The sequence below is a fragment of the Triticum urartu genome, chromosome 2 (genome assembly GCF_003073215.2).
Source record: "Triticum urartu cultivar G1812 chromosome 2, Tu2.1, whole genome shotgun sequence".
Taxonomy (NCBI): domain Eukaryota; kingdom Viridiplantae; phylum Streptophyta; class Magnoliopsida; order Poales; family Poaceae; genus Triticum; species Triticum urartu.
This window is the reverse complement of record NC_053023.1, coordinates 732795430-732866192: the sequence shown is the minus strand read 5'-3', so window position 1 is coordinate 732866192 and position 70763 is coordinate 732795430. Positions and strand designations below refer to the sequence as shown.

The 70763-nt window shown below is 46.7% G+C and overlaps 5 protein-coding genes and 2 pseudogenes across 5 annotated transcripts; 4 read left to right on the top strand and 3 right to left on the bottom strand.

Moving 5' to 3' along the window:
• Positions 1 to 3388: 3388 nt before the first annotated feature.
• On the top strand, positions 3389 to 5392 carry LOC125538338 (annotated as a pseudogene).
• Positions 5393 to 30677: 25285 nt separating this feature from the next.
• LOC125540275 (pentatricopeptide repeat-containing protein At4g01990, mitochondrial-like) lies at positions 30678 to 35185 on the bottom strand. The gene is made up of 2 exons (XM_048703869.1): positions 34641 to 35185; positions 30678 to 32131 (listed from the first exon to the last, which is right to left on the bottom strand). Exons 1-2 carry the CDS (start codon positions 35097 to 35099, stop codon positions 30938 to 30940), a joined length of 1653 nt encoding a protein of 550 aa, XP_048559826.1. The 5' UTR covers positions 35100 to 35185; the 3' UTR covers positions 30678 to 30937.
• Positions 35186 to 40412: 5227 nt separating this feature from the next.
• On the bottom strand, positions 40413 to 42239 carry LOC125534478. The gene has a single exon (XM_048697690.1). The coding sequence runs from the start codon at positions 42014 to 42016 to the stop codon at positions 41051 to 41053; it is 966 nt and encodes a 321-aa protein (XP_048553647.1). The 5' UTR covers positions 42017 to 42239; the 3' UTR covers positions 40413 to 41050.
• A 5310-nt stretch (positions 42240 to 47549) lies between these two features.
• LOC125540272 (vacuolar protein sorting-associated protein 41 homolog) lies at positions 47550 to 54777 on the top strand. The gene is made up of 19 exons (XM_048703865.1): positions 47550 to 47989; positions 48684 to 48953; positions 49037 to 49216; positions 49594 to 49857; positions 49933 to 50065; positions 50154 to 50244; positions 50403 to 50505; positions 51038 to 51141; positions 51254 to 51347; positions 52015 to 52170; positions 52262 to 52324; positions 52447 to 52512; positions 52728 to 52928; positions 53063 to 53140; positions 53212 to 53331; positions 53438 to 53518; positions 53607 to 53692; positions 53888 to 53969; positions 54045 to 54777. The coding sequence occupies exons 1-19, from the start codon at positions 47720 to 47722 to the stop codon at positions 54441 to 54443; spliced, it is 2841 nt and encodes a 946-aa protein (XP_048559822.1). The 5' UTR covers positions 47550 to 47719; the 3' UTR covers positions 54444 to 54777.
• A 124-nt stretch (positions 54778 to 54901) lies between these two features.
• On the bottom strand, positions 54902 to 57256 carry LOC125540274 (ubiquinone biosynthesis protein COQ4 homolog, mitochondrial). Its single transcript, XM_048703868.1, has 3 exons — positions 57098 to 57256; positions 56525 to 56708; positions 54902 to 55635 (listed from the first exon to the last, which is right to left on the bottom strand). Exons 2-3 carry the CDS (start codon positions 56702 to 56704, stop codon positions 55129 to 55131), a joined length of 687 nt encoding a protein of 228 aa, XP_048559825.1. The 5' UTR covers positions 56705 to 56708; positions 57098 to 57256; the 3' UTR covers positions 54902 to 55128.
• Positions 57257 to 57350: 94 nt separating this feature from the next.
• Positions 57351 to 59523, top strand: LOC125540273 (small glutamine-rich tetratricopeptide repeat-containing protein 2). Its single transcript, XM_048703866.1, has 5 exons — positions 57351 to 57842; positions 57968 to 58017; positions 58131 to 58218; positions 58959 to 59075; positions 59179 to 59523. Exons 1-5 carry the CDS (start codon positions 57390 to 57392, stop codon positions 59233 to 59235), a joined length of 765 nt encoding a protein of 254 aa, XP_048559823.1. The 5' UTR covers positions 57351 to 57389; the 3' UTR covers positions 59236 to 59523.
• An 869-nt stretch (positions 59524 to 60392) lies between these two features.
• LOC125538337 lies at positions 60393 to 62040 on the top strand (annotated as a pseudogene).
• The last annotated feature ends 8723 nt before the right edge of the window (positions 62041 to 70763 follow it).

Here is a 70763-nt window from a genome sequence, read left to right as displayed (position 1 = left end):
AAGAGTGATGCTAAAACATGGTTTAATTCTCTTGATCCTGGTTGTGTGCGTAGTCCCAGGATATGATTTATTACTTCTCTGCTAAATATTTCCCCGCTCATAAGAAACAAGCTGCTTTAAGGGAGATATATAATTTTGTGTAAATTGAAGAAGAGAGTCTCCCACAAGCTTGGGGGAGGCTTCTCCGATTACTTAATGCTTTGCCTGGTCATCCTCTCAAGAAAAATGAAATACTTGATATCTTTTATAATGGACTAACCGATGCTTCCAGAGACTACCTGGATAGTTGTGCTGGTTGTGTTTTCAGGGAAAGAATAGTTGATCAAGCTGAATTGCTATTGAATAATATGTTGAGTAATGAAAATGATTGGACACTTCCTGAACCAACTCCTAAGCTAACTCCGAAGAAAAGGGGTATTCTATTTCTCAGTCCTGAAGATATGCAAGAGGCAAACAAATCTATGAAATAAAAAGGTATTAAAGCTGAAGATGTTAAGAATTTACCACCTATTGAAGAAATACATGGTCTTGATAACCCGACATAGGTAGTGAAGGTAAATTCTCTCTATAGATTTGATGAAGGTGATATTCCTCGTTACAAGTCTGCTAACCAATGCTTAGATGAGTTTGATAATTTTATTGTTAAGCAAGAAAACTTCAATGCTTATGTTGGTAGACAATTGAAACGCAATGCTGATATGCTTGAACACTTGAGTGATTATATGGCTAGTGTTAAAGGTGAACTTAAACTTATTAGTAAACATGCTTCTATGGTTACCACTCAAGTAGAACAAGTACTTAAGGCTCAGAATGATTTGCTCAATGAATTAAATAATAAGAAAAATGATAATGTTGTTAGAGCTATGACTAGAGGGGGTAAAATGACTCAGGAACATTTGTATCCTGAGGGCCACCCTAAGAGAATTGAGCAAGATTCTCAGAGAACTAATGTTGATGCACCTAGTTCTTCTATGAAGAAGAAAAAGAAAAATGATAGGACTTTGCATGCTTCTAGTGAACCTATTGTTGACACGGCTGAGAATCCAGTGATATTTCTATTTCTAATGCTGAAACACAATCTAGTAATGAACATGAACCTAGTGATAATGTTAATGATGATGTTCACGTTGATGCTCAACCTAGCAATGACAATCATGTAGAGATTGAACCTGCTATTGATCTTGATAACCCACAATTAAATAATCAACGTTATGATAAAAGTTATTTTATTGCTAGAAAGCACGGTAAGGAAAAAGAACCATGGGTTCAGAAACCCATGCCTTTTCCTCCTAAACCATCCAAGAAAAAGGATGATGAGGATTTTGAGCGCTTTGCTGAAATGATTAGACCTATATTTTTGCGTAAGCGTTTGACTGATATGCTTAAAATGAATCCTTATGCTAAGTACATGAAAGAAATTGTTACAAATAAAAGAAAGATACCGAAAGCTGAAATTTCCACCATGCTTGCTAATTACACTTTTAAGGGTGGAATACCAAAGAAACTTGGAAATCCAGGAGTACCAACTATACCATGCTCCATTAAAAGAAACTATGTTAAAACTGCTTTATGTGATCTTGGAGCCGGTGTTAGTGTTATGCCTCTCTCTTTATATCATAGACTTGATTTGAATAAGTTGACACCTACTGAAATATCTTTGCAAATGGCTGACAAATCAGATGGAGTCGAAGAAGGGGGAAGCAACTCATGCTGCCAAAGAGTGACCCCACTGCCGCCGCCACCACCGCCGGTTGGGCAGTTCTGAGTCGCTTCCACCCTCGGTGCCAAGAACAGAGGAAGGGCTTGTTCTAGAGCTAGGGGCGAGCGAGTAAATGGGGAGTGAGGCCATATTTCGCACTATCCCGTCTCCAATGATTTCCCTCTCCCACCATCTCTGCCCCGATTCCCCCTGCATTGCGGCGTACGCCGTGCTCCACTCTTGCGCCCGACTCAGCCTGGCTCACCGGAAACGACCGATTCGAGCGTTCCCAACAAGCCAGACTCTGGGCTGCTTTAAGGTTCATGCCCATGCGAGCTAGACCTCCCTATATGGAATCAAACAGACTTTTTTCTTTCCACACAGGACTGGTTGGGCTATATGCAGGTAACCAAACGCATCTTTAGATGTGCAATGACTAAGAGCATCTCCAACAGCGGCGGCAAAAACCCCACGCACGCGGTAAATTGCCATTTTAGCGCGCGTGGGACGTTTTTGCACGCTTCAGCGGAGGCAGGAACCGATTGTACGCACGTGTGGGGGGGGAGCGGGAGGTCGCGCGCTAGATTTGACGCACCGCTTCCGGCGCGCCTATAAATTGATGCGCCCGCCACACGGCCTCCCATCGCTATCCACATTGCCACGCGCTCTCTCCCCGCTTCCTCTGCCACTTCCTCGCCCCGCCACTGACGCGCCACAACCACGCCACCATGCCGCCGCGCCGCCTGGGATCTTCGAGCTACCCCGGCGTCCGCCAGCGCCCCTCCGGCGCCTTCGACTCGGGCGATCCTCGTTGGGAAGACGCGTGGCTCGATACCTCAGACGACACCAGCGAGAATGACAATGACGACTCGGAGTAGGTTCTAGTTGCACCGTAGTTTTTATCTAGTTGCACCATAATTTTTATCTATCTATGCTATGATGAACTATGTGCGCATTGTGAAATATCTATGTATCATTTTTTATCTATTTTAATCTATGCATATGTTTTTTTATTAGTTCGGGTTCATATGTTTGTGCGAGAGCGCGCGCAGTATGTTTACAGTGGCCGCTGGAGCCAGCGCTCCGCGCCGCGCAAAAATAGGTGTTCGGCGCGCTGCAAACGCTTTTTTAGTGTGCCGCCGCCCTGTTAGAGATACTTTAAGAGCATCTCCAACAGAAGCACGATGTAAGCGACGCACGGTATAAAAACTACTTTTAGCGCACGCGGATCCAATTTGGAGTCTCCAGCAGCCGCACAAAAAGCTTATGCGCGCTATAACTAATGCACAGCGTGCGCGCTATAAGTAATGCAGCGCGCGCATTAAAAAGACATCACGCGCAGCATATTTAGTGCGTCCAGTCGCGCGCGCTGCAAACTCTGTGCTGCTACAGATGGGACCGCTTGATTGGGACCGCTGGACTCGTGCGCACAGTATATTTTACAGCGCGTGTTGGAGCAAACGTCTTCTAGCATCCTAAAAACCTACTTGCACGATGTAAATCCGTTTTTTGGCGCCGCGTATTGGGCGGCTGTTGAAGATGCTCTAATGCACATCTAGATATGTCCTATAAATTAACACGACGGCTAGATAGAGGCCAAACCATCCCAAGAGGGTGTACTCCTACTCTCTTCCTTCTCCTCGCGTACCGTACCGGCGTATGTAGCATCTTGAATCTTGTTTCTTGATCATGGACAATGGTATCGGATCGGTGGACCGGCCCAAGGCGGTAGGAAACGGCATGGTGGCGTGCCCCGCGGTCTTCCACACGTCATCACTGGCGCCCACGATCCCCTCCGCCGAGGCCACGCTGGGCAGTCACCTTGCACGGCGGCTGGTGGAGGTGGGCGTCAGCGACGTGTTCGCGGTGCCGGGCGACTTCAACCTGACCCTCCTCGACCACCTCATCGCCGAGCCCGGCCTGCGCCTCGTCAGCTGCTGCAACGAGCTCAACGCGGGCTATGCCGCCGACGGGTACGCGCGCGCCAAGGGCGTGGGCACCTGCGCCGTCACCTTCACCGTTGGCGGCCTCAGCGTGCTCAACGCCATCGCCGGCGCCTACAGCGAGAACCTTCCCGTGATCTGCGTCGTCGGCGGGCCCAACTCCAACGACCACGGCAGCAACCGCATCCTCCACCACACCATCGGCCTCCCCGACTTCTCCCAGGAGCTCCGCTGCTTCCAGCCCGTGACATGCCACCAGGTCGTCATCAACAACCTGGACGACGCTCACGAGCAGGTCGATAAGGCCATCGCGACGGCTCTCAGGGAGAGCAAGCCCGTCTACATCAGCGTCGCCTGCAACCTCCACGGCATCTCCCACCCCACCTTCTTCGGCAACCCCATCCCCTACTGCATCGTCCCGAGGCAGAGTAGCCAGATGGGACTCGAGGCGGCGCTGGATGCGACGGTGGAGTTCCTCAGCAAGGCAGTGAAGCCGGTCATGGTGGCGGGGCCGAAGCTCCGGGTGGCCAAGGTGGCCGCGGCGTTCGCGGAGCTGGCGGACGCGAGCGGGTACGCGGTGGCGACGATGCCGTCGGCGAAGGGGCTGGTGCCGGAGACGCTGCCGCGGTTCATCGGGACCTACTGGGGCGCGGTCAGCACGTCCTTCTGCGTGGAGATGGTGGAGTCGGCGGACGCGTACCTCATCGCCGGCCCCATCTTCAACGACCAGAGCTCCGTGGGGTACTCGTTCCTGCTCAACAAGGAGAAGGCGGTGATTGTGCAGCCCGAGCGCGTCACCGTCGGCAACGGCCCGACGTTCGGGTGCGTCATGATGAAGGACTTCCTGTCGGGGCTAGCCAAGCGCGTGAGCATGAAGAGGAACACCACGGCATTCGACAACTACAAGAGGATCTTTGTACCGCAGGGGCAGCCGCTGGAGACTGAGCCCGGCGAGCCGCTGCGCGTCAACGTGCTGTTCAAGCACATCCAGCAGATGCTCACCGGTGACAGCGCCGTGATCGCCGAGGCCGGCGACTCATGGTTCAACTGCCAGAAGCTCAAAAGCTCCCTGACGGCTGCGGGTAAGCATGCACGTTCTCCATCTGACTGACTGACACATCTCCACTGCCCGCTGAATTAACATGAGCTGTAGGTACGAGTTCCAGATGCAGTACGGGTCCATCGGGTGCTCCGTCGGGGCGTTGCTAGGGTACGCGCAGGCCGCCATGGACAAGCGCGTGATCGCCTGCATCGGCGACGGGAGCTTCCAGATGACGGCGCGGGAAGTGTCGACGATGCTGCGGTGCCAGCAGAAGAGCATCATCTTCCTCATCAACAACGGCGGGTACAGCATTGAGGTGGCGATCCACGACGGGCCCTACAACGTCATCAAAAACTGGAACTACACGGGGCTCGTCGACGATATCCACAACGGCGAGGGCACGTGCTGGACCGCCAAGGTACGTATTCCAACGTTCGTGCATGGCAGCACCATGCACATGCATTGCATGAGAAAACTAGCTAGCTTGGTTGCTGATCAATCGATGCATGGATATGATGCTGTGGCATATGCGCAATACAGGCGACTTGCGAGGAGGAGCTGACAGCCGCGATAGAGACGGCGAAGGGGAAGCACGACTGCCTGTGCTTCATTGAGGTGGTCGTGCACAAGGACGACACCAGCAAGGAGCTACTGGAATGGGGATCCAGGGTCGGCACGGCCAACTCCAGGCCGCCCAATCCGCACTAGATGTGGATCAGTTTGAAACGGCGAATCATATTGATTACATACATGCCCATGGTTGCAAAACTTCACGTGTATTTCTTGGGCCAAATAATTATAATTAATTAATTAAGCTGGAAAATTCTATTTCCACATGAAGGTTTTGGTTACAGATCGATCACTAAATTCGGTTACTCACGGGTAACCGTGTTTCCCTAGCCCCATCGGAAAATAGAATTAGCAAATCCGTCGAATTATTGCACGAAAAATCTCAGATGATTCCAAATAGAAGTTTGAGTACAAATTTGTAAATGGCCGTTAAGGCTACTCATAGTGGGGAGTGTCATATACTAATATCGTGCATATAATACTAGTGTATGATATTACCTCCATAATGCATAGTATCATAAAATAGCATCATAAATGATTATATTTATTATCATACATGATACGGTATCTACCTATGTTACTCTAACCCTCTCTCTCTTCTTTAATTCTTTACCACATCAGCATGTTTGTTATTCCTGTGTGCATGATATCAACTATGATACCACCACTATGGCCAGCCTAAATACGGTCAGCACTAAAGTTGGTGCCTAACCATGTTTCCCAGCCCTCATCGGTGAATCAGTGGTGGAGCCAGGAAAAGAATGAATTAGGGGGGCCAAATGAGTGATAGTATTGATGAGGGCGGCGCGTCTTCGGCTCCCTCCGATGCTTGTAGCGTCGCTGGGTGGTCAATGAATATTGATGCAATTTTTTGTTATTTCTAACACTACTAGGAAAAGGCCTACTAGTGGCGCACCTGTTTTGCCTACTAATGGCGCACTACATGTGTGCCACTAGTACCACGCCATTAGAATTTTTTTACTAATGGCGCACCACTGGTGTGCCATTAGTATAGACCACGGTGCGCCATTAGTATGCCTCCCAGAGGCCATATTTACCCATGTGCTTTGGCATACTAATGGCGCACTAGTGGATGATGCGTCATTAGAGTCCTTTTTGCAGTGCGCCATTAATGTGCTGAGTGGTGCGTCACTAGTATGAATATTAGGGATTTTTTTCTTTTCTGATATTTGCACAAGTTACAAAACATATTACTGCACATAATATAGAGAGCACAACATATAAACAGCAGATTCATCGAATACAATAAAAGATTAGTCTCCGAATACAATTCATCATATTAGTCTCCGAATTCAAAAGACCGAACAAAGATAGAAGATTACAAGTCTCGAGACCGCGAGTAGCGAGTTTGTCGGAAGTAATACTAATCCTAACAAGTCCTACTAATCATCATCATACAACTTCTACTCGTTATTAATAACAAGTCATACGATCATCATCTTGATAGTCATCGAACCAACCCTACTTAATTGTTCTTAGCACATGATCATCAGTATTAGGCAGGACCTAAATACCCTATTTAAGGTAAAATAGTATAAAACAATATAGACCCTGACTCTCCATTATGGAGAATGGAGATCATCCTGTCCCCAATTCTTGCACTTCGCTTCATTTTGCTTCCAAGAACCTCCTTACGACTGTCCATACATTTTTTCCATCCTTTGATTTGCATGTCTCCACTTCTTTTAGAAATCTGGTATGGACAGTTGAGATTCGTAGGATGACCTGGCTGTATGTTCAAAACATTAAGGCTACCTTTCTGATACATCAAATGAGGCACACAATTATCTGGGATTATCTGTTGAAAAACATAGTAATAACTTCATAGTTAGCAATGATGTACTAGTTTTAGAAGTATGCAAAAGATGCACGGATGTTGTAATAGTAAAAAATCTTATCAGGGTATCTCCATGGTAGTTACCGTAGTTGAACACATGCACTAGTGGCACGTATTGGCCATAATGTTGAGGAGTTTGATTGTAGATATTGTAATTCTCAATGTCAGTACAAAATCCGACCAGATGATTTTTCTCCTTGTAAGTTGTTAATTCGGAGTCATCGGTGTAGTGGGTTTTGTCTACCATCTCCCGTACATTCTTTGAACAATGAAAATAAGCTGTCAATGGAAATAAGCTGTCAACTATTTTGAAATAAACAATATAAATTAGCTAATAACTATGTTTGAGAAACTCACATAGCGGTAGAATTGGAGGCGTATCAACAAGGACCCAAATGTCCATATTGTCTTGCTCGATTTTAGGATCACCAAGATCCATGGTGACAAGCATACCCTCATCAAAACCATACATCTTGCAAAATGCTTCCCAATTTTTGCAACCAAAATGGGTTACGCTCCCAGAATTATACAGATTTACTTCAAAATCCACATCGTGATGAGTCCTTAGGTGAATTTTCTTTGTTTCAGAAATTTCATGGTCTTCAAAATCCATCCTCTCCAAGACATAGCGTCTTGCATGGCATGGGATAAGCTATACTCGAATTGTAAAAGATGAAAATTACACGTTGAAATAGTTGAAATCATGGTTTATTATGAAAATAACACTTGTCGTCGTTGTGTACCATTTCAACTTCGAAGGTCTCCTCGAGCTTAATGCTGAAGCGCCGATCATCGTCCAGGTGAGGCATGTCGCATAGACCTCGATCGTCGTGGCACCAGTCGCACTCCCCCGGGAGACTTTCGTCGTCCGATGACGACATATCCTACGTTCATAATTCAAAACTACATCATCTCTTGTGTTGGGTCCAATAAGATAATCCACAATGTGGTGAAAACACGCCCTTCGAACTGGTTTGAGCTATTGGTGAATGGAGATGGTCTAAGATTTTCAGTAGTAAGAAGTGAAGTGGTAATTTTGAGAGCAAATGGTTAGGATGAGTGGTTCCTCTTTCCTGTTTAGCTTTACAATAGAATATTGTTAGTCATGCACACTTGTGCATTTTCAGCCAGGCCCAGTGGAGTTGGCCTAAAAACATTTCTTTCTTTAAGCCTTCTACATCCATCTCAAGTATTTATGGTCAAGGGTTAGCAGGGCCATCCAAATAGAATATGTGGTATGGGCTTTTTTAGTAGGTCATCCTACCAGATTAGAGTTTATTGATGACGAGCAACTAACATTAGTAATAACTATGAGTTGATATCACACTTCTATATGTATAACACAAGAGGCAGTTGATCCTACTTAATTAAGTACTAAGATACCCCGGCCCATGCATTAGTCGCAAGTACCCCATATGTCCTATTTTTAGCAAAGTCATGCTAAAATTCACGGAAAATTACAGCATGACCTTTGCTGAAAATAGGACATATGGAGTACCCGAATTTGCCGAAACGGAAGTTAATCGACATTCCGGCAAACTCAAGGGCCTCTCGGGGTACCTGCAAAATCATCACGACACGATGGTCGGAGACAAAACCTAGCAAACTAGCACCACAATGTGCCTCTACTTTCATATAGATGAAAAGGCCACAGACCATTTGGTCCTCTCCTTTCATATGGACAAAAATCAGCTCAACTTATGTGAGCTTCCATTCCAGATCTAATAGGTCACCCAACAAAAAATCATCAATAGTTTAGCAAGTCTGTACCCTCAAGAATGAACATATAGCAATATCTGTTGTCCCCCCATAACATACGGAAATCAAAATCAGCTCAACTTAGATGAAATTTGCCTTTGCTGCATGGAATAGAACATAACATAAGGACCCTAATTCGTATACAGTATTAGTGTGATGTATTCCAATGCAGGACAACAAATTATGCTATTATATGTTGACTGTGAGCAAACTACCTATTGAAGCAAAGGCAAATATCTCTGAAGTCTGAACTAAAGCACGGTTTCCTTGCTAATGATCCACAGTCCCACACTACTGAATGGGTTTTTGCAGAACCAAAACAGACATCACAGGAGAGAAGTCCTAGTGGACAAGTCAGAATGGCATAAAAACATGATTGCATACATTAGGGCAGATGTGATTTTGGTACGGCTACACTGCTGCAGGCTGCATACATTCAGTCATTCTAAAATTTATTTTAGTCTACTCCTAAAATTCAGCACTAGCAGATCTTCAACACTCCTAAAATACATACATTAGGGCAGATGTGAATAAGAACTCTGTCTAGCATGGCCACTGACCTGTGGATGGCATCTAGACAAAACACACACACACACACACACACACACACACATACAGTTTACTTATCATCTTTTTTAAAACTTAACAAGGTTCATGATTCAGAAATTCCAATGGTTCAGAACTTAAATGATTCAGAACATGATTTAGTTACAAGGTTCAGAACTTAAATGTTGTCTCCAACTTAAATCCAGTAACAAGGGAGAGCAAAAACCTTTTGCTGCTGCTGGAGGAGAACGGAGAAGGCCGGTTGTTTGGTTGCAGAACGTGACCAAATCTCCAGGCCCGTGCTGCTGCAACTGCAACCGCAACTTCAATTTTCCAGTTTTACTCAAATTTTCAGTCAAACATTACAGTTTGGATCCTCACCTTTGTTGGGTGGCGAAGGCGGGGATGGTTGCTCCTGCCGACGGGGGAAAGTAGAGAGCTTCTGCTGGCTCGAGGGAGGTGCGCCGGAGAGCGAGGTGGACGAGGTTGGCGGCGAGGCAGGGCCGGCGGCGGCGCTGGAACCCTAGCTCGGGGAGGAAACGCACGATTCGGGGCGACGACGACAGTGGCTTGCGGTCCAGTGGAGGGTGGTGGATGGTTGGGAGGAGGGGGAGGGGGCGGCGCTGGTGGATGGTTGGTTGGGGGCGGCGGCGGTGGTGGTGGATGCTTGGGAGCGGCGGCGGCGGTGGATGCTCGGGGGTGACGGCGGGCTAGGGATTTGATCTGGCGCGGGGGCGAGGGGGAAAGGGATAGAGGGGGAAAGGCATAGCAATAACGCACCTCCAAGGGGTGCGCCATAAGTACATCCATAGCAATGGCGCACCACCGAGGGGTGCGCCATAAGTAACTTTTTTTATTGATAACAATGGCGCACCCTCTCCTGGTGCGCCATTAGTAACTTTTTTTTTATTTTTTCATTGATAACAATGGCGCACCTCATTTGTGAATTGGTAAAACATTTATGAATGTGAAAAAATATTAACAAATTCAATACTTTTTGTGAGTTAGAAATTCAATACCAGAATAAACACATAAATAAATATTCATGAGTTCAAAAATATAATTGTTACTAGTGGCGCACCTAGGTTGTCGTCGGCGGCGGTGGAACGGGGGAGGGTGCGGTGGATCGTCGGCGGCGGTGGAGCGAGGGAGGGTGCAGGGGGGGTGCTCGGCGGCGAGGGGGATCTGACGAGGGGGGATAGCGATCGAGATGGAGGGGGATCTGGTGCTCCAAGTCTCCGGCGGGGCGGCGCAGTGGGTCTGGGCTCCGAGGCTCCAAGTCTCCGGCGGGGCGGCGCAGTGGGTCTGGGCGCCGCGGGTTTCTAGGGTTTGGAGGGCTGGGAAGGCGAGGGATGGGGTGGGTGGGGGCGGCGGAGCCCGGGAGCGAGGTCGCCGGTGGGTGGAAGGGGATCGACGGCGGTGGTGGCGAGAGGCGAGGGGCGAGATGGGTCGGCGCAGTATGAGTGGGGGTGAGGGGATGGGGGAAGAAAGGGGGTTGGCGAGGGGGAGGCTTAGCAATGGCGCATCCCCTAACGGTGCGCCATTAGAATTTAATTTTTTGAATAGCAATGGCGCACCTCAGTAATCTTTTTTTGATAGCAATGGCGCACCATCTTGTGATGCGCCATTAGTAGTTTTGTAAAAAAAAAAGTAGTGGCGCACGTGGTGAGTGGTGCGCCATTACTAGTTTAACTAGTAATGGCGCACTGTTACTGGTGCGCCATTATTATTTTTGGAAAAAAATTATGTTAGTGATGGCGCATCATTAGTGTAGTGCGTCATTAGTGTGATAGACACTAATGGCGCACCAGTACATGGTGCACCACTGCTATATAGTAGTGGCGCACCACATGTCTGGTGCGTCATTAGTGTTCATATTATCTATAGCTCTTTTTCTAGTAGTGTGATTTTCTTCGTAGTGCCATGATGTTTGATGAAATAGATCGAAAGTCTTCACAATTTTTTTTGAGAACTTAAAGAAAACATGGATATTATACTATACTTGTTGGGTCATGGGGGGAGCCATGTCTCCCACACACACACATCCGGTACTTCGGTAAATAGGTTTATCGAGAAGAAAAATACTCAACATATTTGAGTAGAAGTTCAAGTACAAATTTGTAACAGGTAGCTAAGGATTGTAAATCCCAATAGTTCTGCAAAAATGCATTATGCGGATGTGACATAGTTCTTGATTATTATTTTATTTTTTGCTTCATCTCAAAAAAAATCTGAGTTCAAAATTGATCTGAATTTTTCAGGTAGTAGCTATCGGTATATTCTGGCCCCTTGTGGTAACAGAGAATGTTATTCAGTAAGGAAATTTCTTCCACACAAAAATTGTAAGGAAATTTCTTTAACAATATTATAGGCTTTGATGTTGTAAAGATTTTATTATAGCCGCCTGTCAATCTGAATCTGTGATACTAATTTACGGAATCATCTGCTAGCCACCGGCGCATCGCGCCACGCCCATCTACCATCCATTTATTGTCCACCATCTAACAGCTAGTGTTTAAACACCATTAGCAAGCGTACTGCTCACTGGGAAACAAGTACAGGCGGCAAAAAATAAATAAATGGAAGTAGATGGAGATATCGGAGAATCTGTCGGAGATGGAGCCGACAGAGGTGCCGGAGGATCCGAGATCATGCTTGCCCGAAAGATCAGCTCTGCTACGCAGCAAACTCGTCACATCAAAGCCTAGTCATGTAGGGCCTTAGCACGACGATTTCCTGACTGACTACTACAACAAGGTTTGCCCTGCTCCCGTGGGGGAGGGGCGATGCCGACGGCGCGCATTCGGCTCGCTTCAGTGCTTTTAGTCGTCGCTAGGTGGTCTATGGACCTAGATGAATTTTTATTTTTGATATTCTTTACACTACTTTCACAGCTGATGAATAGATCAAAAGTTTTTTCAAAAAAAAATAAAAAACATCTCATAGCTTCAAAATTTTATTCCCTGAGACCCCCCGCCTGTATCACTATTCAATAGTCATTTTCTTGCTTTTGGAAGAAGAACTCGTTCTTGTCATTATTATTATCTTGATTGTTACTTCCTAACTGGACTAGTTAGGACCTGTCATCCGATAGAGACAATATTCAGCCGATTGTTTGGCAAATTGGACTCGCAGCGTTGCCGGTATTTTGGCAAATTTATTTGGTTAAATTGATTTGTGAAATTAAATTCTCAAAATATGCAGGGAGCTTATAAATTAAAACTGACGAAGTAAAAAACTTAAGTATGTAGAGAGCTTATAAATCAAAACTGACGGAGTACCCCTTCGCTCCTGCCTCCTGCAACCTCCGAGTTAGGGTTTCCCTGCCTCTCGCTGGCGCCGCTGCCGGTCCGCCTCGTCTCCTATGGTCCTTCGATCATGGAGACGCGGTGGATCCCGGCCCTTGCCGGCGGGAGGGCTCCTTTTTGAAATTTTTTTTGGGGGGGGGGGGGGGGGTTGGAAATATGCCCTAGAGGCAATAATAAAATGATTATTATTATATTTCTTTGTTCATGATAATTGTCTATTGTTCATGTTATAATTGTGTTATCCGAAAATCGTAATACATGTGTGAATATATAGACCACAACACGTCCCTAGTGAGCCTCTAGTTGACTAGCTCGTTGATCAAAAGATAGTCATGGTTTCTTGACTATGGACATTCAATGTCATTGATAACGGGATCACATCATTAGGAGAATGATATGATGGACAATACCCAATCCTAAGCATAGCTCAAAGATCGTGTAGTTCGTTTGCTATAGCTTTTCCGAATGTCAAGTATCATTTCCCTAGACCATGAGATTGTGCAACTCCCGGATACCGTAGGGGTGCTTTGGGTGTGCCAAACGTCACAACATAACTGGGTGACTATAAAGGTACACTACAGGTATCTCCGAAAGTGTCTGTTGGGTTGGCACGAATCGAGACTGAGATTTGTCACTCCGTATGACGGAGAGGTATCTCTGGGCCCACTCGGTAATGCATCATCATAATCAGCTCAATGTGACCAAGTGGTTGATCACGGGATCATGCATTACGGTACGAGTAAAGTGACTTGCCGGTAACGAGATTGAACGAGGTATTGGGATACCACGATCGAGTCTCGGGCAAGTAACGTACCGATTGAGAAAGGGAATTGTATATGGATTGATTGAATCCTCGACATCGTGGTTCATTCGATGAGATCATCGAGGAGCATGTGGGAGCCAACATGGGTATCTAGATCCCGCTGTTGGTTATTGACCGGAGAGTCGTCTCGGTCATGTCTGCGTGTCTCCCGAACCCGTAGGGTCTACACACTTAAGGTTCGGTGACGCTAGGGTTGTTGAGATATTAGTATACGGTAACCCGAAAGTTGTTCAGAGTCCCGGATGAGATCCCGGACGTCACGAGGAGTTCCGGAATGGTCCGGAGGTGAAGATTTATATATAGGAAGTCAAGTTTCGGCCATCGGGAAAGTTTTGGGGGTAATCGGTATTGTACCAGGACCACCGGAAGGGTCCTGGGGGTCCACCGGGTGGGGCCACCTATCCCGGAGGGGCCCATGGGCTGAAGTGGGAGGGGAACCAGCCCCTAGTGGGCTGGTGCGCCCCCCTTGGGCCTCCCCCTGCGCCTAGGGTTGGAAACCCTAGGGGTGGGGGCGCCCCACTTGGCTTGGGGGGCAAGCCACCCCCTTGGCCGCCGCCCCCCCTTGGAGATTGGATCTCCTAGGGTCGGCGCCCCCCTAGGGACCCTATATATAGTGGGCGGGAGGGAGGGCAGCCGCACCCTAGCCCCTGGCATCTCCCTCTCCCTCCCGTGACACTCCTCCCTCTCCCTGTGCTTGGCGAAACCCTGCCGAGATCACCGTTGCTTCCACCACCACGCCGTCGTGCTGCTGGATCTTCATCAACCTCTCCTTCCCCCTTGCTGGATCAAGTTGGAGGAGACGTCTTCCCAACCGTACGTGTGTTGAACGCGGAGGTGCCATCCGTTCAGCGCTAGGTCATCGGTGATTTGGATCACGACGAGTACGACTCCATCAACCTCGTTCTCTTGAACGCTTCCGCGCGCGATCTACAAGGGTATGTAGATGCACTTCCCTCTCCCTCGTTGCTAGATGACTCCATAGATTGATCTTGGTGATGCGTAGAAAATTTTAAAATTCTGCTACGTTACCCAACATTGGCATCATGAGCTAGGTCTATGCGTAGTTTCTATGCACGAGTAGAACACAAAGCAGTTGTGGGCGTGGATATTGTCAATTTGCTTGCCGTTACTAGTCTTATCTTGATTCGGCGGCATCGTGGGCTGAAGCGGCCCGGACCGACTTTACACGTACGCTTATGTGAGACTGGTTTCACCGATTGACATGCACTAGTTGCATAAGGTGGCTGGCGGGTGTCTGTCTCTCCCACTTTAGTTGGATCGGATTCGATGAAAAGGGTCCTTATGAAGGGTAAATAGAAATTGGCATATCACGTTGTGGTTTTAGTGTAGGTAAGAAACGTTCTTGCTAGAAACCTATAGCAGCCACGTAAAAACTTGCAACAACAATTAGAGGACGTCTAACTTATTTTTGCAGCATGTGCCGTGTGATGTGATATGGCCAAAAGGATGTGATGAATGATATATGTGATGTATGAGATTGATCATGTTCTTGTAATAGGAATCACGACTTGCATGTCGATGAGTATGACAACCGGCAGGAGCCATAGGAGTTGTCTTTATTTATTTATAACCTGCGTGTCAACATAAACGTCATGTAATTACTTTAATTTATTGCTAAAGCGTTAGCCATAGTAGTAGAAGTAATAGATGACGAGACAACTTCAAGAAGACACGATGATGGAGATCATGGTGTCATGCCGGTGACAACGATGATCATGGAGCCCCGAAGATGGAGATCAAAAGGAGCAAATGATATTGGCCATATCATGTCACTATTTGATTGCATGTGATGTTTATCATGTTTTACATCTTATTTTCTTAGAATGACGGTAGCTTAAATAAGATGATCCCTCGTAATAATTTTAAGAAAGTGTTCCCCCTAACTGTGCACCGTTGCGACGGTTCGCTGTTTCGAAGCACCACGTGATGATCGAGTGTGATAGATTCTAACGTTCGAATATAACGGGTGTAAGCCAGATTTACACACGCAATACACTTAGGTTGACTTGACGAGCCTAGCATGTACAGACATGGCCTCGGAACACGGAAGACCGAAAGGTCGAGCATGAGTCGTATAGAAGATACGATCAACATGAAGATGTTCACCGATGTTGGCTAGTCCGTCTCACGTGATGATCGGACATGGCCTAGTTAACTCGGATCATGTTTCACTTAGATAACTAGAGGGATGTCTATCTAAGTGGGAGTTCATTGAGTAATTTGATTAGATGAACTTAATTATCATGAACTTAGACTAAAATCTTTACACTATGTCTTGTAGATCAAATGGCCCACGCTAATGTTGCCCTCAACTTCAACGCGTTCCTAGAGAAAACCAAGCTGAAAGACGATGGCAGCAACTATACGGACTGGGTCCGGAACCTGAGGATCATCCTCATAGCTGCCAAAAAAGATTATGTCCTAGAAGCACCGCTAGGTAACGCACCCATCCCAGAGAACCAAGACATTATGAATGCTTGGCAGTCACGTGCTGATGATTACTCCCTCATTCAGTGCGGCATGCTTTACAGCTTAGAACCGGGGCTCCAAAAGCGTTTTGAGAGACACGGAGCATATGAGATGTTCGAAGAGCTGAAAATGGTTTTCCAAGCTCATGCCCGGGTCGAGATATATGAAGTCTCCGACAAGTTCTTCAGCTGTAAGATGGAGGAAAATAGTTCTGTCAGTGAGCACATACTCAAAATGTCTGGGTTGCATAACCGCTTGACTCAGCTGGGAGTTAACCTCCCGGATGACGTGGTCATTGACAGAATCCTTCATTCGCTTCCACCGAGCTACAAGAGCTTTGTGATGAACTTCAATATAGAGGGGATGAAAAAGACCATTCCTGAGGTATATTCAATGCTGAAATCAGCAGAGGTGGAAATCAAAAAGGAACATCAAGTGTTGATGGTGAGTAAAACCACTAAGTTCAAGAAAGGCAAGGGTAAGAAGAACTTCAAGAAGGACGGCAAGGGAGTTGCCGCGCCCGGTAAGCAAGCTGCCGGGAAGAAGCCAAAGAATGGACCCAAGCCCGAGACTGAGTGTTTTTATTGTAAGGGAAGTGGTCACTGGAAGCGGAACTGCCCCAAATACTTGGCGGACAAGAAGGCCGACAACACTAAAGGTATATGTGATACACATGTAATTGATGTGTACCTTACCAGTACTCGTAGTAGCTCCTGGGTATTTGATACCGGTGCAGTTGCTCACATTTGTAACTCAAAGTAGGAGCTGCGGAATAAGCGGAGACTGGCGAAGGACGAGGTGACGATGCGCGTCGGGAATGGTTCCAAGGTCGATGTGATCGCCGTCGGCACGCTACCTCTACATTTACCTACGGGATTAGTTTCAAGCCTCAATAATTGTTATTTAGTGCCAGCTTTGAGCATGAACATTGTATCAGGATCTCGTTTAATTCGAGATGGCTACTCATTTAAATCCGAGAATAATGGTTGTTCTATTTATATGAGAGATATGTTTTATGGTCATGCTCCGCTGGTGAATGGTTTATTCTTAATGAATCTCGAGCGTAATGTTACACATATTCATAGTGTGAGTACCAAAAGATGTAAGGTTGATAATGATAGTCCCACATACTTGTGGCACTGCCGCCTTGGTCACATAGGTGTCAAACGCATGAAGAAGCTCCATGCCGATGGACTTTTGGAGTCTCTTGATTACGAATCATTTGACACGTGCGAACCATGCCTCATGGGTAAAATGACCAAGACTCCGTTCTCAAGAACAGTGGAGCGAGCAACCAACTTATTGGAAATCATACATACTGATGTGTGTGGTCCAATGAGTGTTGAGGCTCGCGGTGGCTATCGTTATGTTCTCACCATCACTGATGACTTGAGTAGATATGGGTATGTCTACTTAATGAAACACAAGTCTGAGACCTTTGAAAAGTCCAAAGAATTTCAGAGTGAGGTTGAGAATCAACGTGACAGGAAAATCAAGTTCTTGCGATCAGATCGTGGGGGGGAATACTTGAGTCACGAATTTGGCACACACTTAAGAAAATGTGGAATAGTTTCACAACTCACGCCGCTTGGAACACCTCAGCGTAATGGTGTGTCCGAACGTCGTAATCGCACTCTATTGGATATGGTGCGATCTATGATGTCTCTTACCGATCTACCGCTGTCATTTTGGGGCTATGCTTTAGAGACTGCCGCGTTCACTTTAAATAGGGCTCCGTCAAAATCCGTTGGGACGACACCGTACGAATTATGGTTTGGGAAGAAACCTAAGCTGTCGTTTCTAAAAGTTTGGGGATGCGATGCTTATGTCAAGAAACTTCAACCTGAAAAGCTCGAACCCAAATCAAAAAAATGCGTCTTCATAGGATACCCTAAAGAAACTATTGGGTATACCTTCTACCTCAGATCCGAAGGCAAGATCTTTGTTGCCAAGAATGGGTCCTTTCTAGAGAAAGAGTTTCTCTCGAAAGAAATAAGTGGGAGGAAAGTATAACTTGATGAAGTATTACCTCTTGAACCGGTAAGTGGCGCAGCTCAAGAAAATGTTCCTGAGGTGCCTGCACCGACTAGAGAGGAAGTTAATGATGATGATCATGAAACTTCAGATCAAGTTGCTACTGAACTTCGTAGGTCCACAAGGACACGTTCCGCACCAGAGTGGTACGGCAACCCTATCTTGGAAATCATGTTGTTAGACAACGGTGAACCTTCGAACTATGAAGAAGCGATGGCGGGCCCAGATTCCGACAAATGGCTGGAAGCCATGAAATCCTAGATAGGATCCATGTATGAAAACGAAGTATGGACTTTGACTGACTTGCCCGATGATCGGCGAGCCATAGAAAATAAATGGATCTTTAAGAAGAAGACATACGCGGATGGTAACGTAACCATCTATAAAGCTCGGCTTGTCGCTAAGGGTTATCGACAAGTTCAAGGGGTTGATTACGATGAGAATTTCTCACCCGTAGCGAAGCTGAAGTCCGTCCGAATCATGTTAGCAATTGCCGCATTCTATGATTATGAGATATGGCAAATGGACGTCAAAACGGCATTCCTTAATGGTTTCCTTAAGGAAGAATTGTATATGATGCAGCTGGAAGGTTTTGTCGATCCTAAGAATGCTGACAAGGTGTGCAAGCTCCAACACTCGATTTATGGGCTGGTGCAAGCATCTCGGAGTTGGAACATTCGTTTTGATGAGATGATCAAAGCGTTTGGGTTTACGCAGACTTATAGAGAAGCCTGCATTTACAAGAAAGTGAGTGGGAGCTCTGTAGCATTTCTCATATTGTATGTGGATGACATACTGTTGATGGGAAATGATATAGAATTCTTGGAAAGCATAAAGGCCTACTTGAACAAGTGTTTTTCAATGAAGGATCTTGGAGAAGCTGCTTATATATTAGGCATCAAGATCTATAGAGATAGATCGAGACGCCTCATTGGTCTTTCACAGAGTACGTACCTTGACAAGATATCGAAGAAGTTCAAAATGGATCAGTCAAAGAAGGGGTTCTTGCCTGTATTGCAAGGTACGAGATTGAGCACGGCTCAATGCCCGACCACGGCAGAAGATAGATAAAAGATGAGTGTCGTCCCCTATGCCTCGGCCATAGGGTCTATCATGTATGCTATGCTGTGTACCAGACCTGATGTAAACCTTGCCGTAAGTTTGGTAGGAAGGTACCAAAGTAATCCCGGCATGGAACACTGGACAGCGGTCAAGAATATCCTGAAGTACCTGAAGAGGACTAAGGATATGTTTCTCATTTATGGAGGTGACAAAGAGCTCGTCGTAAAGGGTTACGTCGATGCTAGCTTCGACACAGATCTGGATGACTCTAAGTCACAAACCGGATACGTGTATATTTTGAATGGTGGGGCAGTAAGCTGGTGCAGTTGCAAGCAAAGCGTTGTGGCGGGATCTACATGTGAAGCGGAGTACATGGCAGCCTCGGAGGCAGCACAAGAGGCAATCTGGGTGAAGGAGTTCATTACCGACCTAGGAGTCATACCCAATGCGTCGGGCCCGATGACTCTCTTATGTGACAACACTGGAGCTATTGCCCTTGCCAAGGAGCCCAGGTTTCACAGGAAGACCAGGCATATCAAGCGTCGCTTCAACTCCATTCGTGAAAGTGTTCAAAATGGAGACATAGATATTTGTAAAGTACATACGGACCTGAATGTGGCAGATCCGTTGACTAAACCTCTCCCTAAAGCAAAACATGATCAACACCAGAACTGCATGGGTGTTTGATTCATCACAATGTAACTAGACTATTGACTCTAGTGCAAGTGGGAGACTGTTGGAAATATGCCCTAGAGGCAATAATAAAATGGTTATTATTATATTCTTTGTTCATGATAATTGTCTATTGTTCATGCTATAATTATGTTATCCGGAAATCGTAATACATGTGTGAATACATAGACCACAACATGTCCCTAGTGAGCCTCTAGTTGACTAGCTCGTTGATCAAAAGATAGTCATGGTTTCCTGACTATGGACATTGGATGTCATTGATAACGGGATCACATCATTAGGAGAATGATATGATGGACAATACCCAATCCTAAGCATAGCTCAAAGATCGTGTAGTTTGTTTGCTATAGCTTTTCTGAATGTCAAGTATCATTTCCTTAGACCATGAGATTGTGCAACTCCCGGATACCGTAGGAGTGCTTTGGGTGTGCCAAACGTCACAACGTAACTGGGTGACTATAAAGGTACACTATAGGTATCTCCGAAAGTGTCTGTTGGGTTGGCACGAATCGAGACTGGTATTTGTCACTCCGTATGACGGAGAGGTATCTCTGGGCCCACTCGGTAATGCATCATCATAATCAGCTCAATGTGACCAAGTGGTTGATCGCGGGATCATGCATTACGGTACGAGTAAAGTGACTTGCCGGTAACAAGATTGAACGAGGTATTGGGATACCGACGATCAAGTCTCGGGCAAGTAACGTACCGATTGAGAAAGGGAATTATATACGGATTGATTGAATCCTCGACATCGTGGTTCATCCGATGAGATCATCGAGGAGCATGTGGGAGCCAACATGGGTATCCAGATCCCGCTGTTGGTTATTGACCGGAGAGTCGTCTCGGTCATGTCTGCGTGTCTCCCGAACCCGTAGGGTCTACACACTTAAGGTTCGGTGACGCTAGGGTTGTTGAGATATTAGTATACGGTAACCCGAAAGTTGTTCGGAGTCCCGGATGAGATCCCGGACATCACGAGGAGTTCCGGAATGGTCCGGAGGTGAAGATTTATATATAGGAAGTCAAGTTTCGGCCATCGGGAAAGTTTCAGGAGTAATCGGTATTGTACCAGGACCACCGGAAGGGTCCCGGGGGTCCACCGGGTGGGGCCACCTATCCCGGAGGGCCCCATGGGCTGAAGTGGGAGGGGAACCAGCCCCTAGTGGGCTGGTGCGCCCCCCTTGGGCCTCCCCCTGCGCCTAGGGTTGGAAACCCTAGGGGTGGGGGCGCCCCACTTGGCTTGGGGGGCAAGCCACCCCCTTGGCCACTGCCCCCCCTTGGAGATTGGATCTCCTAGGGCCGGCGCCCCCCCCCTAGGGACCCTATATATAGTGGGGGAGGGAGGGCAGCCGCACCCTAGCCCCTGGCCTCTCCCTCTCCCTCCCGTGACACTCCTTCCTCTCCCTGTGCTTGGCTAAGCCCTGCCGAGATCACCGTTACTTCCACCACCACGCCGTCGTGCTGCTGGATCTTCATCAACCTCTCCTTCCCCCTTGCTGGATCAAGTTGGAGGAGACGTCTTCCCAACCGTACGTGTGTTGAACGCGGAGGTGCCGTCCGTTCGGCGCTAGGTCATCGGTGATTTGGATCACGACGAGTGCGACTCCATCAACCCCGTTCTCTTGAACGCTTCCGCGCGCGATCTACAAGGGTATGTAGATGCACTCCCCTCTCCCTTGTTGCTAGATGACTCCATAGATTGATCTTGGTGATGCGTAGAAAATTTTAAAATTCTGCTACGTTACCCAACAGGGGGGAGGGGGAGTTTTGTTAGGGTTTGTGCCATGCTCAGGAAGACGAGGCGAAGGCGACTTCTCGAAGATGGAATAAGGTCCTCCCCGCCTAGCCCCGTCCCGGCGATGTTTCTAGCATTGTCGGAGGGCGTGTGGAGGTGTGTCTCCGGGGGATCTCATGGGATACGTTCGGCATTTGTCTTCAGTGGATCCGTTTGGATCCGGTGTTCGTTGATCTATGTGTCTGCAGGTTGAATCCTTCCGATCTAGAAGTCTCTTCATTGGCGGCGGCTGCTGTTTTGGTGTGTTGGTCTTATGGGGCCTTAGTACGACGACTTCTCGACTATCTACTGCAACAATGTTTGCCCGACCCCGATGAGGAAGGGTCGACTCAGATCTGAAATCATGGCACTCGGGCCCTAGTGACAAGCATTAAGCATAGCAAGTCTAGCAACATCAATCTCAGAACATAGTGGATACTAGGGATCAAACCCTAACAAATTGACTCAATTACATGATAAACCCCATCCAACTTCATCACCGTTCAGCAAGCCTACGAAGGAATTACTCACTTCCAGTGGTGAGCTTCATGGAATTGTTGATGAAGGATGGATGATGATGACGACGACGAATCCCCCTCTCCGAAGCCCCGAACAGACTCCAGAACAGCCCTCCCGATGAAGAACGGAAGGTGGTGGCAGCTTCGTATCGTGAAATGTGATGAAACTTTTTTTCTTTTTTTTTCTCGGGGAAACAGAATTTATAGAGTTGGAATTAGGTCAGACGGCCGCTTGTGGAACCCACAAGGCATTTGGGCACGCCCTGGGGGGTAGGCGTGCCCTGTTGCCTTGTGAGCAACTGGTGGCCCCACTCCAGTGGATCTTCGTTCTAGTATTTTTTATATATATTCAATAAAAAATCTCCAGAAAGTTTTGTTCATTTCAGAGAACTTTTATTTCTGCACAAAACAACACCATGGTAGTTCTGCTGAAAACAACGACAGTCCGGGTTAATTTCATTCAAATTGTGCTAATTAGAGTCCAAAACAAGAGCAAAAGTGTTTAGAAAAGTAGATACTATGGAGATGTATCAACTCCCCCAAACATAACGCATTGCTTGTGCTCAAGCATTTTAGTTAACAAATTGGAAGTGAAAAAGAAAAACTTTTACAAACTCTTTTATTCTTCTATCTGTATATAAGTTTAAATAGTAACCAAGTTTTCAGCAAAGATCATGAACTAACCATGTAAATGATGACACTTAGAATTCACATTTACTCATATCAATGGCATAATCAACTAGCGAGCAATAATAACATATCTCATATGGGAACAATTTGTCAAAATAATCATGATATAATATGATAACATGGTATCTCGTCAGCCTATTCTGAGACCGCAAAACATAAATGTAGAGCACCTCTAAAGTTCAAGAAGCGACTAAACATTGTAATTCAGGATATAAGAGATACAGTCATGGCCACATCCAACATCAACTAGACTCAATGCATGTTAAACTAAGAATGGCAATAGCACTCTCGAGGTTGGTGCTTGAATGACAAGGTGGTGACTCAACAACAAAAGTAAATAACATGGAACTAAATAGAAAGCCCTTCGTAGAGGGAAGCAAAGATTTGCAGTGGTGCCAGAGCTTAGAGCTTAAATCACAGATGAATACAATTTTGAGTGGTGTGTCTTGTCAAGACGAGGGATTTCAATATCTTTCATGCTAAACACACTATTGGCGGTTCCCATGTGGAAATGAAAAGATACTTCTCCTCAACCATGCAAACACAAGCCATGGCTAGCAGAATTCATGGGTGCCCTCCAAACGATCAACTTTCCAATGGGAGTTTGTTTTATTATATTTTCTTTATTTTTGGTTAGCAGGATTGGGCATCCCAGTTACCAGCCTCTCTCATGCAAGGACGGGTGAATAAACACACATCATGAGAATAACCCACTTATCATGGAAGATATTGACCGTCACGTCACTCCATGAGCGGTACGGGCACACAAAACAGATGTTTATTTGAAAAGAGATGGCACATGCAAATTTACTTGGAACGGCAGGATAATAACGTATATAGGTAGATATGGTGGACTCTTTTAGAACAACTTTGGGTTTCAGGATTTTGGATACACAAGCAGTATTTCCGTTTTAGTATAGGCGAAGGCTAGCAAATAGATTGAGAAGCGACCAACTAGAGAGTGACAACGATCATAATCATGCATTGCGGATATTTAACATTGAACACGAGTATGAGTAGATATAAACACCATCAACATAAATATCATGAATGCTGCATTGGTTCTGAATCAACTACATGTCTGATCATGTGCCATGTCAAGCCACTTGAATTATTCAGAGGAGAATATCATACTAACATACTACATCATAATCATTTTAATGCATGTTGACACTCAAGATAAATCATTATCCACTCCTCGCTACTTAAGCATGGCATGAGCAACTATAATCTCTAATTGTCATTACAAACATGTTTACTCATAATATGTTGAATCAAGGATACTGAGTTAAACATATTATAAAAACAAAAACAAGAAGAGTTCATACCAAATTTTCTTTGCCACAGTCACTTCATCAAACCATAGTTATTATGCCTTTCACTTGCACAACTGAATGATGTGAAAATAATAATAGTGCAAGAGTGTCGTGGACTAAGCTAAAATCTGCAAACAATTTATTCAAAGCAGAAGACAAGAAAATATTGGACCTTCATTAGATTAGACTTCTCCTTACGACGATTGAAATGTTTTTAGAGTTTTTAGGGTTTTTTTTAAGAAAGCGAGCTGAAGAAGAAAAATGGAACGCGAGAAAATTTATTCACATAGGAGAACTCCCAACAGAAAAAAGAAGAAACGAGAAATCTTTTTGGGTTTTCTTTTACCACTACGAACTAACTAAACAAGAAAGAAAACCAAAATGAAGCGAGCAATACTTTTGGATTTAAAAAAATCAAACAAACTAAAGTGAAACATGGATATATAATGATAACAATGAGCAACGATGACTAGAATGAATGTGTGATACATGAATGTAATGTCGGTGAGAATACGTACTCCCCCAAGTTTAGGCTTTTGGTCTTTACTTGAGAATATTCATATTGGTATTAATGATATGTTGATGCTCAGCAAAACTCCTAAGGAACACAAAGAACACTTGAAAATAGTCCTGTAGTTTCTCCAGCAACATAAACTCTCTGCCAACATGCCCAAGTGTGTGTTTGAAGTACCTCAGGTGTCATACCTAGGATATATTATTCTGGCATTGGTGTTTCCACTTATCCTTCTAAAATCTCTGCTGTTGTTGATTAGGCAGTGCCTACAACACCCACTCAACTTAGGGGTTTCCTTGGACTTTGTGGGTATTACAGAGGTTTGTTAAGAATTTTGGTGCTATTGCCAAGCCCCTTCATGATATCCTGAGAAAAGACAGCTTATTTTGGACTCCGTCTCAAACAACAGCTTCCCAACAACTTAAGGAAGCACTCATGTCTTGAACTCCTAGATTTCTCTGCATTTTTTGTCTTAGAGACTGATGCTTCATGAATTGGTTTAGGAGCAGTAATGATGCAGCAAGGTCGGCCCATTGCTTATTATAGCTCTGCACTTTTCCCCAAAAATGCAACTATGTCCACTTATGAGAAGGAAACTCTAGCACTAATTATAGCCCTTAAAAGATCTCCACTAGCATTCAACATAAGCTTATGTAAAAATTACTGGAATTCGATTTCCAGTTAGAATACAAAAAGGGCAAAGAGAATATAGTTGCAGATGCTCTTTCCAGGAAGCATTCTTGCATGGCCTTGTCCTTAGCAACTCCCAAATGGATTCCTGGAGTGGAACAATCATATACTGAAGATAGTCACTGTCAGAAATTACTAGAGCAAATGCTCCTCACTCCAACTCACACTGTCAACAAGAACACACTCCAAGATGGAATTACCAGACACAATGGAAAGATTTATGTAAGGGGAGATACTACATTAAGGAATAGATTACTCCATGCCCTTCATTCATCTGTTGTAGGTGGACATCCAGGTATGAAGGCCTCTTAACAAAGGCTTAAACAAGTGTTTTATTGGCCAGGCATGAAGAAAGACATGGACATGTTTGTTTTGCTCTACCATGTTTGTCAGAAAAGCAAAGGGGAAAATTGCCCTTACCCTGGATTTCTGGACCCCTTCCACATTACTGATATGGTTTGGACACATGTTAGTATGGATTTTGTGGAGGGGCTTCCTAAATCCCAGGGCTATGATGTTATCTTTGTAGTGGTGGACAAACTCTCCAAATTTGCACATTTTATTCCATTAGCTCACCCATTTATTGTACAAACAGTAGCCAGAGCATTCATAGATAATGTTCTGAAACTACATGGTCCTCCTTTGGCAATTGTGTCTGGCAATTGTGTCTGACATGGACAAAATATCTACAAGCAAATCATGGCAGGACATCTTTACTGCTTTGGGAATTGAGCTGAGATACATTTCTGCTTATCATCCGTAATTAGATGGACAAACGGAGAGGATTAATCAGTGTATTGAAAACTACTTAAGGTGCATGATTTCAACTGAACCCAAGAAGTGGGCCCTGCACTTATCAATGGCAAAATATTGGTATAAGACCTCTTTCCATTCATCCTTGCAAAAGACACCCTTTGAGGCTATGTTCATAGTAACAACAGTGAGGCTACTGACTTTGTTACTGACAGAAATACAATGTGGCAATAACTCAAGGCCAATCTGACTAGTTCACAAGCACGCATGAAGAAATATGCTGACCTAAAGAGAGTAGAGAGGACACTTACTGTGTGTGACATGGTCTATCTCAAAATGCAGCCCTACGGACTAAATGCCTTTGGCCTGCGCTCTCACATCAAACTACAAAGCAAGTTCTATGGCCCTTTCAGGGTAATAGCAAAAGTGGGCAATGTGGTGTACAAACTCCTCCTGACTTATACTACAAGCATCCATCCAGTGTTTCATGTCGGCCAGTTGAAGAGACACCTGGGACCAACAGCGGTACCTTGCACTGATCCGCCACTAATTGGCCCTTATGGCCGCATTCGAACAGAGCCTAGTCTGGTACTGGAAACTAGACAAATTCCTCCCATGGGAAAACCTTCCTCCTGATGATGCTTCTTGGGAAGACGCCGACTTCATCAAGCGCACATTTTCAGCATTCTTCAAGCAAATGGTTCAAGGTTGGTTCAATCATTAAGCTCCTTGAGATCAAGTTCGCTTTCAGGAGGGAGTATTGTCAGTACCAAGCTTCGTCGGATCAGACTGTCGCGAGATTCGGTTAAGGAACGACTAAGATGGACTATCGCGAGAAGATCTAACGGCTCGCTTCGGTCTCCTGTTACCAAACCGTTATTTTACCGCTCTGTAGCGTTTCACTATGTCGTTACTGTTCCCTTTCATTCTGTTGCCAGCTGAGCTATGTAAGCCAGCGTCTCCGTCTGTAGTAGCTAGCTGTTTTTCCAGAGAATTCTCTATCAAACACTTTACAGCTAAAACAAACATACATCCTTGCGTATACTCTGGTGTTCTCCAAACCGTAGTCACTTTCCCCCAAAACTAGATATCGATCTGAATATGGAGCATGACAACGCTCCGCGTGCAAGGATCTTGCCGGGACTCTGGCAAGACACGCCGCAGCAGCGCCGTGGTCGCGGCCCCCAGCATCGGCGATTCTCGGGGGTTTATTGAGAGAACTCGGGTAGTTTTGTTCGAGAACCGCCCGCTCCTCCGAGCTCTCGACTCTGCGCTTCACAAGGAGCAGAACAGCCGCGCCGGTAACGAGCGAGGGAGCTGCCGCTGGCGTGGAAAATGGCCCAGGGGAGAGGGGGAGGGGGAGGAGGAGGGAACGAAGCAGTGCGGCACGCCCAGACTGGTGTTTGTTTTTTTCAAACTTGCAAAACTTTATTTGACCAATTACGATGTTTTTTTAGCTCCACAAGTTATTTGACCAATTAATGTTCATAAGATCAACTTTGATGGTACTCCAATTTTCCAAAGTGAAGGCCAGCCGTAGAATCAGATGGTCCCTTGTTTCCCTCCAACCAGCTCTCGCTGCTGAACTTTGTTCTGACCAACATCTTATAAGCAGGTGGAGCAGAAAAAATGCCATCTTCATCTCCGTTGCCTATAGAACCCATGCTTATTTAGTGGGCTTACTTTGGAGATATATGCTCTCCATTAAGAATGGCACTAAACAAGAGAATTCTAACTAAATACTATTCCCAGGAACTGCTCCTGGTGTTGACTCTCTTTGCTCATAAACATGGAGTAGTCCAAAGAAAATTCTCAGATTGACCATTTTCATTTTTCCTGGACTACAAGGAGCTTAGTACTCCTTCTGTTTTTATTTACTTCGCGTATTAGATTTGTCTCCAGTCAAACTTTATAAACTTTGACCAAATGTATACAAAAAACTATTAAGAGCAACTCCAACGGGACGACCCAAACGGACGCGCGCTTTCTCCGCTTTTTGTCCATTTGGGTCGGCCAGGCGAACGCCGGTGTCCGCATTTTAAAATGGGTCGGCTTGACCGCCCAACGGGGAGGCCGACCCAAATGTGCCGGCGTGGGAAAAAAACAAGTTGCACGAAGTAAACATAATTAAACATAAAAGTGGCTGGTCAAACGCCGGCCAAAGTCCACATACATCTAATAAACATTAAATAAAACATTAAAAAAGTCTGCGCCCGCCTGCTGCCGCCCCGCACGCTGCCCTAGACGTCGTCGGCCTTGCCCTTGCCCTTGCCCTCGACGCCGCCGTCGTTGGTGAGGTCGATGAAGACCGGAGCAGGGCCAACCCACCCGAACGCCGCCTGGTACGCTGCTAGGGCAGCCTCCTCCGGCATCTGCTGGGGCGGCGGCATTGCGGCAAGCCGTGCGCGCTCCTCCTCCTCCTCCTCGAGCCGGAGCACCTCCGCGTCGCGTTGGAGCATGGCCTCGTAGCGTATCTGCTCCTCGCCGTCGACCTGCTCCTGGCGGAGCCAGTGCTCCTTCCATTGCTCGAGGTGGGCCGCCTCTTTCTCCGGCGTCGCGGCGAAGTGGACGGGAGGCGCGCTCACCCACTCGCGGTACTGGCCCGTCCATGAGTTGGCCTCCTCCGGCCAAGTGGGTGGAGGCGGGGAGCGCTTACGCGACGGCTCCGACTCCGGCTCCGGCTTGGGCTGTACAGGCGGCGACGGCGGAGGCGGCGGCACGAAGAGCGGGGTGTGGACGGAGTCCCCCGCCGCCGACAGGGCAAGGGCTTGCTCTAGCCCATCCCAGTGCGCGTCCTCCTCGATGCGGCTAGCCTGCAGCACGTGCTGCAGGGCCTCCTCAAGGGCGGCTTGATACTCCGCCTCCGCCTCCATGTCCTCCGACTCTACCTGCGGGGGCGGCGGTGGAACGGCGGCGGGACGACGTCGACACCCGAGCGTCGTTGCTCCTCGTGTTCGAGGGCAAACCAAGCCTCCCAGTTAGGAGAGTCGGCGGCGTACTCGGGCAGCCGACGCTGCTCCGGCGTGAGCAGCGCGCGGCGCCGGCGCACCTCGTCGTCGTGCGCCCGCTGGGTCCACGGAACCGCCGGCACCGGGATCCGGTTTGGATCCAAATGCCAATGGTGCGGCAGCGTCACGTCGGGGTAGGGGAGGGGCTGCTTGTACTCCCAGTGCCACCGCGCTTGGTGCACCGGGATGTGCAGGCGCCGGCGTCCAGGGCGGAAACGCGCCGGCGGTGGAGGGGGAGGGGGAGCACGGGATGACGAGGCGCCGGGGGTGCCCTTCCCCTTGCCATTGCTTTTGCCGAAGAGGCCCATGGCGCGCGCTAGGGTTTGCGGTCGCCGGCGAGGAAGCAAAGGAAGTGGTGGGGCAGATGTGGACGGGAGAAGTGGATGAGGCCGACCCCGCCGCAGGCGTGGTTAAAAAAGAACGCGCGCCTGGCTGACGCGTGGGCCCGCTGTCGGTGGTCATCATAAATAAGACGACCAGTGGCGGTTGGGTGGTCGCCAGATGGGGACGCGGCGGACGGTGAGGAGACGCGCGGCGCGTCATCTTCGCGTCCGCGCCGACGCATTTCAGGCGCAATTTTGGGCCGGAACTGGGTCGGCACGGACGCCGGACGGACACGATTTGAGTTTGGGTCGGCGCGCTGGGCCGCCACTTTTGTCCGCGCCGACCCAAACGGACACGGGCGGACGAAATGGGTCGCCCCATTGGAGTTGCTCTAACATCCACAATACCAAATCAATACCATTAGAATCATCATTCAATATATTTTCATACCATATATATTTGTTATTGTGAAAGTTTAGATTGTTTTCGATAAGCTTGGTCAAAGTTTATAAAGTTTGACTAAGGTTAAAGCTAATATGCGGAGTAAAAAAACCGAGGGAGTAGTCAATAGCTAGGACATCAAAAATTAATGATTGCCATCTCATCTAGCCCACCGGGTTAATGGTATATAACCACAGCTGGTAGTTACATGTTTATCTCTCTCTCTCTCTCTGATTCCACAAGGGCAAGGCTATATATGGCATGAAACTAAAGCGGAACTAAAGGCTATCAACATGGAACTGAAGGGCAAAAACATAGAGCCCATGCTCAGGCCATCAACGCCTAACAATTGCGCGCCTTTACTTCTAGCCAGGTCTAGTCTCAATATATGGGATGGTTTTAGCCCTTGTGAAATTCGATAATAAACGATGATCAAGTTAGTTTGTCTACTATTATCAATATATTTCACATCAACTCTTCGGTGTTACAAGAACCAAGGAGATGATTGCAAATTTGCAATACAGATCTTTCCGTCTGCTTTCCAGAAAATCTACTTGTAGTACTGTTTCTTTTTACAAGGGTGTATGTAATTTTGTTTCGTTCCATTACTTGTGTTGACGAATATTTAGTCGGATTACACTTTAGAGATATACGCTCTCTTTAAGTATGGCACTAAACAAGAGAATTTCAACTAAATATTTCACGGGCACTGCTACTGGTGTTGACCCTCTTTGTTGATAAACATGTAGTCCACAGAAAATTCTCAGATTGCCCATTAAAGTTAGTACAAAGTTAAGACACTTATTTTGGGACGGATGGAATAGTTAGTAGCTTCAACATGAATAATTCTTGTTGCCATCTTCAACATGTATATAACCAGCTTGTAAGGAGAGTACATGTTTATCTCTGATGCCACAAGGGCAAGGCTATCAACATGAAACTAAAGGGGAACTAAAGACTATCAGCATGAAACTAAAGGGCAAAATCATAAAGCTCATGCTCAGGACATCAACGCCAAACAATTAAAGGGTGGGAAAGGTTGTTTCGACAACGGTGGGACGCAACAGCACGCCTTTGCTTCTAGCCAGGTCTAGTCTCAACCTGGTCTTCTTCCGTCCGGTGAATGATAGAGGATGGATTTGTTCTGCCTGCACCTACATAGGTCCGGGACAGGGCATCACGAGCATCTGCGTCGAGGCACTCCAGCTTCTCAAGGCACGCGCAGAACGACTCCATCCCATCCACATCCTTCGCCTCCTCGAAATGCTTCAGAAATCTCTTCACAAACTCTGGCCGCGGTGCCCAGTTTGGGGTATTGACTATCTTCTCTGCGTCCCTCCAGACCTGGAGCGCTGCATCGGTCCTGGATTTCTCCAGATAGGACTCAGCGAATATGTAGAAGGTCATAGGATCAGAACGGCCTTGGGCCATGGCTGCCTGGCGGAGAGCCTCGGCTTCGTCTGTCATGTCCTTGGCAAGGTAAGCTCGAATCATCACGTTTGGTATCCTCATGTCAAAGCTCTGTTGAGTGAATTCCCACTCCTGGAAAACCTGCTGCATGGAGTCGAAATCGTCTAGCTTTTTCAGAGATGAAAGCATCACTAGGTAACTTCTGTTTGAACATATCTTCAATTCTGACTTCAGAGATACCCAAAGCCTCTTGACCTCGGACAAGTTGCCGGAACTGGCATAGAGGGAGAGAAGATTATGCCAAGCAAACATCTCACCCTTGTCCATGACTTCCTCAGCTTTCTTTAGGGCCAATTCCGCCTTGTCAAACTGCCCCACTTTATTGTAGTTGTTAGCCAGCACAGTGTACAGGGACCAGTGAACTGGAATTGACTTCTCCAAATCTTCCAGGAACTTCTTGGTGGATTCTAGGCCATTAACCATAATATGGCTTTCTGTCAGGATGCAGTATGTAAAATTATCTGTTTGTATGCCATTTCCTCGCATTTCTTCAAATGTTTTGAGGACTTTCTCTGGCTGGCCTGCCTTCAGGTACAAGGACATCAAATTCTTGTACACCAGTGTATTCGGAACGATGTTCATGGTTCTCATCTTTTCATACAGTTCCAGACCTTTCTCTGGCTTGTGTTCTGCATAGCAGTTAAGCAGAGAGGAATATGTTTTCACTGATTTATGCATATCCGGAAGACTCGAGAAGTATTCTTCGGCAGCTTCTAGCCCATTCACTTTGCATACAAGGTCAAGCCGCAGCGCATGATCCCCAGGAAGCAAGTATGCCCCACGAGCTTCCATCCAGTCTATCAGCTGTAAACATACAACATGGTCAATCGTAATACAGTGAACATAAGTTCCCTTTGCTAGAAAGGGGGCTTCAGATAAATACTTAGATGTAAAAAGAGAAAAGGTCCATATGGAACTATTATATACAGAAGTACACACAACTCCAAGAGAAACACAACTGGCGATTTCTGATGACATACAAAGTTTAGAGGGGTTAAATATAAATAAAAGTAGACTTTCGCGATAGTTGAAGACATGGGTATTTTTTTTAATATAAAAATTCCGAATCCGATTTGCAGCATGATTCCGCATAAACCAAAGATGTAAAACTGATGCACTACTGGCATTTTTAACAACCCGACCATAAAAATAATTTCCATCATACTAGTCAGAAGATATACTCACCAAACTAAACTAAATAGATAAAATTCACAGATGAGAACTTTTAGCAGCAACTTTTGGCAAGAGTCATTCCATATGGGTGGTATCAAGCTGCGGATGACCGCAACTTTCCATCCACAGTTGGACATTCAAACTGAGGTGGTTAATCGTGTGATGACGATGTGATTTCGCTGCCTAACTGGAGAGCGCCCTCAGCATTGTGCTAAGTGAACCACCGACTCTTTTATTCAATGAACGAGGAAAGGCAAAGGTAACTGCTATTCATAATCAGACGAGGGGTAGGGATGAGTTTATCATGGAAATAAGGGAAAGATTACTGCAAGTTCAGGCTGTTATGAAAGACCAATATGACCAGAACCACTGTCAGGTTGACTATGCTGTAGGCCAGCGGGTTTGGTAGGGGCAACCATAGCAGGTGTCAAGGAGACAGTGCAACCTTTTATGGACCCTTAAAATTTTGGAACGAACTGATTCAGTGGTCTGTCATTTTCGATTTCTGTCTGTGCCAAGATACATGATGCCTTTCACGTGGCTCTGCTCAAGGAGTACCAAGGAGACCGTGCTAATGTGGTTGTGCCCCTCCCAGACATTCTGCATAGGCAAGTGCTTCCTACCCAGACAAGGTGGTGCATACAAAGTCGAACCATGGACAATGTGAGCTCCTGGTTCAGTGGAGAGGCACAGCAGCAGCTGACGCAATGCCGCTCCCAAACTCATTTCCCACTGAAACTGATAACACAACAAGATCCAGAGGGATACATCAGAGATGGCCTTACCCAAGCCTCCAGCTTGAAACCAAGGCTCTGCAACCAAAGCTACAAAAACATTACTTGCAACTTAAAAGTTCGTCTCCCAAACTTAAAAAAAAGCCAACAACTTACAGGGAAAACCGGCAGAACAAAGCAAGGTACCAAAGAAAGAAGGTAAAGACGCCGATCATAGCTCAGGATCCCCTGTTGCTCTCCACCAGTGGCACCCAACCCTGATGTCGCCCAAATCCCTCACTGAACAAAGCTGGGTATCGAATCAACAAGATAAAGGTGCAACGTGGGAACTGCTGGAAGAACTTTAATGTCAGTATCTGAACATCCAACTCGAGGATGAGTTGATTCAGAACGAGGGGACAAATGTTGTGGACACCTTTGGGGCAAGTCCTACCAGAGTCAGACTCATCAGCAAGGATCAGCGCTGGCAGCATCACAAGAATTGGAAGTGGCAGCAGGCGTGTAGCCATGTTAATTAGAGAGCGTGTCTTACTTAGAGTCCTAGTTAGAGTTTGCAAGTCTGACATATTGACTTGAGCCACCGAGTTGTACTAGTACTACTAGCTAGTCAGTTCCTACCCTTATTAGTGAAGGGTGTAGGTACTAATACAAATTCAAGTCCATATAATTGTAGGGCAAGAGAGAATAGTGTCCAAACACAGGAAAGTTTCAGAGCCTCCTAGATTAAGCCAGGACAACTCCCAAAAGCAGCCTGGAGGGTGAATCTTTGCCTCCATGCTACCCCCTGAGGTCTGATCCTCGTTCCCAAGATCATCGTCTACCTTCCTTTACCCAGTTTCGAAAGACATGCCATAACTGCGGGGTTGGGGTGGGGGTCAAGTGCCACAAAACAAGGCTTATCAGAAATCAGATTGAATTTTTATTGGGAGCATGTAAACTCAATGAAGTAGTGGTAACTGGATGAATAAATTACTGGGTACCTGCGCAGATTGCACAGGCAAAGAGACCAATGGTGAAGACAGACACTATAACCATTGTGATCCTCTCTGCAGTGAATGTTAGTTGTTGTTTATTGAACAGCACTTGAGCTAAAAGTAGCCCCGGGCATCAGCATTTTAAGGTAGCAGCTGAGAGACAGCTAATTTAGACTATCATCTTCAGAATATATTTCCATTGTGATCCTCTCTGCAGTGGGTGGCAGCTGAACCAGCAGTAATAACAGAATAAAGTTTCAGGTTTTCTGTCGCCAAAATCTAAAACCACACTTGTAGTCAGTCAAAACCCTTGCATTTCAATCACCAATCCACCTGTAGATAGCCGCGTCGCCTGTCCTGGATCCAGGAACCGGATGGAGGCGCGGCCACATTGGAAACGGGAGGGGGGGTCGGTCGGTCAGGCAGGCTTACCTCGAGGGCGCGCCTGTGCTGTCTGAAGTTGCGGAGCTTGCGGACGTAGAAGAGGAGCTGGTGCTCGCAGAGCGGCTGTCTCTCGCGGAGCCACCGGTCGAGCTCCGCCGCCACGCATCCCAGCGGCGCCGCTGGGGGCAGCTTCGACAGGCGTCTGTACAGGGGGACCCACGCCACCCGCAGTTCCGGGCCCCGGCGAAACTGCGCGTGCACGGATCTTGCCGGGGCCGGCGAGACGCGCCGCAGCGCCGCCTCGGCCGCCGCCCGCAGCATCGGCGATTCGGGGGAGAACTCGGGGAGTTCCGTTCGGAAACCGACCGCTCCTCCGGATTCTCGACCCTGCGCCGCACGAGGAGCGGAGGAGCCGCCGCCGGGTGGGGCCAAGGGAGCCGCCGCCGGCGAGGAAAATGGGCGGACGCGGGGCGGCGGGAAGGAACGGAGGAGTGCGGCACGCGCCATGGGCTTTCGGCCCACCAACCGACGGAAAACCTAGCGACCTCCGCCGCACGCGCACGCGGACGGGAGGGGACGATATGTCTCGCTTCCTTGTTTTTTTAACCCAACCTAAATACCTAATCAAGCATGACGGTCAATCCCATATTTTACGAGGTTGTCATCTTCGAAATGCGAGATTTCAAACTCATGAACAATATTACAAATAGTAAACGCCAAGGAGCGATATATAGTTTCATGTATAATAGCATCATACCTGGTTGAACTTCCCTGCTTCAAGCCATCCACCGCCACTTTGCAACCTGAGGCGGTAAGAATCCGCTGAACATATAATCAGCAACGAGAGCAATGCTTCTCTAACCGCAAGGGGGCGATACCTTACTCGTCATAAAATGCTGATTTATTGAAGCCTGCTATGAAACCTTCGGTTCATGAGGGCTTGCTTGGGCGCATCATAGACGGTGCATTCTAAATCTCAGCATCAATTAGAGGAGCACACAATCTCTCATTCATAGCCTCAGTCACCTTAATCTCAATTGCACAAGTGACCACGTATGGCCTAATGTCATCTTGGGCGGTGAAAATATATTTTTTATAGAAGTCGATAGCCAAGACCTCCATCTCTTTATGATCTGTCAAAATACCTCCATCCTCCCAAGCCAGAGACTTTTTGTTTGTTAATTCCATGACGTCCTTTTGCACGCGCATGAAAATATGTCGTATTGCGATATCCTTTCCAATTTAAACTGGATAAGAGCACGTGGCAGAGCTAATGCCTCTCCCCTGGATAATAACTCTGAGATTCTGCGCATCAAGTTTTTCTCCGTTCTCGACAGGCCACAACCCAAGGATTCTCCTCTTAAGTTTTCAAGCCTGCATCTCAGAGTTTTTAACTGTTTTGAGACAAGACCAAATTCAGTGCGGCTCCACTGCAAGCGATTCATGAACTTATGCCAGACCTCCGGTCTTAGGTACACATGCATTTGCCACCACACCATCATAAGTTCATAAACCATCATGTCTAGTCCATGCATTTTCTGGCTGTTTTGTTCTCTGTATGCCACTTTGAGTTCTGAACCGATATAAGCAGTGCACAATGGTCCGATTCTGTCATTTCGACGTGCGTTATTGGCGTACTATCAAAGGCCTCCTGGAACCTATCATACCCCAGTCCCATGTCAAGCCAAACCTTTATGTTGTTACTGGAGCGGCATCCTCGGCATGGTGGTTAGCTCAGACGTGACTGCTGTGGACCTTTGTTTCAGAAGAAACAAGGGAATTTCTGCCTCATTTCAACACTGAGATCTACTAGGATTATTATATTAAGTAAAGGTACGAGGTTCTCCATTTTGATACAAATGTGCCAAAAATGAAGCAACTGAATCAGACAAAAAAAATACGGTTGCAGCAAAATGTAGAAACCATCATGCAGAATATACTGGGGTCTAGTCGCGTTTGTCAATGTCGAGCAAATGTAGAAACCATCATACAAAATTATACTGATTCATAGTTTAAAACATAATGGATGAACATGTGTCAGCTCAGTGTAGTCTAGCTTTTGAAAAGAAAAAGAGAGATGAACATGATTGCGGCCTTCCCGGATGGACAGTGGTGTTCATGCTGTTTGCAGATAGTGCACACAAGACTAGTATAAATGTCTTTTTAAGGTTACTTCTGAGCATGAAGGTCTTGCCCTCTTCTCTGTACGTTGGAGATTGCACGGTTTATGAAGAAAGTAAATAATTCGGAACGAAGAACATCCATGATAGCCTGGTAACTCAGACGAGTGCATCAAATTATGAGTAAAAATCCTCTCGAAACGGTTGGCTGAATACCATCTTATACCTCCATCCCTCAAAAGAAGAAATACCATCCATCCCTCCACTGCTCTAGTTTGAAATTTACCAAGTTTATAGAAAAAAGGTACTCCATGGAATGGTATTCCTTTTGCCAAGTTCACAGAGAAAAGATACTCCGTGGAGTATCATCAATGTTCAAAAATACCAAATCAATATCACTAGATCCATCATGGAATGGTATTCTTTTCATAGTGTTATATTTATCTGGTATAGTAGATGTTGAAAATTTTCAATGTAAATTTGGTCAAACTGTACAGGCAGGACTAACACGCGAAGTAAAAAAAGAACAGAGGGAGTACTAATTCCTTCCGGGAAAATTTTGTTTTTGCCACTCTAGATTTTGCCAATTTTCCTTATGCCACTCTAGATTTTGACATTTCACTTTTGCCACTCTTAGTTTTTGACAATTATCTGAATTGCCATTCCGGTGGCAAAAGCAAAATTTTCGGAGTGGCGATTGTGATACATTTCAAAAGCTAAGAGTGGCAAAAATGAAATAAAATTATTCTGCTTTTGCCACGGAATGGCAATTGTGATAATTGTCAAAAGCTAAGAGTGGCAAAAGTGAAATGTCAAAATCTAGAGTGGCATAAGGAAAATTGGCAAAATCTAGAGTGGCAAAAACAAAATTTTCCCAATTCCTTCCAGCGCTTGAAATCGTCAAGTAATAATAATACTTGCACTGCCGATCAGTCATCTCGCAACAGTTGCACAGGACGATAGAAGCAAACAGGGGGCAAACGGTGAAAGCTTGAAGTCCCAGCTCAGCTGCCAGTCTTGCTCGTAACCAGCGAGTGACCAACACGCAGCACAAACCAAGAGACCAGCACAACACATCAGGCAAATGAATGAACTTACAAAAGGATCTGAGACTAGCTATCACATCCAAAAAGGCAAGCAGCCCCTCCAGCTGAAGGACTTGTTGCCCTTGGCCGCAGCCGTCCTCCTCGACACCCTGGTACCGGCACGTCCCTCGCCTCCTTGCACGCCTTCTCGAGCTACGCCACCCGCCCCTGCACCCTCCGGAGGTCCATCCCCAGCGCCTCCTCGCCCACCACAACCCGCCTCAGCATCGTTGCCGCCGGCGAACAAGGGGTTTGGAGTTTGGGTGGCCGCTGCGAGGACGTGCGCTTCCACGCCTCCAGGGTCGGCTTCTTGTAGTTCAGGCACCCGCACAGCGCCCCCCTCTCCCCGGACGTCAGCATGGGGTTTGGCTGCATTGCACAGGGTCACACCATTACATTGACACAAGCCAATGCTATTTTTCACTTGTCTGACAGTTTCACTTAAAGTTGCGCACTACCAAGGCTGAAATCACTCTATTTTATGGTGTACAACTATTAGTCTTTAGGTTAAAATATCTTATATATGAAGTGACCTTGAGATTCGAATGGTTCTATGTTGATTGAAAAACAATAGTAATGTGATCAAGGTTTAATAATGAAATTGCAGGTAACTTATGAATAGAGAACCTGGTATCAAATCCAGCAATTCTGTACTCACAAATTCAACCAAGTTCTGTAAAAAAAGAATCTTAATGGTCTCAATCATGCAGCAACCAAGGGCAATTGTGTAGTACTCTAATTTGTGTGTTTCCATGCTTCAAAGGAAGGACGCGCATGGGAAAGAAATTACAGGAAGCACAGACAAAAAGGATAGGAAGATGATTAAAGGAGGAAAAAATAAATAACATTTGCACATAGAAAGCACCAATGGCAATCCGGTAGAAGGTTACTAGGTTCCATTGCAACAGTAGGCTAAACAAAGGTGATATCTTGGTTGTAAAATTATCAGAGTTCAATACCAAAGAGGATACATTCTAAAGACTAATGGCAGCATGAATCACAAAAGTGCACTGCCAACAGGGGAAGATGCAAAAAGGTTTACATTAGTGTGCAGGCAAACAAAGTTGGGTTTTTGACAGAAAGTACTGATGTAAATCACTACGGGTGAATTTGCTTTTTGTGCGGAACCTTAGTAACTTACTATAGATGAAATAAAGTGCCCCAACATGTGGAGCTGTAACTCAAGATAGATGTCATGAAGAGGAGATAAACATATGCGTGAACTGAAAATAAATTGGGATTTCAAAAGAAAGGAGGTACGTATTATTTTGCGTGACAAATATTTTGTTTAGAGGAGATAAATGTTGTGATCATTTGAACCGTAAGCTGTGTGACAGTGATATGAAGGGAAGCAGGTTTCTGGCATTCAACAGAAGGCTTACCACTTGACACTGTCGGTGACGCTAAGGGCATCTACAATAGAGGCGCTTAGAGCAGACGCTAAGGAATAAAATCCTAGCCAATCTGGCAACCATCTGTTTCAATCCCAGCATCGGTCGGCATCAGGCTGGCATCGCTGCCATAAGAGGAGTCGGGCGCCTAGGCCAACTTGTTGTGCACTGTTGATTTTTTTTAATAATCCAAGCATCTATTTTAAGCGGTTGCGTGTTGGAAGCTTAGGCTTTTGCGCTAGGTGCTTAATGAGATCCCATTCTTTTCCCTTTTAAGCGCCTGGTTAAGAGGCTGTGCATTGTAGATGCCCTAATAACGACGGTGGGAAGTTGCAATATATGTGCGATGGTTTGGGCAAAGAAGCGCACACCCTCTCACACTGTAATGTGTTGACGTCCAGCGTGAAACCACCTGACTTGACCAACGAGCTTCCACACTGATATAGGAGCAAGTGCCTCCCCACTGCACCCGTGAGCAAGGACCCGGAATCCAGCGAGAATGTCCTCTTCTCCATCTGCCACTGGGTAGAAATCCCAGCATTGTTTCGCCAAACGTTATATTTAAGGCGAGATGTGTCGGGCTTAGAGCATCTATAACAGCCGTGTTAAGCGCCATGCGTAAAAAATTTGTTTACCGCGCGCGTTACGGCTGGTTTTGCGCACCCGTTTGCGCTGGCTCCAGTAGCCGTGCTATAATGCAGCACGCGCGCGCCGCTCCAGTAGAGCGCAAAAATACAGCGCGCGCGACTCGCCGGACATTTTGCATATATGATATTTTAAAAAAAAAATAAACATGTGAAATTTGACACAAACAAGTTGATGAATAAAAGTTCATACCCACAAGTTCAAAATCATGCCCATAAGTTCATCCAACCAAGTTCAAATGCAAACTAAAGTTCAAGACATGAAAGACACATCAATCTTCATCTTCCTCGTCTTCGTCTTCGTCCTCATCTTCCGAAGACGACTCTTCCACCTCCGAAGATGAATCTTCCTCCCTCTCCTCATCACGCACCGCATCACGCACCACATCATGTGAAGCTTCGACGGTGTTGGCAAGATTTTCAACGGCATCTTCATGGGAATGTGTGTGAGAAGGCACATCGAAAGACATTGCACCCATGGCGGCCGGAGGTGCACCCATGCCTCTCATGAGAGAAGCAAAACTCATGCCTCCCATGGCGGCCATAGCGTCGGAGGGTGCTCCAAAGCCACCCATGCCTCCCATGGCGGCCGGAGGTGCACCCATACCTCCCGTGGCTCCAAAGCCACCCATGCCTCCCATGGCGCCGAGGCCACCGCCACCCATGGCGCCGAGGCCACCGCCACCCACGACGCCGAGGCCACCGCCACCCATTGCACGAACCAAGGCTCTTTTTTGGATTAAGACTTCTTGTTGGGCAAGATTGACATACTCTTTTTGCGCCGCATTGAGGTTAGATGTGTCCAAGAAGAATAAGTGCTTCTCCCATTCCAACAACTTAGCTCGCTCCTCGTTGCTCACTTTCCTCTTCTCCAAAGCCACCTTTCTCTCCTCGGCCGCCACCCTTCTCTCCTCGGCCACCAACCTCCTCTCCTCAGCCACGACATCTTGGTTCTTTGCCATTTTCCTCACCTCATTGGCTTCGACCTTGCCTTCACAATAGCTTCCATAGCATTTTTGAGCTCATCATCTTCTTTCCTCTTCTTCTTTTCGGTGTGCGCGTCCATGGGTGGGTGGCAGGGCGCCGGCGCCGGCGCGCGCGGGGCGTAGGACGAGGAGAGGAGAGAGTGCGGCGCGAGCGCTCGAGTGTGCCGCGCGCTGTAGCTGGCGCCCGAAATACGCCGCGCGGGTAAGTGTTTTCAACCGCGCGCCCAACCCGTTATAGCGCGCGCGCGCTAAGACGGCCTAATTTGCGGCGCGGCGCTAGTTTAGCGCGGCTGTTGGAGACGCTCTTAGGCACAAACATCCGGATCATGCCTTGGCCTGCCTCCACGATGGCCACATCATCGCCCGAATGTCTGGCACCGGGTGGGTGGTCGGCCATGGAGAATTCCATCCTCTGAATGTCAAGCACCAGCAATTTTTCAGTTGAACCTGAAACCCAGTAGAAGCAGCCATGGGCGTAATGGCGCGACACGAAGAGAACCATCCATGTCGATAACACGAAGCCCGGCAACAACTCGCTTGAAAAGGCTCGCCATTTCCCTGTGCCGGAAGAGAAGACAGCGGCCACGAGTTTAGCTTCAAACAGCACCATCCAGATCACCCTGAATGATGTCCCCTCCTCCTCCGTGGCAGCTGCTGCCTCCTCGTCGCCGTTGCTGGGAGGGACGAGGAAGGTCTCGGCGAAGCAATGCCCTTCTATCAGGAGTTGGTCAACGACCGAAGCGGCTAGGTCATCGGGGATTGGGGGAAGCAGGAGACACCGCCGGTGCAAGGGGTCGCACACCACCATCTCCTTGAAGAGGGCTTCCAGCCCATCACCGGCGTCACGAAGGCGGGATCTGTCGAGGAGGACGCGGCCGTCGCGGACTTCCCGCACGGACCAGTTCCGGGCGGGGGCGGGGAGGAAGGCGAAGGAGAAGTCGGCCGCGAGCGCGACGGCGCTGGCCGCCGGCGCGGAGGGGTGAGGCCGGACGGCGGGGTGGAAGCGGTGCTGCCCTGGGTAGAGGAAGCCGAGGAGGGGCGGGGGATGGATCTTGCGGAAGCGCCGGAGGAAGGAGCGGTCGGCGACGAGGCGACGGAAGGAGGCGCAGGCGGCGGAGGCGCGGATGAGGTCACCTGGGGTGGGGAGGCGGAGGAAGATGTCTACCAGGAGCTCGTCGGGGATCGCCGGCAAGGCCATCTTCCGGCCGCTCTCCGGCGTCGGTGCTGGCGGTGGCTGTGTCTCACGAGGCTGTGTGGGCTCAGCTCATCTGCTCGGTGTGTGCTGCTGGGGAAGTAAGCCCACGCACGGTACAAATGGGCTGCAGAATACTAGTTTGTCGCCGGCCGAAAGTAAATGGATTAGTTTATTTTTCAAAAAAAACGTGAATAAACATAGAGGACAGAGATTGAAATTTCAGAAAATATCGATAATAATAATTATTATTATTATTGGCACCAAAGATGCACACGTTTTCTATGTGTATGCAAAATTTCGTGGTGATTTGACAATGAAGGAGCTCTTGGCCAAAAAAGGGTTTTGAGAAAAGTTCAAGATTTTTGATTTTGGACCGTTGATTTTGTTATTTACTCCCAAGATCCTCCGATGTCAAATCACCACTATATTTGCACGCCCATAGAAAACTTGTTCAATGTTTATGTAAAAAAAATCAGATTTTTATATTTTGCTTTGCTTTCTGATTTTACTATTCGCCCGAGAGCACATGAGCTTGTAATCAGCTATGGGTTACCAGTAAGTATAGCACTTCACTATTCATTTACCCAATTAGATAAAAAAACTACCATATATCTTCAATTAAGAATTAATTTTTTGGTTGCTTAACTATGACGTGATGACGAGTGGAGCAGCAAAAACTTCGGGCATGTACCGCGTGATATTGAGAGGTTGCAAACTAAGGTATCAAGTTTGCAACAAGGTAATGCCAAAAGGTTGTTAATTAACCAGAAAATGAACGAGCTTGATGAGGGACGGAGAGAGGGAGGGAGGGAGGGACCTAGGAGAGAAGGAGAGCCAAAGAGGGGATACACCTAAAATACCCCACGCGACGTGGCTCCAGGATACGTGGCGCTGGGAAGCCGACAATGACGAAGAGGGAAGACCACACACGACCGTCTATAATATTGAGCCAGTTATGGCTAGATGCACCGGAACGCCCAGACTCGACGCCCATCTTTTGGAGTCCTCACGTCGTCGTCGTTGTATATGAGCGCGCAGCCCAAGCGCCGCCTGCGGCACCACGCCTTGATGGCTCGTCATCAGTCACTTTCTCGGTGACGAGATAGCGACATGGATGCCAAGGACAATGGAAAGGATCAAGGAGAAGATGGTTGTGCTGCCGGGTAACCAGGTGCGCTCTCTCTCGACGGCAGCGCACCTAGACCTAGATTACCCATGCTCACACTAGGAGGGGTGGGGTACTAGATTGTGCTTCTACATGGGCTGCATTCGGCTGCCAGGCCCGATTAACCAGAATCCTCGGGTTTTTCTACCGGAATAGCGTTCCTCAAAGACAGTCGGTCAATTATCCATAGAACAACCAGTGATAGTCAGATCATTTGATCGAACGGTGGGAAAGTCACATGGCGTGAGATGACTCGACAATGCTCCAGTTTTGCTGTCCTTAATTGGCATATTGGGGCTAGAATTGCCTAAACTAGCTCACCTTTTTAAAAATATGGATATATCCATTTCCATTTCTATATTTTTTTGTCTAAATCTCGTGCCATATTTGTTTTGTGTTTGCAAAATAAATTTGTATACCTTCTATTTCATTTTAGTTCAGATGCGGATGTTTTGAATGCAAACAGGCATTTTCTCGAATACGAATGTCAGATATTTCCTGATCATTCATCACGACTTTCTGCCATTTGTCTCGTGGGAGGTGCTTTTACAGCGGTGGTCATGTTGCAAATTTGAAAAAAAAATCAGTGTCAAATAAGGAAGCAGATTTTAAGATAGTGTCAAATAAGGAATTCTCTATAAGAGATAAGAGATGATGGTGTTCTTCGTTGCTCCTCGTCCCTGGCTTGGCTTGTGGGGTCCGTTTGGATGGTGCCTAAAACCCATACTCTGATTTAATAACGTGGTCAGCTCTTCTTTTACAAAGATCGTCGGATCGCGAGCCCGTTGGATTTACCGTGCGTGCAATAGACAACGTCCGACGCAAAATGATGAGTGTGCGACATGGGCCATGGCTGCCTCAGAAGTTTGCAGCATAAATAAATCATGTAGCTTGCGCCTCGAGGTTTGCAACATGACCTCATATTGCAACAAGCTTTTATGTACTAGCAACACAGATCATGTTTTGCTCCGTCTGAAATTGTCATGGCACTAGCGCATGGTAGCAGGATGGCCGACCACACGAGTCACGCAGCGGTGTACCTCGTCGGCGCCATAGCTCCACGACCCATATCACGCCAGCCACGCGTGTCCCCTCTCCCAGTTTCCCTTCGTTGACGTGATCGTGGGACAGAGACGCGGCCCTGCCTGCCTACCTCTCGCTTGCTTGAACACCCCGGGCATGGGACGAGACGCGGTCGTTGGAGCCGGGCCGGCGCCGCGCGAGCCTCCGTGGCCACGAGCAGCGACCGCGACGTGGCCTCCTTGTCGGCGCCCGCACCGCCCGGATCACGTATTACGTTTTGAAACGGTGGGCGGCCACGCGCGCGCCGGTGCCGGATGATGGGTGGAGCAGAGCAGGTTGTCCCGAGGCCGGGGCCAAGAGGAAGAAGCCGAACGCACAAGCGCGCGATTCCGCTCGACATAATCCAGCACCAATCATTTGAACAGTATTCATCACGGGGCCAGTGCCGGCGTGCGTCCACGAGCTACAACAGACGGAGTAGTAATCAACCACAGCGCCGGTTACCAAAAGGGCAGTGATCTGCGCCGGTGCACCGTCTAGCCCCAACTGTTAGATCCAGTGCGTTCCAACCGTTTGATCTGCCTGTTGACTTTCATCTCCTTCGTCCTCTTCGTGCGCTGCGCAGGCGCCGCCCCCTGCTCGCGTGGATGTCATCCCGGCCGCCGATCGCCACCCCCTCGCCTGGAACTCCTCCCTCCGCCGGTCCCTGCCCTCGTCGCCGGTGCTCGCCGCCCTCGTCGCTGGTGCTTGTCGTCACAGCACACCGTCTTCACTGGTTCCAGCAGGACAGCGTCGCCATCACGCCCAACGTCCTCTATCCTTGCAACACCTAGCCGTCACGGCCATATCACGCCCGTCGCAGCATCATCGTGTCGCCGGCCGCAACTCTGACCGCCGTCGTCGATGCTCACTGCCCCGAGGTTGCACGAACAAAGGCCGCCCAATCGACGCCATTTAGATGGATGTAGCGAAAACTTCGCCGCTGGTAGCAAAAAATAGCGACGGGTGCAGCAAAATCATTGTCGCCGTCGTCCAGCGTCACATCTGCGCCATTAATGGATGTACCAAATTTTCTCGTTGGTCGTAGCAAAAGCCAATGATCGTTGCAGCAAAATAACCTCCGTCGTCGCGGGGATGTAGCTCCGTCAACGAAACATACAGCCGGATGCAGCTTTCCATGGTAGCAAAAATGTGTCGTTGAATGGATGTAGCAAAAAATGACAACGGTTGCAGCAAATCATCGTCGCCGCCGGCACGAGGTCACAACTCCGCCATGATGGATGTAGCAAAAACCCTCGCCGGCAGTAGCAAAATCTATCTACTCCTATGGTTGAAGTTTTTTTAGTTGGGCAGTGCCTATTGAAGCTTTTCTATCTATGGTTGAAGCTTTTTTAGATCACGGATGCAACACTGTATACACGCGGTTCCGGCCATGGCAACAGGTAGTTGTGGCATCTCTGCTCTCCTAGTAGCAGGCGGTCGTTGCAGTTTGATGACGACAGCAGTGTCAGCACCGCCAGTCATCTTTACGTCGGCCCCGATCCATGCCGTTTGAAGCACCGGTGCAAGCAGCTGGTAGCAAAAACATCAAAGCTTCATCATTCGTGGCGACCAAGAAAGAAGGCTGCAAGGGGAAGAAAGGAGAGGATGCAGGGAAGAAGATAAGGTTGTTTGAAAAAAAAATAATGTGTGGGGCTGTTTGTGTCCAGCTCGGGAGATCGCTAGACCCACGATCGAAAGGGATCGCACGATCCGCACGGGTCCGGCCGAAGCTGCCGGCTGGAAATATTTCCCTTGCCAAAATGTATGTCGTCTTGTGTGTTAACGTTTCCCTTTTTTTTTTAAAAAAAAGTTGAGTGTTAGCGTTTCCTAGTGTACGTCGATTCAGTCTAAAACATGGTCACGTTCAAATTTTGCTCCATCCGTATCAAAATATATAAGACATTTTGTAAGTTAGTTCAGCCTACCAAAACATCTTATAACCAATCACATACATTTGACCGGCGCAATTTAGAAAAGATATAGGAGACATGGTTGCATGCATGTACAAATAGAGACTCAAAATAGGCGTGCCCGATGTTCTGGCACATTCACGAACGTTTTAGATCAAAATTAGCCAATCCTGGTTGTACATGCTCTTAAGTGTCTGGCATTTCCTTTGGAGCTCTTTATTTCTTTCTTCTCCCTCGTTGTTTGGGCTGCCGGACGACTCCTTAAACCGTGCTTCCCCCCCTCTAGTTCTAGGTGCTTGTAGTGTGGCTTGTATTGTAAGCCATGTTCTCATCACCTTTGTATTTTTTTGGTTGCTGGTGTTTCTTTGTGCTTTGTCAGTGACATTGGATATTATCCCGTTGGCTGAATCCTACAGTTTCTTTAACTCAAATATGATTTCGTATCGAGTCTTTATTTCTAGAACATTCTCTTTTTTTATTAACATCTCACAACTTCCTTCACTTTGGTCCACCTCGACAAATATGTTAGGGACAACCACTCTCTAGGCATTGATGGCAGATCCAGAGCTTGATGATTGCCGAGCGATGAAGCTTGATCACGACGTGCCCGCCTGTCACAAGGCAGGGGAAGCAGACTGCACCCTCGCAGACATGAGACGATTGTTGTGCTCGTGCTGGTAGTGGATTTGCCATTGCCTCTAATAACTTTTAGATCGATATTTGCATAAGTTACTCTTAGTCTCTTATGGCCTTCTCTCCTCTCTCCTGCCAACGTCGTCACTCTCGCTCTTGCTCCGCCGCCTCTCATCTCTCTTCCACTCCACCTCCTGCTCTTGCTTCGTTATCTCGTCACCTCACTCTTTGTTCATTTTTCCTCCTTCACTACCTGCAAAACTAGGCCAAAATCACTGTTTTGATCTTGTCGGAAAACTTTAGCACTATGTGAACCCTTTAGGCCTTATATAATGCTAGATGCTTATAGAAAAGTAAAGCGGATTTTCTTAAAAGTACGGATGCCTATTTCTACAGAAGAGACGCCTAACTAAGCATCTATCCTGTACAAATAAGTATCGGTGCTTAAAAAAAATCTGGTCTCTAAGCATCTTGCATTGTATAAGGCCTTAGGGCTCGACAGCTACGACGGCACTCTTACACATAAATAGGATCCATCCAACTAAACATCCACGGTGAGTCGTAAGCAGGACACAGCTACAAGCCTGCCTGTCCGTGTCCATATCAGCGTATTAATTTCAGCCCGGATCGCCATCGCCAATGGCCACGCTTCCAATCTACTCCGAATCCACTGACCACTGGACGCGGCCCGAACTCGACACCGGCTCGAGCCCGACTCGACCGTTCTCCCTTTTTGTCTACCGGACCGCTTCGGTTCGGAACTTCGGATTATCGAAGTCAAGGCCGTAACGACAAGCCGATAGACGGACGCCAATCCAAGCACGAGCCAGCATTTTTTACGGTTTCAACCCTCACCTTTTCGCGAATTCCACCTCCCCGAACGAGGGATCTCGCCGCCGCCGTGATCCCCCCGCGCGGCGAGGAGGGAGGAGGATGTCGTCCGCCGCGCGGCGCGCCAGCCACCCGGCGCTGGTGAACGGGGACGGGGAGTACGGGCGGGAGGACGAGGATGAGGAGGAGGAGGAGGGGGAGGAGGGGGACGAGCCGGAGGAGGAGCCGCGGCTCAAGTACCAGCGGCTGGGCGGGAGCGTGCCGGCGATCCTCTCCACCGACGCCGCCGCCGCCATCGCCGTCACCGACCGCGCCGTCCTGCTCGGCACCCACGACGGCACCCTCCACATCCTCGACTTCCAGGGCAACCAGGTACGCCACGGCCACGCTCGCTTGCTGTTGCGGAATTGGGGGCGCCCTGAGAGCCCGCTCTTATTATCTACATGCGCTCGTAGCATTGGCCTGCCGCTGCACAACTATACTCCTAGCCAATTGCCCAAGAGACGTTTCAGAGAGCGGAATTTTGGGGGGCGATTGTAAGCTTCTGCTGCGGAGATTTATGGATGCAGATAGCGTTTGGGCGGGCGGAATTTTGAGGGATTACTTGTGATGACTATGCTGAAATTCTACCCTATGAGGCAGAGTCGACATGGTTAAACGAGCTAAATAGAAGTAACTGTCTGCATCAAAACCTTTTGCACCTTTACAGATGACGAAACACAGCTGCTACTAGCTTCACCATGGGTTGTTATCTGAAAAACAAACTTCATTATTGGTTGAATCCATGCTAGATAACATTGGTTGTAATGATCATGTTGCAAGTCTTAATATAGCTCCACCGTTTCTGTCAAAAGAAAGGGTTCATGGAAATCATATAGGGAAAAAGTGGTATGTGATATGTGAAGTGAAGCCTGTGTTCTGATGCCTTCGTCATCCACATATATGCTTTCTCTACAAGTGCCATATCCTTTATGTTGGCACGCCTACTAATCTGTCGTCAAATGCCTTATTGTTTATGTTGATACTAATCTATTGTCATCTATTTGTTTCAATATGTGTTTTCCAGTCAAAGGAAATCAAGGCTCACACAGCAACCATTAATGACATCAGTTTTGAAGATCGTGAATATATAGGAAGCTGCTCAGATGACGGCACAGTAGTAATAAGCAACCTCTTCACTGATGAGAAACTCAAGTTTGAGTATCATCGGCCCATGAAAGCAATTGCTTTAGACCCTCAGTATTCCCGGAGCAACAATAGATTTGCTACAGGTGGCTTAGCAGGTCAAGTACTTGTGTTGACAAAGAAGAGTTGGGTGTCAGGCTATAACAAAAAGGTGCGCTTTGCATTCTTGGGATAAAAATACGATCTGATTGATCAATTAGCTCTCATGGCTGTTATCTCGTATCCTTATCTTAGGTTCTGCGTGAGGGTGAAGGACCGATCCATTCTATGAAGTGGAGGACAGATCTTCTTGCCTGGGCTAATGATGCAGGGGTGAAAGTGCATGATATGAAAACGGACAGAGGAATTGCATTCATAGAGAAACCAAAAGGAATTCCTCGGCCAGAAGTTTTACTTCCTCACTTGGTCTGGCAGGTAAATAATGTTTTGATTCAAGATATATAGTTTATTTCAATCAGCTCAGTTTCAACATCTCAATCTGGTTAGCAGAAAAATACTACTACTTAGGTTGCAAAAGGAATCAGAAAACATGTAATTTTTCCGCTGATGTGTGCAATAAGGGTTCATCGTTTCCTTACTCTGTAATCTGGGTCACACAGTGTAAGACAAAGGATGTTGACCAAAACAAGAGGAATAGCATATGGTGCACATTAGTTTCTGAAATGGGTGGAACATACTGTTTGTTATGTTTAGGAGCATAATACATGCTTTGTTCTATGAGGAACAAGGATATATGCACCATGGAAACTGTACATACATGGTTGCATACTGATTGATTTTTCCATATGTAGGACGACACAGTTTTAGTTATTGGGTGGGGAACAAGTGTCAAGATTGCTGCAATTCGAACAGATTCATCCCAAGGACTCAATGGAATGCAAAGGAGTATTTCCGCAGCAAGTTCTGAGAAGTATGTTGATATTGTGGGCTCTTTCCAAACTGGCTACCACATATCTGGAATTGCTCCGTTTGGCGATCTTTTGGTTATGCTTGCTTATATCCCCGAAGAGGATGATGGAGATAAAAAAATTAGTACTTCTGTTTCTTCACGCCAGGTAAACACCACTGCTTGTCTTCGGATTACCCTTTACCACATTGATATATTTCCATTATGTCTGAACATTTTGTAGGGAACAGCGCAGCGTCCAGAAATTCATCTTGTTTCATGGAAAAATGATGTGCTTACTACTGATGCCCTGCCCATTCATGGTTATGAGCACTATAAGGCAAAGGATTATACTCTCGCTCATGCACCTTTCTCAGGTTTGGTGGACTTCTCAACAGTGAATGGACATTTCTTCACTCTTCACTGGAATTTCTATAATGAGGGAACACTTGTTTTATGATCCAGGAAGTAGCAATGCGGGTGGACAGTGGGCTGCTGGCGATGAACCGCTGTATTACATCGTGTCTCCTAAGGATATTGTGGTAGCAAAGCCAAGGTTCGTTAAAATGTTACAGACCTAGAGTGCATATTAGCCCCTTATTCTACAATTGTTAATTAAACAAGGCAATGGTAATTTATACAGCGTTATTCTTTCTGAAATTGTGGTGATCTTCATTGGCAATTTTTCTCTGATTGCACGTGCCTTCTAATTAGAGATACTGAAGACCATATTGCGTGGCTTCTTCAACATGGTTGGCATGAAAAGGCATTGGCTGCAGTTGAAGCAGGACAAGGGAGGACCGAGCTTCTTGACGAGGTAAAGTAGCAATGTCAAGATTGAATAGTAAATGGAGTACAGTGCATCAGCATTATTTGTCTGATGACGAGGATGCTTTTTTCTAGAAACCTAGGAATTGGCACCTTTAAGGAGCCAGTATTATGTTGGTTGGTGTTCACTGTATTGTTGACTTCATGTACAACTTAGCCATCCCATCTGAAAATAATGAGACCTCTGTCACTGAGCAATACGTCTATTCAAAATAATCCATCTTTAGACATTATTTTAGAAAACCTTTAGACCTTTGAGTGTCATGAGCTAAGGTGACCATAACATTGGAAGTGATAAATGAGACGCTGAAATACATGTTCTCTTCTTAAATCCCATATATATGCATTCTTCTTTTCAATTCATTTTTCAGAAAGTTATAAGTGTGTTATGTTTAACCGCGTAATTGGTCTATCGTATGTGGGGCAGTTTTTACGAAGGGTGGCTCTAACTATGAAAAGGAGATCTAACCACACAAGGAATAGTTGAACTATTATTAAATTTTGTTCATTCAATCTTGTAGGTGGGCACACGATACCTTGATCACTTGATCATTGAAAGAAAATATGCTGAAGCAGCACAACTCTGTCCAAAGTTACTGCGAGGATCTCCTTCAGCATGGGAGAGGTGAGATAATTATGTAGACACATTTCAAACCCAGAGGAGTTGTTTTCCATGGGCACTATCTGTGTTAATCATACATGTTTTACATCTAATAACAATAATTTACCTGCCACAGGTGGGTCTTTCACTTTGCTCATCTCCGCCAGCTTCCTGTGTTGATCCCTTACATACCCATAGAGAATCCACAGCTGAGTGATACTGCTTATGAGGTACCTGTACTAGTTTTTGTTAGCTGTAATCCTTGTGTTATATTTTACTTAGCTAGGGAGTAGTAGTACAGGCCAGCTAGAGCTTCCTTAGGGCTACTTTGATTCATAGGATTCTTACAGGATTTTCAAAGGATTGTGATTCTATGGAATTGGAATTTTTTCTATAGATGTTGTTTGATTCATATGAATGCAATCCTTAGGAATCATTCCTATGGAACTTTCCTTTTTCTATTTGGTAGGAAATTTTGCATGAGTTCCAAGCTCTTGGAAAATTCCTACGCTTCCATCAAACACACACTTGCCCCAATTCTTTTGTCTTGCAATTTCATTGGATCCAGATGGGCAGGGCATATTAATCCTCCATTTTTCCTATACCATGAATCAAGGGAGTCCTTAGTCAGTAAGATAGTGTATGCAGCTGGACAGCTAGTAGTAGTCAATTTGCCTTTTGCATGTACTAGCAACTGCTAGAGCTGCATGGTCAGTTCAGCATTAGCAACCGACTTGCCCTGTACTGTTTATATGCCTCAAGGCAACAATACAAGTAGCAGCTCCAGAAAAACACTATCCTGTGTTTGGCCCCGGCTCCTCTCTGCTTCTAACAGTTTTTTGCTTGTTCTTTCCAAACCTATCTATTTGTAATGATATTCTAATGTGGTCTATGTAGGTTGCTCTTGTAGCTTTAACTACCAATGCGTCTTTTCACGAACTTCTCTTGACTACAATAAAAAGTTGGCCACCTACATTATACTCTGCTTCACCAGTCATATCTGCTATTGAGCCACAGCTCAATTCCTCATCGATGACTAACTCATTAAAAGAGGTGGGTCGGAACATTGTTTACTGGATGTCGAAAGACTGTAATTTATTTATTTGAGCTAGAGGTTGGTATCTTGATCTTGTCTGCTTTGTAGGCTTTAGCTGAGTTGTACGTGATCAACAGTCAATATGAAAAGGCCCTTTCTCTCTTCGCTGAAGTAAGTACACCCTAGATTGTAACAGTTAAGAGCTCCATTCTACAATTGAGTTATAAAAGGAGCAGTTCCTGTAGTTTTGTTTCTAGGGCATGTTTTTATTGCTAAAACCTTATTTTGTTCAGCTGCTGAAGCCTGAAGTATTTGAGTTTATCGAGAAGCACAATTTGCATGATGCCATTCATGATAAGGTACGGTGTAAGGATTCCCAATTGGATGATAAAATTATCACAAGCATTTGATATTGTATTCGTGACTGAATTTTGTGGAATTTAATGTGGCCATAAATCCTAGTCTGTGGTCTAATTTGAGTTCCTTATATATAGTTACATTCTACCAAAACATAACCTAGAAAGACAAAGTCTTTCACATGCTCCACTTATTTATTGTTCTTTACGTTCTGCAGGTTGTCAATCTTATGCTATTGGATTGTAAAAGGGCAGTCCATCTATTGATCCAACATCGTGATATCATTCCCCCGTATGAAGTCGTGGAGCAACTGTTGCATGCAAGTAAAAGTTGCGACAAAAAATATCTGTTGCATCAGTATTTGCATGCTTTGTTTGAGGTGGACATACATGCTGGAAAAGATTACCATGATATGCAGGTATGTGGATTCTCATTGGACATACTATCCCTATATATTGTCTACTTGCTCATTCTACCCGTCTCCCCTATTTCTGTACCCTCTTATCTCGTGTTTTGACACAAACTAGTAACTCCAAACTTTCTGTGTTGTAGCTGGAGCTTTATGCGGATTATGAGCCAAGGATGTTACTACCCTTCCTTCGTACCAGCCAACATTACAGGCTTGACAAGGTCCTAGTCCTAATACTTGAAAAAAAATGTTATTCATTCATTATAGTTAACAATGGCGTATGGTATTTCAGGCATATGAAATATTTGCACAAAAAGAATTTGTCAAGGAGCAAGTTTTTGTTCTTGGTCGTATGGGAAATGCTAAGGAAGCGCTTTCTACAATTATAAACAAACTGGAAGATATACAGGAGGTCCTAACCTGGCTATCCTCATTTTCCTATGATATCTTATGCTGTGTTACCCAACTTGAGTCTATGGGTTTGGATTAGAATAACATAATTTTTGGACTGTATGCAGGCCGTTGAATTTGTTACGGAGCAACATGATGACGAATTATGGGACGAACTGATAAGACAGTGCCTCCAAAAGCCTGAAATGGTAATTGAATGAGATGTCTGCTTACTCGTCATGAGATTGATACCATTATATTATATGTCTTACATTATTTGTTGTGACTGTTGAGCAGGTTGGGATGCTGTTGGAACATACTGTCGGCAATCTTGACCCTCTGTACATTGTCAGTTTGGTTCCAGATGGGCTAGAAATACCCAAGTATGTTTCCCTGGAAGTCTATTTCGCCCAAAGATCACAAGATTGATCCTAGGAAATATTATACATGACAAAAACCTTACAAAACCAATTTCTTTCGTCATAATTCACCAACAATTTGTGAAAAACTGACAAAGACACCTCTTAACCCATTCCGTTCCTGGTCAAAGTATTTACTGATTATTCACGCTTTGACAGATTGCGGGATCGCCTTGTGAAGATTGTGACAGACTATCGAACAGAAACTTCACTGAGACATGGATGCAACGATATACTAAAGGTCAGCCATCTCCATTTCACTACCCTGGTTTATCTGTCATCCATCTTACATGTTTGCTGACTCTGCCTTCTGTAGGCCGATTGTGTTAATCTTTTGGTCAAATACTACCATGAGGCTCGGCGTGGGGTCTGCATGGCAAGCATGGACGAGGAGGCACAAGGAGCCAGAGTCAATGAAGGATCTTCGCGAACAGGCGACAGATCATCGACCTTACGTAATCTAGAGATGAAATCCAGAACGAGATGTGGCGCTCGATGCTGCCTGTGCTTCGACCCTTTGTCCATCCAGGACATGTCATTCATCGTGTTCTATTGCTGCCACGCGTATCATCAGTCTTGCCTCGAAGGCGGGCTGGACTCGATGAAATCAAACAGCAACGTCCGGGACAGCGACGATGGGTCGGAGGACGACGACGGTTCCCCCTCGGGCGAGTCTAGAATGCGGTGTGTGCTGTGCACCACAGCCGCCGCATAAGTTATATTCCTCATTGAGCTGTCCATATTCTGATGTGTTGTGTTGTAAGTTTTGAGCCCTGTAATTATTGCATTGCGCTCTTCTGGGGTTGATACATATGTAACAACAATAGGTTGTTGATTCTTTGAGGGGGAGCTGTGTGCGTCCTCGGCATGGGTTTTCTGTAAATTTGGCGCGCTACCTGAGTTTGAGCAAGGTTGTAACGGCATTTTTTTTCTCAATGCCACGCTTGCCAGATCATGCAATGTTCATGAAGACTAGTTGTTTTGAAGAAAGTGGTATGATCAATTTTATTTTTGGTGTAATATATATTTGTTTTCTGATTTGTAAACAACATTTTTCTCCTTGCTTCAAGCTTTAGTACGACTCTGGTGTATCTGAGATTCAGCCATTTTACATTGACACCGAGATTCAACCATCAGAAGTGTAATACACTGATTCAAAATTACAATATAGAATAGTATAAGGGGTCGAGCAAACCGTGAAGATATATCATATAAGTAGTTTGCGGTCAACATTGCATATTACCTCACGAAGCAACATCCAACAGCTACCATACCCTATTTACCTGTTAACATATCAGCAGCACAATTCATGGTATCACTCACAAAGAGAAACTGACAACAAGCAAGGCTGAAAAAACCAAGATACAGACGCTTTCATGCAAAATGCACTGGCCTAAAGTCTAAGCACTGCTTGTCGCCTTGGGATCCGGGCATGGCACGATCCCCCAGCTCCTCCTCACCTCCTCCAGATCTTCATGGAAGTGCTTCTCATAGTACACGGACATCAGATCAGTAGCCTTGACACCTGCCTTGGTCGCCCATGGGAAATAGTGCTGGAAGAACAGCCTCCTCTGCTTCTCGCTGAACCTCGCGGAGCCCCCAACGACAGAGAGCATGCACATCGGGAGGAACATCTGCTCGAACTCGATCACCTTGAGAGCAGTCTCGCCGATCAGGTTGGTTGGGAGGCCGAACAACACGTGCCAGAAGTCGTGCACCTCACGGGCACGGGTTGCGACGAAGGCGAGGTCGTCGGTTTCCATGAAGCGAACAGGTGGGCGGTCGTCTGGTGAGAAGTTCCTTGATCCCATGAACTGAGCGTAGGCAGCACCGAACGTGTTCTCAGGCATGTCCCAGGCGTGTGAAACCCGAGTGGATATAACCCGAGGACGCTCCAAAAGAATTTCCTGTAGGAACATGCTATTTTAGTTAGACTGGAAAGAACTCCGTAGACAAATGGATATAACTGTATCTTCAGTTTGCCATGTATATACAAATTGCATCGAACAGTGAGCAGTTGCCTCAGATAACAATAACAAACGGATATTCAAGTTGATCAGAAAGTTAAGGAGTTAAGACTCCAGCCAAACAGGAGCAATAATTCAGAAATTTATAATCCAATGAACAGTTGAGCAATAAAAGAAAAAAGAAACCAGTGTACAACAAATGCTTCATATAAATGCTGTATTCATGTCCAGTCTTTTGTGGAATATGTCCAGTCTCCAAAACAAACCACATAAATAGGAAAAAAAAGTATTCTACAACAATTCTAGCATGGGTGAATCATCAGTTGTCAATCACTCTCAGTTTTGACATGAGAAATTACGGTGTTTCAACAATTGAACAATCACACTAATAAAAATCTATAGAAAATTGATAGAACTTTATCTTCAGTTTGCCATGTATATGCAAATTGCATCCAACTGGTAAAAGACAGTGGGCCTCAGATAACAATAAAAATGGATATTCAAGCTAAGAAGCTTAGACTCGAGCTAAAAAGGAACAATAATTTAAAATTTCAATCCAATGAAGGGTACAACAATATAAAAGTAAAAGGAACCAATGTACAACAACTGCTTAATATAAACCCTGTATTTCTATCCAATCCTCTGCAGATTATGTCCACTGTCCAGAAGAGCACTTTCGATATTCGACAACACTTCTAGCAAGCGAGTAATCATACCAATAAAAGTCTACAAAATACTACTCAAAGTGATTGTCCAAGGCGGCAACGGCAAATGTCCAAACATAACGGCACACCCGACTATGATGTGAGATGGTATAGTGTGGGCTTACCCTGCCTTCGGCGCTGTTCTTCATGCGCTGGAGCACCCGCTCGAATGCAGGCTTCCCGGTAGTCTCCCCAAGCGCAGCTATCAGATCAGCTCTCTTCGGATCAAGCAAGGCCCCGAACGCCGAACCAACTGCAACTGCCGCCTGCTGCCAGCCCTTGAGGTTCACACGCGCGGCCAACATGACGCTGCAAACACCAATACGCAGAAGATAAGAACTCTACAGTCTGATGAATTTTTACAACAGCATCATACGATTACGGCAGCTAGTGGCTAGTAGTTAAACAGTGTCAGTGATGGGCGCGGCGCGCCGCTGAGGCGTTTCATCAAACAGCTAGAGGGCGTGATCCCAAACGCGGCACCGCGTGGCCTGCGGAGGCGGTCGTCGGGCTCAGCGACGATCCAGGCCGAGAAGCGCACGCGCGAAGAAGAGGCCACCGAATCGCTGGCAGATTATGAGCACCCGGGGGAATCGCCGCCGCTCCTCCGTTCACCACACTCCGTCCCCGTCCCGCTAAAGTGAAATAGAGAGCAGAAACTCGGACGAGAGCCGAGAGGAATGCGGGTGAAGGTGTACCTTGCGAGGAATATCGGGCTGCCGTCGCGCCGCGGGTCGGAGAACGACCGTCGTCTCGTCGGAGTCGTCGCCGGAGGAGGAGACGGCGGCGTGGAGAGAGTCCCGAGTTGTTGTTTATGCCTGGATGGCGTGGACGGGAGGGTGTTTTTCGCAAAAGCGCCCACCGCTTCGACGCGAGCGGCCGGGCCCAGCGCCACGTCGACCTGTGCAAAATTGCAAAAACCACCCTATATGTATTTATTTGCCAGCCTCGTCCACTGTCCAAGCCATTCCATCATCTTACTGTACTTACATGGCGACGGCGATGGCCGTGGCGGGAGCAGCCTGCGCCTCCCGGCCGCCGCGCCCACCGCGCCGGAGAGGGACCGCGCCGCCGCGCGCCGCGGCGGGGGCTGTGGAGATACGGGTCTGCACGAACCGCACGTGCGCGCGGCAGGGCGGGCGCGAGGTGCTCGCGGCGCTCGAGGGGCTCTCGCCGCCCCCGCCGCGCGTCGACGTGGCTTCCTGCGGGTGCCTGGGCCGCTGCGGGGCCGGGCCCAACGTCGGCGCCTCCGTCCCGGGCCGCGGCAACGCTATATTCGGCCACGTGGGCACGGCGGCCCGCGCCGCGCAGCTCCTGGAGCACCTCCTCGGCGCCGCCGAGTTCGACGCCGCCGCGGGGCTCGCCGCGCTGGCCCTACGGGAGAAGGCCGAGGCCGCCCTCGCCGACGGGGACGCCGCCCAGGCGGAGGCCCTCTTCACCGAGGTGCGTGCGTGCTCTGCTCTGCTGTCTGTCTCCTTTCTCTTCAGAAGAATGCCACGGACAGAGCTGCATGCAGTTCTCGGCTTAGTGTTCTGATTCAGTAATTACCATGGCTTGTATGTACTTAGAGCATCGCAATGGATGCTCCCGGTGGACTGCATCTGGCCTACGGAGGCAGGTCTGCTCTGCTCTGCTCTGCTGAATTTGCTTGCAGAATCAGCGTCTGTCAGTGTAAATGTGTACTCTGATCTGATGAGCTTCGCATGTGATGGTTTGGTGGCAATTGTGCAGGTGTAAGGCGAGACTGGCGATTGGTGATACCGCCGGTGCACTCGCAGATGCCGAGGAGGCGATAAGGGTAGCTCCCAAATTTCCTCAGGTATCACTTGTAGATTGAGCTATTTTGCTTGTTCATGATACTACATCCTTAGTTAGCTATGGTGTATTGTTTATGAATTGGATGGCTCAGAGTGGCCATTCTCCGTCACAAACTTGTGCCGGTAGCTTTGCGTTAACTAGCCAGTTCAGGTTGGGGAAAGCCAGGGTGGGTACCTATGACAGTAAAGTGAACTGAAAAAACCATTTAGTATGCCTGACCATGAGCCCATGAATTACAAAATCGAGAGTGGTGATTACGAGATGAATCTGATGATTAACTTATCTGTGCACATAGTGTGAGATCATGTCCACTTGTACGATATCAAAGGCACTGTAATTTCATACATACGTCTGCGAGGCTGCACTATGTACCGATAAATGTGGTGGCCCTGATAACACAACTGTAATCATGGACCTAGGTTAGTAAGCTCCATTTGAAGCTTTCAGATATCGCAGATTTAATGCTTTCGCAAAAAAAAAAAACCCTGCCTACTTGAGTGTCCTGTCTTTTTTCTCCTTATCTTGCAGACTATTTGGAAAACATCTTTGTGCATAGCCTTCGTTCGGAACATGAAATATTTCCATGTTGTTCTTTTTTATGGCTGTTTATTGGACAATTAAACACTTATAGTTTGATGCTTGGCTTTCTCAATAAAGAAGCATGCAACCTTCTTGCTTCTGAAGCATCAAGTCCTGTGGGCATACTGTCTTCATAAGGTCTTATGTATCATGGCTATGCAGTCTCACTTGTTGCGAGGGGATGCACTATTCGCACTGGGAGAGTACCACTCCGCAGAGGATGCGTATGCACGTGCCTTAGATCTTGACCCATCTATTCGCCGGTCCAAGTCTTTCAAGGTTAGTGTTGAACAATGCACTGTAGTTTTGGCATTTCATGGTTCCAATTGCAGTCGCGTGATTTAGCGCTGCGGACTTTCTATTCTGACACTCCCTTCTCCAGGCCCGCTTGGAAAAGCTACGGGAGAAGCTTGTCACTGTCAGCAGTAGTTCATCATAGTTGAGACTGAAAAAACTGCACTTGTAAGATGAGATGAAAAGGTTCATCCAGCAAGAAATGTATGTATAGCTTGTGGGTTCATCAGTCTATATAATTCTCAATGCAACCTCTGCAAGTGTCACATCTAGCTAGCTTTGCTCGTTCATTTTAACATTATGCGGTGTACAGTGATCTTCCGTTGACTCCTTAGAAGAAAGAGACGATATATATGTTGACCATCCTTGTTGTGTCCATGTACTTTTGAACTCGATATATCCTATTTGAAATAAATATAGCAAATTCGAAGTAGGCTATTGAGTTCTTTATTGGGTTAATCTTTATTGCTTCCCTTGAGTGAGGTGGATGCCGTACGTCCCAGACCAGCTGGTACTTCTCCGGGCCGCCGCACTCGCTCGCTCCGGCCATGCCGCACCTCTTCCCGTTTTAGTTGTAGTTCATCGTGGGCGAGTTCGGCGGCAACCAAGTCAAACTGCATAATTTCACATTTCTGCACTATTTGTTCATAGGGGCCTTAAGATAACTGTTAACCAAGTCAAACTGAATGGCACATCTTTCTTCCGTTTTTCTGCTTGAAGCAACATCTATATCTTCTAGCCATTCCACCGACATTCGAATTTGGTCATGTTACTCATGTATAGTATAAATTATGTTTAATGTCAATATTATTTAATGTACATTCTAACTAATCTATGACTCGTAAAAATATATTAATCCAGGACTACCATGGCGCACATATCCTTCATAATATCTTTGTCGGTGACCATCTGACACAACTCTCACGTGTCTCAGTTTTCACCAATCAATCTAGATACTTGTCCCCAAGAATGCCGCAGGTAACTCGATTGTTTGTCACGCAACACGAAGGGTTGGGATGCATGAATTTTACATTGTAAATATGTATCTCGGTTGATTGATGGAACAAAAGGACAAAGAAATACATGTGTCATCTGGTGGAAGGTCTGGTAAAGGTAATGCAAACCGTCCATAAAACTGAGGGTCATGCACCTACCTCGGAAGGAGAATTGATTCAAGACCACTCCCTCTGCTTGATCTTTGCTCATCCTCTCATTACCTCCCAATGTGAACTATATATAGCCCAACTCACTAAATCGCTAGCCACAACGAGGAGAAAGCAGACCTTGCATATTCCATCAATCATGGCAATGAAGAAACTCTCGTTGTTCATGGGGCTGCTCATACTTGTGTTGTTTCCAGTGCTGTCGCGACAAGACGGTTTTGATCAACGGGTGGCATTGCAAGAGACTAAGAGTAGTGTAGCCACATTGACACTTGACGCCAAGCTCTCCATAGCAGAAGCCTCAAGGCTCGGTACGTAATAGCATTGACCCAGACACTATCTTTGGTGGTGAAGATGGCTTGTACAAGAACATCAGTGAGTGCATTTCCAACATCCCCGATGATAACATTAAATGATACTTCCTCAAATGGATGTATCTAACACCAAGTTAGTGCTAGATATTCCCTCTGTCCGAAAAAGTTTGTCCCTCAAATGGATGACGAAGAGCTTACCTTTTCCAATGAACACCTTCTCATGGAACACTGTTCCGGTCTTTAGGCTAAGCACATACTCCCTCCGTCCGAAAAAGCTGTATTATGTGAGAAGGTGTTCATTGGAAAAGGCAAGCCCTTCGTCACACTAAAATCTGATCCCTCCAACCCTGCTGTTATCGTGTGGAATGATACCTCCATGACCAAGGGCAAGGATGGCATGCTCCTCGGCTGTAGAGGTAGTAGCACTGTTACCATAGAGTCTGACTATTTCATTGCCTATGGTATTATCATCAAGAGTGATGCACTTCCTGCCCATGCACACGTTGCATATTGCATCAATCATGCGGATGAAGAAACTCTCGTTGTTCATGGGGCTGGCTCATGCTTCCGTTGTTTCCAGTGTCGTCGCGACAAGACGATTTAGATCAATGGGTGGCATTGCAAGAGACTAAGGGTAGTGTAGCCACATTGACACTTGACGCCAAGTTCTCCATGGCAGAAGCCTCAAGGCTCAGAAATAGCATTGACCCAGACACTATCTTTGGTGGTGAAGATGGCTTGTACAAGAACATCGGTGAGTACATTTCCAACATCCTGATGATAACACTAAATGATATGTGCTTAGCCAAAAGCCCGGAATAGTGTTCCGTGAGAAGGTGTTCATTGGAAAAGGTAAGCCCTTCGTCACGCTAAAGTCTGATCCCTCACCCTGCTGTTATCGTGTGGAATGATACCTCCATGACCAAGGGTAAGGATGGCATGCTCCTCGGCTCCAATGGTAGTAGCACTGTTTCCATAGAGTCTGACTATTTCATTGCCTATGGTATTATCATCAAGAATGATGCACTTCCTGCCAAGGCGGGGGGCAAACAAGTGTAGGCCACTGCATTTCATGTCATGGGCACAAAGGCAATTTTCTATAACCGCACCATCGAGGCCGGCCAGGGAGCCTTGTATAACCATGAGGGGCTCCACTACTTCAAGGCCTCTGCAATCAAGGGAAGTGTTGACTTTATCTTCAGATCCGCATGATCGTTGTATGAAGACTGTAGTATCATCTCTACTAACAAGGATATCACCAACATGAAAGTGGCACAAGAGGGGCAGGCCAGCGAGAGCTGTATCAACAGTGAGAGCGATTTCTCCATCAAGATCTGTACCATCAAGGGTGAGGGGAAACCAATATTCTTAGGAAGGGCATGGGGGAACTTCTTGCAAGTTGTGTACTCCACTGAGATGGACAGCGAAATCGTTCCCATCAGATGGAGAAAGGGGAATATGCAAAAGACATGATAAGTACCTCTTAGGCTTTTGCATATTCCCCTTTTCCCATCTGACGACGGGCGCGAGTACGTTTTTGCTTTTGTTTCTCCGCCCTCGACGTTCGCACCGAGCCCCTCTCCCTCGACCATCTCTTCGCCCTCATGTCCAACTTCGATCAGAGGGTTGAACTATTCCAAGGCGTTGATGGCAAATCGTACGCTAATGCCGCTGCTTGTGGTGGTCGTGGTCCACCCAAGGGCTACTGTGGCCAACCGCGAAGTAACTCCGAAGGACCGCGCGACGGCGGCGGCGCTGATTCTAACCAGCTGGGAGGAGGTGGCGGCTACAACAGGCCATGACAAGGTATTGACGTTAAACCAAATCTCACAATTCCTTGATAACTTTATAACACTTGTTGAGTATGATGTGGCGACTATAAAGTTAACTTAATATTCTAGCAAACGGAATCACAATGCCAACTTGGCATAACTGTAAATTATATTATCTCACTGACACTAGCAAATTAAATGACAACACATAATAACCTAATAACTGAAGAGTATAACAAATTAAATCCATTAATCTCAGAACATAGCGTAATAGTACTACATAGTACATCAAGTTCAGTCTTGCTCTCTTGTCTGTACGTTGAGGTAGAGGATTGCTCAGTTTACGAAGAGAGCAAATAATTCAGAAAGAAGCACATCCATTATATATAGCCTGACAACTCAGCTCAACACCTAAAACTATGAGTGAATATCCATGCTCTCGAAACAAACAGTTGATACGACAACAAAATCCACAATGCTCTACTTTGTTGCCAAGTAATAATGGGTTTGCCGACCGAAAGAAAAGAAAGACACCAGACTGTCAAGCAGTCATCCAGCAACAGTTGCACATGACAACTGTTTTTTTGTCTTTCAGAAAACAGCTGCAGAGGACAAGAGCAACCAGGGGCCGTCACGCATCACGGCACAGATCAAACAAATAATCTTCTTTCTTACAAAAGGGAGCCATTAGTAATTTTCGGTTGTATGAACATTTTCACTTGATGTTGCAAGCTACTAAGGCTGAACTTACTTTTTTTATTTGTTGCAGAAGGCTGAACTTACTCTCTTTTATGGTGTGCAGCTAAGTCTGTAACTAGGTTATATATGAAAACCTCCCGATGAGAATGGTTGGATGCTGGTGGTTGACGTGGCGACCGAGGAGCATCACATGCATCGTTTCCCGGTCGAGGACAACGAGTACTTCCTGGCCTCCGATCTGCTGGTGAACTTGTGTCGTGCCCTGCATATGGTGGGCCCTCGCTCGAAACTCCAGTTCTGGGTTATGTCACTGCCACCGGAGAACCAGTGGGCGAGTACGACGACAACAAGCTATGCTGGGATTTGAGCTACAGCTTCTACACGGACGACGATCGGTGGGTCACCTCGACAAGCACCTGGTTTGACGACGGTAAGAATGTGTTGTGCTTCAGATGTGGGGATGTCTTGTTCAAGCATGGCACGAGAGGACGCTCACCAGAGCCGTCCCCGGACGCTGATTGTCCTTCATGCGACCAACAACTCAAGCTGCCGCCAACGCCGCCGAACTGCAAATGGAACGTTTTCAGTGGTTATCGCCCGAGCCTGCTCTCACCTCTCACCTTGGCAACGTTGCCATCGCCATCATATGCCGAATCGACGAGACAACATTTCGAGCATAAATTGTTTCTCACACTATGCTAGCAGGAATCAAAACATCACGCATACGCTGCGCTAAGTCAAATTTGTTGACAAGCTTCAACAGATCTTGAATGATAACATGACTCGCTAGCCATTGAGCCCGGAGGTTCTCCCAGCATCAACACATCTCACAGCATGGGCCATACTCGCCATAAACATTCTACGGTTGCATTACTGTAACTTAAAGCTTTCCTATTGGTAATAGTATATTTGTTTTAGGAGTTCTCTCTATTAGTAGAGCTCATGGGGGAATTGTCTTTCCCTTTCGATGATATTAGTGTGTATACATGGTTTCCACGATTATTACTCCATGGAAATGTTGTTAAGTGTCAATGATAACCATTTGCCATTTCCTGTTGTTGTGGCCGATCATCTGGTGTCACTAATATCAGTGTATTGAAAGGTGTTTATATCTCCTTAAAATGTTTAAATAACCTATCGAGCCAGCTCGAAGCCCAAATAGAACAATTGTTCTACGTCCGGGGCTTAAAAAAAGTGCGATTGGTGCCTACTTATCGACATGGCGCATTTAGCAAATTTAGCGTCGAAGCATTTCCCAAACAGTGGTCAACACCAATTCCGCTGGATTCAGGTTAACTTAGCGCCAATCAAGTGATCAATGGAGTGAATCCTTAGCTGGTTGCTAACAACCATGGACCCGTCTGCGTTCTCCCATCTATTGAAATTCCATCCATTTGCTCCCATGTTTTGAAAAGTCAGGTCTTAATTTTTCTGTCCAGATTTCATGCACAGGTCCTCGTATGACCCACGGCCTGCTTTCTTTGTCTGACCAGATTGCAAGGTTCAAACCTTTGTCCCGTGGCCAAGGAAAAGGGTGCATGATACTCTAAAACATGCAAGTTATTTCTCAATCACTACATAGGGGCAGGGGACATGAAATCAGCGCTGGACTGGTTCGAGAACATGACGAAGCTCCCCACGAAAGCAGGGGAGCTAGATTGTGCCAATTTCTCCAAGTACTTGAAAAAACAGAAGGATGTGGAAGGTCCTGAGGTGCATCGATGGCCAAGCATACATGTGTGTCCCTCCTACGGACTCATCTAGCACCAGGTCCCTCCGGCAGCAGATCAAAGACGGCAAGATTGAGATATGCTACAACAAGGGAAGTTGCTCAAGAGGCTGGAATCGAGATAACTTACGTCAGTTATTTCTTCTGATTGAAGGAATAGTAGAAAGCAGATATTGTAAGTGAGAAGTGTTGTCGGCCCTTGTTCTGGCTCATCGTCCACGGTAGGTGCTTTTGCAAGAAGCAGAACCAGGTCGGAGCAGTTTTTTCTTTACACTAGTGCAATTTGTAGTCTTTGTCTGAGGGGACGCGGCTGTTCTGATCCCGAGCTCATGTGAGCTCGGGTGAAACAGTAAAAACACACGGGCACCCCACTCAAGCTAGCAAGGAAGTTTTGATCAAATCCATTACACAACCCATCCCTACTTTCCTCATGAGTGTATTTAGGGCATGTATAATGGTGCTATCTTAGAAGTGCCACGTAGAACAAATACTGAGGTGGAGGAGAGAGCATTCATAAGAAAAGACTTGTCTTCTCTTATTTAAGAGATCATCTCTTAGCATCATATGTCTCACCACGTTTTTAGGGATAGCCAGTTATTGCAGATAGTGTTAAGAGATAATTCATTGTAGACATGTTTTCATTGTCATCTCTAAATTACATGCAAGCCTTAAAATAAGACTATCTTATCAATCACTATACATGCCCTTAAAATTTCGTTGGCTGTGTGTGATAATCTTAACCGTATGATTAGTAATTATTATTGGGGTGCCAAGGAGGAAAACCCACTGTTATACATGGCATTAGATGACCAGGTCCAAGTCTTAGGGTGGTCTTGGTTTTAGGTATTTTCGTTTGTTTAACCAGGCTCTGCTAGCTAGGCAAGTGTGGCGAGTGCTAGCTTTCCCAAACTGCTTATGTGCGTGTCTATTAAAGGAAAGCATTACCCAATTGGTAGATTGGAGGACACCGTATTTTCTGGAAATCCATCACCAACATGGCAAGCTATTAGTCATGGTCCGGAGTTGTTGAAAAAGGGCATTGTATGGAGGATTGCTAACGGGCAAAATGCGCGAATATGGAGGGACTGCTGGTTGGTACGTGAACCTATTGGTGTTTTTTTTGATAAACTTCTTCTCCTTTATTCATTCATAAGTAAAGTAGCATCGTTTACAAGTAAAGGGATAACCTCATTAGGGCCATTATCCATCCAAACACTCAGAGAAGAAAACCTAGCTAACCTTGTTAGTTCATGAGCTACTCAATTATATTTCCTATTACAATGATCATAAATGATATGGGAAAAACCTAATGACATGAAATAACAGTCGTCTATAATGGATGAAGCGACTGAAGAAGAGTAGCCTTGGCTCAACGCATTCACCACCTCCACGCTATCCGAATTCACTTCAATCTTACTACATCCGACGGTATTAGCAAGATTCAAACCAAACCTCACTGCAATTGCTTCTGCTGTGAACGAGTCGAAGCAAAGGTCCATCTTTTTATTAGCAGCCGCTATAAATTTCCCCCTATGGTCCCGGATAACTGCTCCGAATGTTGCCGCGAGTGTGTCACTATCAAATCCCGCATCAACATTTAATTTCACATAACCATACTTTGGTTTCAACCAAGCATCTGAACGGACGTGAGCCTTTGGGCCGTAAGAGATGGTATAATTTGCTACTAAGCCTCTCACTGACATATTGATTTGATATGCACTTTGAGTTTCTTCGTCATGTGTCAATTTTCGTCTTTCATACCACAAATACCAAACCTTCGTTGCCATCGTTTCTCTGAACTTCGGCAAACCCAACACTTGGATTTGTTGTTCTGGAAGGCACAGAAAATGTGCCAACACAAGCTCACCTGCCTTGTCAACTTTCAGTGCCTGTTTGATAACAAGCTCAAGACCGAGCATCTTCCACACGTCCATTGCCAATTTGCATTCGAACAACATTATGTCTTATGTCATCAGGCCCCTGGTTACAGGCTGGGCAACTCGGATTTATTTTCAAGTGCTTATTAGCCAGGATAGATCGACAAGGAATAGCACTCTGGAGCGCGCGCCACATAAATATTTTTATCTTTGCTGGACAGACTAAGTTCCATACCGAGTCCCATGTATAAGATGGGTTTGAAGCTCCAGCCGTTGATTCCAACTTGTGCCCAAATTGAAATTCCCATTCTGTATGGTATGCAGATCGCACCGTGAAAGTCCCTGACTTTGTCATGTTCCATGCCAGGAAATCTGTCATCTCATGTAATTGTAGTGGAATGGCCAAAATCCTTCGAACATCCACTTGCCAGAACGTTTTGTTAACCAGCTGCTCATCCCAACTCCCTGTCACCGGATCAATGAGGTCAGAAACTCTAAAAAGAAGATTGTTGCCCCTTGGTGAAATCACCTTTCTTGTTGGGCTATGAGGTATCCAGGGATCATCCCATATGCTAATTTTCTCACCATCACCAACTCTCCAAATATACCCACGTCTGAGCGTATCAACTCCGGCCATAATACTCCGCAATGTATATGAAGCCTTCTTTTTTAAAGTTGCATTCATGAGATCTCCATCAGGAAAATATTCCGCCTTAAGGATCAACACACACAAAGAGTCCGTGTAAGGACATATTTATCCCTAAGTATTTTGGTGATTGATGACAACGCATTTGCGGACTAATCGTGTGCCATGAGTTTTCCAGACACTTCTTTGCTAGGCACAAGACGATTGGGTGCCCCTCGAAGACTGACGAAGACGGCGTCTTTTCTACGTTTCTTTTTGGTGGATTTGAGTCGTAGGAAAGCCGTACTATTAAGAGGGGGTCCGCGTTGGAAAGGTTTGGGTGGAATCATCACGTACACGTCTCCTTTTATCCCCTCCTTCTTCCTTGGAGCTTCCTCCGTTTTTCCTGCCTCCTTTGACTGGCTGCTATTGTGGTTGCGGTAGTACCGCTCCTGGATCAACGGTAGTACCGTAGGCATCCACGGTAGTACCGCTGGTGCTCACGGTAGTACCGCTCCCCTGGAGCCGCACTACCGCTGCCCACCAGGCTAGTGCCGCCCCTTTGCGGTAGTAGGAGCGGATGTAATTTTTTACATCCGCACCTGCCGCGGTAGTACCGCTTTCGCCGTGCGGTAGTACCGCGCTATGCGGTCAGGCAGTAGTACCACCCCTCGGCAGTACTACTGTGTCGGGTTTTTGCTACTTCCATTTATTTGCGGAAGTAGGCACGGTAGTTCCCCTTCCCCCTGGCTGGGACTTTTGCGTTGCGGTAGTACCGCATGGGGGGCGCGGTAGTACCGCGCGTGCGGAAGTACCGTCCCCAGCTTGCATCTGTTTCTGTGCTGGGGTCGCGGCAGTACTGTGGGACGGTACAGTTGTACCGCACTGCCGTGCGGTAGTACCGCTTGGTTGCAAGCAGTAGTACCGCGCGGCCTTGCGGTAGTACCGCTGGCCAGGCGCGGTAGTACCGCTGGCCGCGGGCTGGTTGGTGGGTAACGGTTGGATCTTTTCCACACACTATATAAAAGGGTCTCCTTCTTCCCCGTTGACTCACCTCTTCCACCATTAAAGCTCCATTATTGCTCCAAGCTCCATTTTCGCCCATCTCACTCCCTAGCCAACCAAACTTGTTGATTTGCTCGGGAGTGGTTGAGAAGGCCCCGATCTACACTTCCACCAAGAGATATTTGATTCCCCCTACTAATCCCTTGCGGATCTTATTACTCTTGGGTGTTTGAGCATCCTAGACGGTTGAGGTCACCGCGAAGCCATAGTCCATTGTGGTGAAGCTTCGTGGTATCGTTGGGAGCCTCCAATTGAGTTGTGGAGATAGCCCCAACCTCCTTTTTAAAGGTTCGGTCGCTGCCTCCAAGGGCACCAATAGTGGAATCATGGCATCTCGCATTGTGTGAGGGCGTGAGGAGATTACGGTGGCCCTAGTGGCTTCTTGGGGAGCATTGTGCCTCCACACCGCTCCAACGGAGACGTACTTCCTCTCAAAGGGAAGGAACTTCGGCAACACATCCTCGTCTCCACCGTCTCCACTCTTGGTTATCTCGTGCCTTTACTTGTGTAGATTATTTGTTTCATATATCTTGCTTGCTTGTGTTCCTATTCGTGTTGCATCATATAGGTTGCTCATCTAGTTGCATATCTAGACAACCTACTTTGATGCAAAGTTTAAATTGCTAAAGAAAAGCTAAAAATTGTTAGTTGCCTATTCACCCCCCGTCTAGTCAACCATATCGATCCTTTCAATTGGTATCAGAGTCTCGTCTCTTTATTAAGGACTTTACCGTCCAAAGAGTATGGTTGATACCGTAGACGGTGCGGAGGAACACTCCGGTGTGAATCCTATCTCGTCTACGGGCGATGGGGGAACTTCGGTCTCTCGTGAAGAGTTCAATGTGGCCTTGGAGACATTGAAAACCTCCATGACGACCGAAGTTGAAAGCATGTTTACTAAATTTCTTGAGGGGCTTAAACTATCCACCGCACCGTTGAAAGTGGGTGATCCCGCCATCAAGGTGTCGGATGCTATCCCCGAAAAGGGGGAAGCTAGTAGTGAAAAGGCTCCTTCTTCTAGTGGCAAGAATGGCACCGGCATCTTTTCCCATGTGGAACCATCACTTGTTTATGGTAGACCGGTTCCTTCCACTCATTTGAATCATGCCGGTCCTCCCCCTAAGATTGTGAAAATGAGGATTTTGATTCTTGGGTTTACCGCTTTAAACGTCATTTAAATCATGTGAACACTGACCTTTGGAGAATCATTGAAGAAGGTTTCTATCCACATGATCCAAGCAACTTCACTCCTCGAGAAGCCGCGGACAATCAATTCAATGAGAATGCTCTCTTCATCATTCAAGATGCAATTCCACCCGAAGACCTACCTCATCTTCGTCCCTTCGCCTTGGCCAAAGATGCATGGCATTGTGTCGTGTCTCTCTACCGGGGAAGCGCAAGCATTCAACGCTCCAACTATGAAGTGGTACAAGATGAGGCCGATGAGTTTGCAATGAAGGAAGATGAAGAACCTCGTGAGCTTTATCGGAGAGTAACCAAACTCGCGGTCTCACTACGAGATCACGGGAGCAAGGACACGGATGACAATTGGATCAAGCGCAAATCCCTCAAGGCAATGATGCCCTACCACAAGGCCATGTCTTCCGTCATTCATCAAAGACCGGACTTCCACACTTTGACCTCAAGCGAAGTGTTGGATGAGTTTGTGGCCATGAACATTTTGGATAAGACTGCCGACAATGCGGTGCTCCGTTCTCAACGGGCAAAGAAGCCTAACCTTGCATTGAAGGCCAAGCTCACCATGGAAGAAGAAGAAGAGGAAGAAGAGGAGAGCAACCCCGAAGATACGAAGTATGCATATCATGAACACATGGCACTTGCTTCAAGGCAATTTTGGAGCAAGAAAAACTCGAGGCCCAATTTTAGCAAAAACAACTCGAGTGGCACAAGGGGCAAGCAACGTGTAAGGACTTGCTACAATTGCGGCAACGTGAGTCATTTCATTGCGGAATGCCCGTATGAGAAGAGGGAAGACAATGGTGGCAAACTCATCCGAAAGGACAATGCCAAGTCGTTCCCCAACAAGAACAACTTCACCAAGAAGACTCCTCCCAAGGCTTTGGTTGTGCAAGAAGAGTACAATGAGGATGATGATGATGATGAAGATGATGAGTCGGTTGCCATGGCCTCCGTTGCCATTGCAACAACGTCACGGGTGTCTCTCTTCGACTCACCCAATGAGAGCATCACCGCCAAGTGCCTCATGGCTAAAGCCACCAACAAGGTAACCTCCAACATCAAAACTACCATCATTAATCATCCTTCCCCAACGGATAGCATTAATGAACTTGAGGGAGCTAATGTGGAGGCTAACGAGTTTGAGGCCTTTATGGGCAAACTCAAGGGAAAATCCAAGAAGCACTTTGTTGCTCTCTTGGAACAACTGGGTGAGGCCAATGACATGATTG

Bases quoted from the DNA above. Each gene is read 5' to 3' on its own strand.
- LOC125540272 (XM_048703865.1), top strand. From the start codon at position 47,720: ATGTCGTCCGCCGCGCGGCGCGCCAGCCACCCGGCGCTGGTGAACGGG. The intron at 49,858-49,932 runs GTAAACACCACT...AACATTTTGTAG, and splicing joins CTTCTGTTTCTTCACGCCAG to GGAACAGCGCAGCGTCCAGA. The intron at 51,142-51,253 runs GTGAGATAATTA...TACCTGCCACAG, and splicing joins TCTCCTTCAGCATGGGAGAG to GTGGGTCTTTCACTTTGCTC.
- LOC125540274 (XM_048703868.1), bottom strand. From the start codon at position 56,704: ATGTTGGCCGCGCGTGTGAACCTCAAGGGCTGGCAGCAGGCGGCAGTT. The intron at 55,636-56,524 runs GTAAGCCCACAC...ATGTTCCTACAG, and splicing joins AGAACAGCGCCGAAGGCAGG to GAAATTCTTTTGGAGCGTCC.
- LOC125540275 (XM_048703869.1), bottom strand. From the start codon at position 35,099: ATGGCGCGTGCCGCACTCCTCCGTTCCTTCCCGCCGCCCCGCGTCCGC. The intron at 32,132-34,640 runs GTAAGCCTGCCT...GTATGTTTACAG, and splicing joins AGCACAGGCGCGCCCTCGAG to CTGATAGACTGGATGGAAGC.
- LOC125540273 (XM_048703866.1), top strand. From the start codon at position 57,390: ATGGCGACGGCGATGGCCGTGGCGGGAGCAGCCTGCGCCTCCCGGCCG. The intron at 57,843-57,967 runs GTGCGTGCGTGC...GTATGTACTTAG, and splicing joins CGGAGGCCCTCTTCACCGAG to AGCATCGCAATGGATGCTCC. The intron at 58,219-58,958 runs GTATCACTTGTA...ATGGCTATGCAG, and splicing joins TAGCTCCCAAATTTCCTCAG to TCTCACTTGTTGCGAGGGGA.
- LOC125534478 (XM_048697690.1), bottom strand. From the start codon at position 42,016: ATGGCCTTGCCGGCGATCCCCGACGAGCTCCTGGTAGACATCTTCCTC.